Source organism: Polypterus senegalus, chromosome 15, assembly GCF_016835505.1.
Source record: "Polypterus senegalus isolate Bchr_013 chromosome 15, ASM1683550v1, whole genome shotgun sequence".
In the NCBI taxonomy this organism is placed as follows: Eukaryota; Metazoa; Chordata; class Cladistia; order Polypteriformes; family Polypteridae; genus Polypterus; species Polypterus senegalus.
Genome location: NC_053168.1, coordinates 45,800,076 through 45,872,164, shown reverse-complemented (window position 1 = coordinate 45,872,164; position 72,089 = coordinate 45,800,076). Strand labels below are relative to the sequence as shown.

Sequence of the window (72,089 nt, the reverse complement as noted above, 5' to 3'; positions counted from 1 at the left end):
TGACAGGACACATTCGCCTACTGTATATGGGGTCCAGTTAGAGCCCCCGACTCACTTAACACGGTCATCTTTGGGATGTGGGGGGAAAATTCAATAGACTCAAGCTGCGGACCTCCAAAGCTTCACTCCATTGAGGAGGTTGGCACTTTATATTATACGTCAGCGGTTACACTGTGGTTAAGATTAGGGTTGGGGAGGATGATTTGAGTCAAGGCAAGTAAACCATGTGACAAAAACCTGCAGTCCCAATGGCTGTCCAGCAGAGCCACTGAACCTGAGCTACGGAGGTCTACGGAGATTTTTCATCTTGAAAAATTGAAGAAAAAGCAACAGAGTCACGGGGACAGTGTGTAAACTCCACACAGGTGGCGGCCACGCCAGAGTTCAGTCCCAGTCATTTGAAACTGTGAAGCAGCAGCCCCACCACACCACCCACAATGAATGGTTTCTGACATGTTGAGATCATCTCAGGTGTAGTTTTGTAGATTGACCAGAACGTTGGCCCTGTTCCCTGTTGCATTCTCTACACTACTCTACTCTATAAGTATGTTGGGCATTATGACCGGTCGAATTTGCCTAAGATCACAGTCGCTGCCGATTACGCTTATTGGTTTCACTCTGCATTTTAATTAGTAATTAGGAGCCAGGCCGCAAAGAAAACATGCAGATAAACTGTGACCGGTCATCAGGACTGCAGCTGGCAACCACACAATTACTGTATTTTAAGAAGCTGTGAAGCTGGCAACTCAAGCCAATATGATCTCATTTTTAACACTCTCACAATTTAACTATTGTGTTGAAAGTACATGGAAGTTATACATGTTCATAAAACAAAAAGTGAGCCCCCCAAAAAACATTGCCCCACTCCTCTGTCAATTATTCTGATCGTCAGTTGTATGGAGAACAGAGAAATGTTTACCTGAATGTCTGACTACGGCCATGAGAAACACGAATGTAGTAAAATACAGAGCTTCAGTTTAATTAAAAGGAACAGAAATGCCATGTGAATGGGACTAAAGATGACTGATTTGAAATAAAAATAACTTGAAGGTCACTGCAAGCAACTTTGGCGCCACGCAGCTTGGCTAAACTGCACTGCTTCATTTGACTAACACGATTACCAAGCATGCAAAGCAGAAGTGCACGCCATCGATTTGTGCCTTCATTTTCATTTCACAATGGCGCCCCCTAATGTGTCATTTGTGCCATAGAATGTGGAATCTGATGCTGTGAACTAATAAATTCAAGTCAGATTGGTCTGGAGAGCATGTAGTAAAATGCAAATTACTTGCTAAATCTGAAATTATCTTACAGCATCTTGCATTTGTGCTAGCAAATCAGCAGGACCAGATATTTATCCTTGAGTGCTTAAGAAGGTTAGTGAGGGCAGATATTAACGTTAGATGCATAGTTTTCAAAAGTCACTGCACACTGGGGAAATTCCGAAGGACTGGAAAATGGCAGAAAGTATCCTATTAAATAAAAAGGGTGACCGGGCAGTTTCAAGTAACTGTAGGCCAGTAAGCTTCACAAGAAAATTAATGGAAGGAATTATTCAGGAAAAGATTGAGCAGCACATGGCAATAACAGGAGTTTTACTGAACACTCAACATGTGTTATGTTTTATAACATGCCGGAATTCTATGAGGAAGCAACAAAAGGGTGTGATCAAACAATATGAATAACAATATATTGTGAAAATGAACAGACTCGACACACTTAAAAAGGTTTGGGGCAGCCATCTGTATAATATTCCCTTTGCTAAGCTGCCCTTTGTCACCGATTCTGTTCATAACTTTTCTGGACAGAATTTCTAGGCACAGCCAGGGTGTTGAAGGGATCCGGTTTGGTGGACTCAGGATTGGGTCACTGGTTTTTGCAGATGATGTTGTCCTGTTTTCTTCATCAGGCCGTAATCTTCAGCTCTCTCTGGAACGGTTCGCAGCTGAGTGTGAAGCGGCTGGGATGAGAATCAGCACCTCCAAATCCGAGACCATGGTCCTCAGCCGGAAAAGGGTGGAGTGCCCTCTCAGGGTTGAGGGAGAGATCCTGCCCCAAGTGGAGGAGTTCAAGTATCTCGGGGTCTTGTTCACGAGTGAGGGAAGAATAGAGCGCGAGATCGACAGGCGGATCAGTGCGGCATCCGCAGTGATGCGGGCTCTGCATCGGTCTGTCGTGGTGAAAAAGGAGCTGAGCCGTAAGGCAAAGCTCTCAATTTACCAGTCGATCTACATTCCTACCCTCACCTATGGTCATGAGCTATGGGTAGTGACCGAAAGAACGAGATCGTGAATACGAGAGGTTGAAATGAGTTTCCTCCGCAGGGTGTCTGGCCTTTCCCTTAAAGATAGGGTGAGAAGCTCAGTCATCCGGGAGGGGCTCAGAGTAGAGCCGCTGCTCCTCTGCATTGAGAGGAGTCAGATGAGGTGGCTCAGGCATCTGATCAGGATGCCTCCTGGACGCCTCCCTGGTGAGGAGTTCCGGGCACGTCCAACCGGGAGGAGGCCCTTGGGAAGACCCAGGACACGCTGGACGGACTATGTCTCCCGGCTGGCCTGGGAACGCCTTGGGATTCTCCCGGAAGAGCTGTAAGAAGTGGCCGGGGAGAGGGAAGTCTGGGCCTCTCTGCTTAAGCTGCTACCCCCGTGACCCGACCTTGGATAAGCAGAAGAGGATGGATGGATGGATGGATGTTCATAATACTGAGTCCAAAACAGAACTGGTGAGGATTTGCAAGGATGGCAGCTTTAAGGGATCGGAAGTAATCTGTAGGAACCGGAAGTGATGTTCTTCTGACGTTAGTCCGTGCAACTGAAGTGACGTTCTTCTGGGCACCAGAATCAGAAGGGACGTCATGCTGAGTGCAGGAAGCAACGTCATCAGCTCTGAATCAGACAGGTTTTCCCGCGGCTGGTCTGAACAGATAACAGGAGAAGGTTTAGTGCACCCTGCCACCCCATGGCCTGGCATGGAATTACCTTTGCTTGGTCCACACAACATCTTCCTACTTGCATGTGTGTGACAATATAAAAAACTAGCCAACCCGTGGCGTAGCATACGCCGCATAATCAAGCCGCTTTTTAAATGATTTTTAAGCACAGAGGAAAAAAACATTTGAAAAATCCGTAATTTAATAAATCACCAAGAAAAGTAATATTGCAACAATGCACACTACGAACCAACATACAATTGTCCGTGACTGAAAACCGGAGGAGCACCGTCGCACTTTCTCCTTCCAAAGCGAAGGACGGGGTTGAACGGCGCTCGTTTAGTACGCACTACCCGCTTATGTGCCCGCCCCCAACTCCCTACCTGAGTCGCTTTCGTCTGTGTACAGTCCACACGCACCTGTGAGTCACGTTGACTGTTAATTTCCAAACACCGCCTCAGTCGGTTTCCACGTTGATTTTTCATTGTTCTTTGCGGTTCCAGCTGCTTTTTTTTTAAGTCACCCCACCATGGGGGGCTTTATAAAGGGCAAGGACGTAATCAGTGTGAGCGTATGATCAGCACGTACTGGGAATTTCTCGTTCGTTGGGAACAATTGGAAGCCACGGTCTCCATCACGAATGGGGTTCAACGGCTTACCCACGCCAGGTAGACACACGTTGATCCATTCAGTGTAGCGCGCGTACAGTACCAGACATACAAGTGCATCACAGACCTGTTAATGCTCAATCTCACGTGGCTAAAAGCCACTTGTCCCTCTAAGAATTTGGACGCCGACCGCTGTTGGGTCGTGTAACTATTTAGCAGGCGGGAGTCTCGTTCGTTTTCGGAAATAACCAGCCAAATTGCTCCACCAACTAAGAACTGCCATGCACCACCACCCACAGAATCGAGAAAGAGCTATCAATCTGTCAATCCTGTCCGTGTCCGGGCCGGGTGAGGTTTCCTGCGCTGAGTCAAATAAAGCGAAAGGCTCCACACCTGGTGGTGCCCTTCCGTCAATTCCTTTAAGTTTCAGCTTTGTAACCATACTCCCCCCTAAACCCAAAGACTTTGGTTACCCGGTTGGCTGCCCATGGGAATGACGCCGCCGGATCGCCTGTTGCGGGGCCTGCATTGGTGAAGCAGGTGAGACGGTAATGAAACAGAGGCACAGGGCTTATTGGTTTTTAAAGACTGCTTTCTTCATTGGGTTTTAACCAATGCACGGAACGAACCAACACACAATCGTCCGTGCGGCGCACAGGGTGGAACGGGAGGAGAGGAGAAGGACATCCACTCCGCTCCCTCCGTCATGCTAGTCTGCTGATTTCTCGTTCAGTATACACTGCCTGCTCATGTGCCCACCTTAGGGTTGCCACCCGTCCTTTAAAATACGGAATCGTCCCATATTTGAGAATGAAATTGCACGTCCCATTTTGAATCAATATGGGACAGGTTTTGTCCCGTATTTTTTTTATCATTTTTTTTAAAGCAGTGTCTCATGCAAATCATCCCACACGCATTTTATGAAGATGCCTCCTTTCCTACTTTTGATTGGGTAATACTTGATGTCATCGTTAGGTTGATTGGTCTTTTTAACTGTCCAGTGAGGAGGGAGGGTCTTTTAAGTAGAGTCTGCAAAGTGTTGGCCGAGAGTAATATTAAAAAAATGGCAGATGCTTCTCCAGGTAACCCCCCCGCGTCTTAAAGTCTCAGAGCTTAAACGCAAGCGGCTGCAAAAATACCACAGAGAGTGGGAGGAAACAAATACTTGGCTGCAGAGTTAGCGGAAATTGTTATCAAGCCAACTGCACAATTTGTCGGAGAGCGTTCTCTGTGATAGGGTTGCCACCCATCCTTTAAAATACGGAATCGTCCCGTATTTGAGAATGAAATTGTGCGTCCCTTATTTTTTTGTATTAAAAGTTGTAACCCTAGCCCACCTCCAACTCGTCACTCGAGTCTTTGTACAGTCCAGATGCACCTGTGACTCACGTAGACTTTTCATTGCTCTGTGTGGTTTTGGCTGCCTTTCTATATATAATCCACCAAGACACCCGACCACGGTGGGAGGGGGGTGTGTACAAAGTGCAGGAGTATCTAAGAAGACGCATGTTTGTCGCGGATGCGAATTGCTGTATGTAGCGTGTAAAACAGTTTGGTATAGTGCACGCGGTCGTGTGTCGTAACCGAAAACTCGTTTTTTAAAGACTGCTCACTTCATTGTGTTTTAACCTCAGTTGTAAAGGAACGTTTTAAGAATCCCATGGGATACCCCTCGCAAACAGTTTTACACGCCGCATATGGCGATTCACCTCCGCGAGAAACATGCCTCTATTACCAGTCAACGTGGGTCGGAGCTGCATGTGACCTCTACGACAGACGAACATAAATGACGCCGGTTTTTCTGTTTCGTCGCGTCTGAGTTGGTGGGCGTGGCTCTGTGAGTTGTTGTCATATCCAATGGTCTTGGAGTTGGTGGGCGTGGCTCCATCCTGAGTGTGCCATAGGTGTCTCACTTGTTGGTGGCTTAGTGAATCCACGCCCCTTCCGGCGTGCTTTCCATGGTTGTCTTGCCTTAGTGAATTATGTATATAGATAGTAGTGCACTCACAATAACGTGAAAGATGTCTGGAATGGACTGGGCATAATTATTGGACTCCAGCAATCCAGGGCTCTGGCGATAGAAGGAGATGTGGACAAATCTAATGTCCTGAACCAATTTTTCTTCAGATTGTCTGTCCCACTGCCACCTACTTCCAATGAGTAGTGTCCCCCACACCACCAGCTGAGGTAATTTGTGCTTGTAGTAAGAATTCCCCCTTAGGGCTGCACCAGGCATGGCCCACTGGGTGGAGACCCTGCAGCAGACCCAGAATACACTGGAGGGATTGTACCTCTTGTCTGGCTTGGGAATGCCTGGGAATTGTCCAAGAAGAGCAGAAATCTAAAGCTGGGGTCCGTGAAGTCTGGGTTAAGAAGATGAGGTGATGATTCTTATGTTGTTAAACCTCTAGATCTTTAAAGGCGACTTTCACACACACTCCCCACATGCCAAATAGCTTAGCATGCACATCTGTGGCACATGGGATGAAGGCTGGACTACATGCTGTACATGTACTTTATCTGCTTTACTCTAAAGAACTGTCTACTTCACATCTGTAATCTCTGAAAGTAGCTGGCTGCATTTCTCTAGTCTTGTCTGGTAAGGACACTTTGGAGGGACTATATCTCGCAGCTGGCATGGGACTGTCTGGGAATTCCCCAGGTAAAGCTGGAATCTGTAACTGGGCACAGGGAAGTCTAGGTTGACCTGCTTGGCTTGCTGCCACCACGATCCTCACCCTAAAGTGAATAAGTAGATGAAATAAATCTTGTCAAACCTCTCAAGGTGCAGATCCCAGGGTCCTTCTTGTAGCAAAATCTGCAGGAGATGGTCACCAGTTATCACCTGATGGCTGGATGGCCCTCTTCCCCAATTTTGAGTGAAAAAGTAGCATGGAGCCTAATGCAGAATATTGAAACTCATAAATGGTGCCAGTCTGGAGACAGATACAGTATACTGTGAGGTTTTTCCAGATGTGGTAGACCTTGTGATTAAGATAGGGTCACTGGGGGTAGCATTGGGTTCAAGGCAGGAATCAACCCAGGAGGAGAAGTCACTCTAATTTAGAGTACAGTCACATACACTCATGTTGGACCCTCTTTAAGGTTGGTAATTAGCTTAACAGGAGTGTCTTAGGAATGTAAGAGGAAGTCCATGATGAACTTGGGGAAATTGTGAAGATTCTGCACAGTCAGCCACCAGGCTGTGAACTGAACTCAGGACTCTGGAGCTGCGTGGAAACAGCACTAGTTTTTGTGCCACTATTAAACCAGATAGGAGCATATTAGGTTTAAGCTTGCTTGGAAACTAATATGTGCACAACCATTTTTTTAATTCTAAATATTTTGGAAAGGCATCCCATCCTGGCCTCATTCATACCTTGTTCCCAGTACCAACTGGTCAGTAAGCAGCCTGCCATAAATTGTGAATTGGAATAAACATCTTCAAGAAATGGATGGATACTCTAGCAGAGCATGTCAACCTGTCCATGGTAATGCATTACTTTACCTCAAAATACATGATGGGCAGCTGCTGAATTCCTGAATAGGCCGTAATATGTTGTCTCTTTCATCTTTCTTCTCATCATCCTCATATTTTCCTCCCTTTCTTGTCCAAAAGGCATGTGAACAAGTGGACTTCTTGCACACATTTATGTGGAGTAGTGAGTGAGTATGCCCTGTGATGGACTGGCATTCAGTGCAGACTTGATTGTGCAAATGGGTAATGAAAATGAATGGATGCTGATTGATCTCTTAAGATACAATACAACTCACATCTGGACAATAAATTAATTGAAATGCAGTTCAAGTCAAGAAGTAACACACTCCTAAATCCACTCCAGAATCTCAGACTGCCAGAGCCAAACAAATCAACACTGCATGCCACGCAGCAGACAGTCTAGTAAACAATCTCCGGGCCGACTTGCATGTGCATCCATACTGGGCCAATGTAGAATCTCCAGTCAACCTAACCAGCACATCTTTGGGGATGTAGGAGGAAAACAAGGGTACCCCATACAGAAACGGGGAGAACATGCAAACTCCACACTTACAATGACCGGGCTCAGGATTCAAACCCAGGACGCTGGATTCATCTCCACTGGCACAGCACCACCATAGAAAAGCAGGATATTTAAAATAAACAAAACAGTGCAGCACACGTGCAGTAGTTAATTAAGACGATGACTCCATAATTAGGCAGCTTCCTAAGAACAAGGTCATCTCGTTGCCACCATGTACTCATTAGGCAGTCTTCTGAAAGTACTGCATGCAATCAGAATGGACATCAGGAGGCAGGAAGGCCCAACAGTTGAAGTTTTACCAAAGTACAGATGGGGAAGGCTTAGATATTTATCAAATTAAGGAAATGCAAAAAACATATATATTACATTGGCCAATACATATGTATAAATATTCAAAAGTTGTTTTTTTAATAACCTACTTTAAAATAAAATAAAAAATGATATCTATTTTTAAAAGCATCTTATTCCATTTGTCTTGGGTGGGCCAACATCCCAGCTATGATGTACCCCCGTTCCCTTACCTGGTAGGAAGGACAATATATAACAGATGGTCAGGAAAGGTGACTGTCTTGGTCAGCAGTCTGGCATAGAGGGGGCACTGTGGCAGCTGGTACGCTCCCAACAGCAATGTATGGCTGGGACGACAGCAAAGTGGATGGACGGCCTGAATGGAGAAACATCCCCACTGGGATGGTCAGCAGTACTTTACCCAGTCAGGGGGCCAGAAAAAATGAGGGACAGTGGGAAGCTGCCTCCTATGCTCTGGTCATCCCCCCATACACTAGGTGGCAGCATCCCTTGTAGTGAGCCCCTGTTTGAACGCCCGCAAGGCAGCAAGGAAATCATGGGACGGTAGGGCAGCCCTGTTACATTCCATAGGTGTCACCTGGGGGAGCTGTCAGGAGATGAATTCCCTGTTCCAGGGGGGCTCTGCCTGACCCAGATGTTATGAACAGAGAGTCTGAAAGCACACTTCCAAAAATGGCCGCTAGATGGGGAATTCCCATCAAAAACCTTGGCTACGTGCAAATAAACAACATATAATCTATCCATCCATCCATTATCCAACCCGCTATATCCTAACTACAGGGTCACGGGGGTCTGCTGAAGCCAATCCCTGCCAACACAGGGCATAAGGCAAGAAACAAACCCCGGGCAGGGCGCCAGCCCACCACAGTATAATCTATATTATTTAAAATAAAAGACTTATTCTCACACAAATACTCTCTAAATATATGAAGGTCTGTAGAGCAAACAAGGCAATACAAAACGAACAAATCCCCCAAGACACCATTTAATGGTGAAGTTAAAAAAACAGCAACAATGGTCAAAACTCCAATGAATCAAAATAGCAAAAGCACAGCAAAAAGCACAAGAAATACTCACCAACTCCCTAGTGCAATCAAGATGAACTGCCAGTAAGTGGAAAACGCTCTGGTTTTATAGGGTGCAGGGCCAGTCCTGGGGGTGATTGGCAGGTAGCCCCGCCTCCTGGGGAACCACCCACAAAACACATGAAATATAACACAAGCAATCACAGCAGAAAAATAACAAAACCATAAATTTAATAAAGGACTCAACAGAAAATAAAAAAGACATAAAACATGTGGAGTGCCCCCCAACCAGGGCTGGAATTCTGGCTGGAACAGAACATCTGAATATCTGAAGTACTCCTGGGTTAGCCCTCCACTTTGACTGGGGAGTTGGGAGATGAGAAGAACAACACTCACCTGGGAGGAATGGAGCAGAAAGAAAAGGAAGGAGACGAAAGGACTCCTTGTGCATAGAGTTCTCCTGAGCAGAAGAAACCTGTAAAGAGGTACTGTTGTTAAATAAAACAAGTTGTGTTCAGGTGAAGGGACTACAAACCACTACTGGAAACTGGTAGGGTGCCACGCCAGGCATCCCTGTTTAATTCCAACAAAAATCTTTCCTTTAGTAGAAACAAAAATTAGGGCTGCGATGTGCGCCAACAGAAAGATTCCACAAAATATTACCATCAGGCTAGATAATGACAAAGTTCTCAGCAGGTAAACCCTGTCTTAGGTTCAGTGCCAGACTGAACGCCATCTTCCATCAGTAGCAGAATTATAGCTTGGGAACCCGATGGGGCGGAGTCAATTTCCATCACTGGGTGTCTTATCCGTGCTGTTGTGGGAATAAGAGAGGGAAATGTTAGCGCCAGCACCTCCTCTTGACCCAAAGTGGTATTACATACCTGTGATGAACCTGGAGAGGTCCACAGACTTGCATGCGTGATAAAGTTCATTTAAACCCTGGACTGTCTTTAGTCTAGTTGTGTCTGGGGCTCTGCTACGCCCCCTATAGGCCACACATTACAAGGTCACAGGGAGAGCAAAATCCAATCCTGTCTGCTGTGGGTGAAAAGTGGAAACCAACCCTCAGTGCCAGGAACAAAACGATATACTTTATGATTAAGTTTATAATAACACTTAAGACCTATTCAATCCATATTAATGTACGCATGTATATGGCAAACGGACTGCATAAGAAACCCTAATTGAATACATTACAACAATGGGGTGTTGGAAAATTGTGATGAACACAGGCCATTAAGCCCAATAAAGCTCCTTCTCCTCATGCCTGTGTGACTTGTTCTACAAATTCCCCAAAGACGCACTACTGAGGTCAACTAATGACTGCAAACTGGCCACATGTGAGCGTGCTTGTGTGTGTGTGTGTGAGAGAGTGTGTCATGTGCGCTTGAGTGAGTGTGTGTGTGTCAGTGAGTGGGCCCTGTCCAAGGATGGTTCCTGCCTTACACCCGATTCTGCCAGGTCACCTCCAGCCCTCCCGATAACAGTAATCCATTTTTTATTGATGTCATAAACAAATTGTAAAGAGACAAAATAATGGAAAGACATTTTCATGCACAAATTGAAGAAAACCTCCTCGCCGGCACCTGCTCAAAACCCACCCCATAATTAAACAGATTTGAAAAAGTGCTGTCTGATGCGAGATTATCCATGGAGGCAGAGTGGCACAGTGGTTAGTGTCTGCCAGTCCGGGCGCCAACTGAATGCGTGTCCTCCCATGTCTAGAGATTCTGCATTTGGCTGCTGTGTGTGAGTGTGCACTACAGTACAGAGCCACTGCCAGCGCCCGTCTCCATGCCAGTGCTTCTCAGATGACCTGCAAACACCATAGCAGCCCAGTAGGTTTGGAAATGAAACGGATGGATAAAAAAACAACTGTGTAGGGCTAATTAGAAACTGACATGAAGAGTACAGACATGCATTACATAAAATATACTAAGGGAGTTTAATCAAGGCAAGGATTTGGCCGCTGATTAAAATAATGTTTGTAAAGAAACCCAACAGAGACCTTGTCCAGGATAAAAGCCCAGATTCTGGTCCTTAAAGGAAAATCTTGATAATTACCATACAAAGGTGCAAATGGCAGGGAAATATCTGCTCCACCGCCGGATTAAATGGCATTTGCATGTGTCAGCTCATTGTTAATTGGAATTAAGAAACAAGTGAGGGAGCAATTCAAAGATGGAGCTAATTAACCTTTAGAAGAAAGCTTATACTAAAGCCCATGACAAACACAAAGCTTTGTGCGATCACTAAAAACAGTAAACGTGTTGGGGTGGGCATTTACAGTCAAATGTTTTAATGGAGAAACTGGAAATCAGCTTTACTCAATAAGAACAACAAGGCTATGAGTATAAGAATGGACGAGCTGCCACTCAGTGTTGAGACTTTACAGCCACAAAGCCTGGAGGGAGGACATGATGCATCCTTAAGAGGCAGGAAGGACCCGTCTGACGGAAATACAGCAGCTGAGTGTCTGAGTTCAAGTTACACTTGAAAGGATATCCAGTTTGAAATACCAGTTTTCATTTTTCTACAGAGGCCCACTGGCCCACAAAGCTGCTTAGTCGGTCCCATCGAGCAGGACATTTTATTGAAGTGCAAGTCGTCCTAAATTGTCTACACCGCGGGTACTCACCTCCAGTCCTGGCTGCAGATTTTTGCTTTAACACATTTTTTAATAAATTTAATTTATTAAGTTAAATTATTTAATACTAAAGCAAAGTGTTTTTTACATTTTTTTAAATTAAAACCAAAGTACTGTTTAGGTCTGGTTTTAGTCAACTCGTTTGCTGCGATTGCCTATTTTAGATTTAAACAGCTGTATTAAGGTTTTGATTGTTGCTCATTTATTTTTTACCCAGCCATCAATTAATATCCATCCATCCATCCATCATCCAACCTGCTATATCCTAACCTCAGGGACACGGGGGTCTGCTGGAGCCAATCCCAACCAACACAGGGCGCAAGGCAGGAACAAACCCCGAGCAGGGCACACACACCAAGCACACACTAGGGGCAATTTTAGAATTGCCAATGCACCTAATCTGCATGTCTTTGGACTGTGGGAGGAAACCCACGCAGACACGGGGAGAACATGCAAACTCCACGCAGGGAGGACCCAGGAAGCGAACCCGGGTCTCCTAACTGCGAGGCAGCAGCGCTACCCACTGTGCCACCGTGCTGCCCCATCAATTAATAATGAGTTGCAAATGACAAAGGAACCAAAAGCTCTCCAGCTAATGTGCTTCCACTTAAAGCTGTACCCATGCATTATGAAGGATCTGTGTTAATAAATGTTTGAGATGAAAGGGAAGGACCAAGAGGTACAAATCTGTTCTGGACCATAAAACATAATGTGCTCAGAAAACAAAAAGTCGACAGTGTGATAAAGAGGAGTCTTGAAAGATTGAAAGCACTAGCAGGCCTATAATTAAACACAACATTATCTGTTAGGCCAGGCTTCTAATGACAAACCTCCAACAACAACAACAACAACAACATTTATTTATATAGCACATTTTCATACAAACAGTAGCTCAAACCTCCAGCACCAGAGATGAGTACCTCTGGCATATACAGTACAGCCATGACTTTAGTTTATGTTAGCTGAACAGACCTCACCCCAAAGAGATCTCTTCAAACACAGCTAAACTGCGCAAACAGCATAACACAACTGAGAGCAAAGTCTCGACTTCAAGTTAACTGCCATGTGTATGCAGCACAAAGAGATGCCCCCCCGACAGACTGGTGACAATATGCCATCAACAGACAAAGAATACACCAGACTTGATGTATTTTACATTAAATATGGCGTCAGGCGGTAGATGGGTGGTCTACTCCAAAGGCCTGATGAGCTAAAGATAGACAGTGTAAAAGAAAGACACACAAGTCGTCAAGGTTTGAGGTTTTCCGGCCCCGTATACCATAAGAAATATGCAAAAACGATTAGTCAGTGTAGCAGTTTCCATGTACAACAGACAGTCAAAATGGCGGATTGGGGAGCCTTTATGGAGAGGGACCGGAAGTAGATGGAGAGAGGAATGCTGGGAAGGAACCGAGATGGATGCTGGGAGTGCTGATGTCATCAGAGATCGACAGAGGGAAGACAGAAGTGGTATTGTGTGGTCAGGGAGTCGTGGCAGATTCATGGCGGCGTGGCGTCGTTCTTTCTGCAGGAATAAAGAGAGAGAGGTTAGTACCCCACCATTCCCTTCTGGCATGCGACTTCACGCTACAGTTTGGGTCCTTATGCGGCCCCCTAATCGCACATGCGTCACAACAGATAGAACTTTATTTGTCCTCATGGGGATGTTTGGCTTTTTTACAGAAGCGTTTTTAAATAAATAAATACAATAGGTAGAAACAGTAAGTGAATAACTAAGTAAGTAAACACATATACACCCACTTTGATGTGAACAAAAGAAATTAAAAAGAAAGAAAAGTTGTGACTTGGCTGTCTGTCCCAGTCCCAGTTTGGCATTATGCAGACATATTGCTGCTGGTGTAACGGAGCCCCCGTACCATTTCCTGACACACTTCTGCTGATAATTTATTGGCTGAAAGTCTTCAGTATTCGTGTGGCAAACAGAGGATGTGCAGCATTGTTCATAATGACTCTTGTTTTTTTTTTAATTCTCTCCTTTGCTACGACCTCCAGAGGTCCAGAGTGTTTCCCATAACTGAGCTTGCCCTTTTAATGAGCTTGTTGATTCATGGTGGGCCTCTCTTGAAGTGATGTTACCAGCCCAGCACAACACAGTGTCCAAAATCTCACTGGCCATCACAGAGTTATAGAAGACATGAAGGATGTTACTTCCCAAATTGATGGAATGGAGTCTCCTCAGGAAGAAGAGCCTCATGCAGTTCCTCTGTGTTACGAGACCAGTCTAATCTGACATTGATGTGGACCCCCAGGTACTTGTAGAAGTGGACCACCTCTACACCCATTCCTAGAATAGTGACCCAACATGGAGGCTCTTTGCTGCAGTTAGAGTCAATAACCTGCTACTTTGTTTTGCTGATGTTAAGATGCAGACATTTCTCTTAGCACCAAGAAACAAAGATCCCACCCGACTCCTATTCTCTGTCTCATCCCACTGATCAATACATCTCATCATCTGAGAATTTCTGCAAGTGACATGACCTGCTGTTAAACTTAGAGTCGGAGGTGTACAGAGTGAAGAGAAATGGAGACAGGCCTGTTCCTTGTGGACTTTAATAATACAATTTGAGTTTGTAGTGTGCCATGTGCTGTTTATACCCTGAACAGAAAGGAGCTGTACACCAGTTAAATGCTGTGCCAATCTCTGCAGTGCTTTGCCATCTTGAGCCAAGCAGGCGCCATACCAGGATGTTTGGCAGGTAGTATTGACGACCACACAGTGCACCAGTAGAATTCAGTGAGCACAAATGGAGACATTTTAAGAGATAAAGGTGCGTCTTCTTCACGTCACTCATTCCTGCTGGTTACAGCATGGTGATAACGTTACAAGACATTTTTACTAAATCATACTTACTACTTAAAAATACTAATAACGCTGTTTGTCCATTTTCAGCACAGTAAATTTCACATACTTTTTCTTAACCTGCTTACCAAGTTCAGTGGTGCAGGTGGCACTGGGTGCCAGTCCACTTACATTCAAACAGGTGTGACTGGACCAGAAACTGCAGATCTTTGGGATGTGGAAGGACAAGTGGAACACACGGGACAGGTGGATGGGGATGGAGGTACCCTGTGTGCCTGTAGGGTGAAAGTGCAAAATCCAAACTGGCAGTGCCCCAGGCTCTGGAACCTTGTGACATGCCCCACCTTGCTGTGTAATGCTTTTTGTTCATGCAAAGTAAATACCACTAATTTATTATATTCAACAACAGGCCAGATTCAATTAAGTTATAGTGGCTTTATCATTCAGATTTTTTACTAATTTATGCAGTATGGTTAAACTAATATTTGTATTGCTTTTTTTGTAAATTGTATCATTTAAATCCGATCCCTTGTCTATGACATGTCCTGATGCTTTGTTCTTGCATTCTGCATAACAGTCTGCTAATATCTGGCTGACATTTTAAGCAGCTCAGTACATCATCTAGTGGAGGAAAGTGAGTACTGCAGGCAGGCTAAAACATAATCCAGATTGAGACAAAATATTATACAGGTCATCAGGCAGTGAATATCGCCCATTACCTGCTAATTTTTAAAACTAGAGTTTTTGTTTTTCAGATGACGGATACCAAGAGCAAATACCAGTCCAACACAGGACGAAATCTTTTCTTTTCTAAATATTTATTTTGGAGATGTGGGTAACAATTTAAAGAATCCAGCCATTCATTCGGTGTATTTGACATTCCCACTCCAAAGCCACGAGCAGGTAAAATGTTACCCTTGTACCACTGATTATGTGTTGCAGCCTTGACTAACTGTGGTGCCAAGGCACTCAACTGTGATGACTTACGGTGACATACTGTAACTCGTCTTTGATGATTTACTACCAAAGAGTTTCACACACAAGCAAACTCAAATGGCCAGCTTTATGTATGTTGTGCTCGGTTGTTGTCTGTGTGGAGTCGGTCTGTTTCTTCATATCTTTATGCTTCAGTTTTCCTCACATTGCCCCCAAAGATATACTATGGCTATTCCCTGGACCATTAAAGTGTTACAAGTTAATTACAATCAGATGCATTATACTAACAAACAATATGCGGTTAGTTTCAGTGTATTTATAAAGCCGAGTCAGGAAAATAAGGTGTAACCACACAGGAACAGTAGCACTGCTTTGACGCTGGGTGCCACCAGTCTGCAAAACCGAGCGGAGAACTTGCGTACGACAAGGTATGAGGTACCGTGGAAAAGTGCGTGGCTTTACGCCAAGTGTAGGTTTTATACATCGCGATTTGAACGTGGAAAAGTTCTTTCGCAACATTTCTGTGCGTACGCACCGTTTATATGTGAGGCACCTGGAGGGTCTTTTTTTTTTTCTTTGCCTTGGTCACACCTACTGGCTGCAGCTGGTACTGCAGTTATCTACAAAGTTTCACACACTGCCACTTCTTTGGCTAGCATATAATTCATTTTTGCTGGGTAGCAGATGATCAGTTAGCGCCCGCGTTTAGCAAGACAAAGATATGGCTGGCATACAATCACTCTCTCCCTTGTGCAACTTTCTTTACTTTAGCAAGGTTTGGACTCATGGCACTCTCCTCCAGCTTCAATATGGATGGCCTTCCAGCACCAGGCTACCCTTCAGAGTAAAGAGAGAGGAAAAAAAAAAAAGCTCCCGCCAATGTTACGGCTGAAAGTTAAGACCACTGGGAGAGCACAGACCTGCTTCTTGTGATGGGTTATTAAAGCATGAGGACACTTTTGACATTGCTTTCCTGGGTGCACATAAAACTCACCTTTAGTTTTGTCCATGAAGGTTGCCAGTCATTGGGCTATGGTTCTTTGTTCACTGACCAGTTATTTAAATGGAGCATCAAGGAGACCTCACTCGGGTGTCACTCTGTCTGTGACTGATCAGTCTCACCAGATAAGACCAATAAAGTGCATCCAAATGGAAGCAGGAGGGGACACCTGAGTCGTTGTTGACAGCACAGGGTCTCAAAGATTTTGTTTTACTCCCTGCCAGTTTGAGCTCTGGTAAATGTCTCTGTTCAGTACTTGCCATCTCACGTGGCAGAGGTGATACTTAAGTTTCTGTGCAGACACTTTTCTCCTTTGGCCTTGCTTGCTGCCCTGCTGTGGAGCTCCACATGCTGTGCTCCCCTTTTCAGTGAGATGGACACGCTGCTTGTGCCTGTCACTGTTCTTACACGACCACCAGTATGGACTGCATTCCATTCTCACATTTCAGCACTTTGTGACACTTGAGAACAAGAAACGAGCTTCACATGAGAGAATGCGGAGCCTTTTATATATATATATATATATATATATATATATATATATATATATATATATATATATATATATATATATATAAAAAATGTGTGGGATTTGCACACTATGAACCCATGAGTCCCACTTGGTGAAAGTCAGAGGATGCTTTTTATAACACAGCCCAAGTTGGTCTACGTATCCTAAACACTGACCCCTCAGGAAAAGCGGCAGTACTATACTGGCCAAATGAAGTGCAATAAACGTGGTCCTTAGAAGTAAAAGTGCACAAGCTGACAGGGTGTGTCTTTGAGAAGGACAGTTAAATGAGCACCAGGGTATTCCACAAAGCAATCTTATGGAATCAAGACAGGGCCGAGTACACCTCATTTTCCTATTGAGGCCCAGTCGGATCCACGTAAATGGGATGAATTTTCTGCAAAAAAAAAAAAAAAAAAAAGTATGTGCAAGAATGCTGCAAAACTTAAAAATAAAGTGAAAGAACACCATTTAAAATTTCCTTTTCAGCCTGAACAACAATGAAGCTGCAGAAATGAAAATTAAATGCAAACAGGCACTGGCACCACCTGCTGCTCATTGAATTTATTTTCCACTTTGCATTTTAATTTTCTCAACATGCAAATATATTTTGATTAGCACAGGCCAATGGGTGGGGTTTTGCACCTCCCAGACCACAAATGGCAAGTGTTTCCTATTTCCTCACCAGGCTTTGTTATGCCACCATTATGGGCACACTTATGATATTTAAGCTGACCCGTGAGTAGGCTGTGGGTAAGATCTTTATGGCTCAACAAGCATTAACTACACATTGAGTACCTGTGACTGTAAGCATGAAAGTGAGGGACAACATTGAAAAGTCGAGTTTTACTTCAGTTGTTATATAATAGAGGAACATGGAACTGAAATATTGGACACTTTACAGCAGGTGATCTACTGTACAATAACAGAAAAAGCAAAGGTGCCTATCCGCGACTCAGGAAGCTAGCAGACCAATGCCATTGTGGTTCTCATTTTGTGCATTGCATAATCAAATAATGGTATTGTTCACATTAAAAAATATAAACCTAATTGTTTGCAAATGCCATACTTGAAATACTTAAAACAAGTATTCGGTAGCAATATGAAGGACATTTGGCAGCAATTGAAAATGATATACAAGAATATTCAGTTAATTTATATCTAAACAAGGGGTGCCCACACTTTTTCGGCTTGCAAGCTACTTTTAAAATGACCAGGTCGAAATGATCTACCCAACATTAAAAATGTGATCTCTCTCTCTCTTTAGATATAGATATACCTATATACATACAGTATATACATACAGTATATATATATACATACAGTATATATATATATATATACACACATATATATATATACACATATATATATATATACATATACAGTATACACATATATATACATATATATATATACATACACATATATATATATACATACACATATATATATATATATATATATATATATACATATATATAATACATATATACTAATAAAAGGCAAAGCCCTCACTGACTGACTCATCGCTAATTCTCCAACTTCCCGTGTGGGTAGAAGGCTGACCCCATCTTCACGAAATTTGGTAGGCGGCTTCCCTGCGCTAACCGAAACCGATGTACGTACTTATTTCAGTGGTATGACGCCACTGTCGGCTGCCATATTGAACTTTCCAACGGTCTTTGTTACTTATGGGCCCATCTTCAAGAAATTTGGTATGCGGGTTCCCAACGCTAACTGAATCCTATTTACGTACATATATACGTCCATAGCCTGCAGCTCGGTCACCGTGTGAGGCAGCGTTGGGTCCCCCATCCCAACGCCTCCCACGTTGTTGGCTGCCTGCCTAGATAAGGCCGTCCGTCGTTCCGGTCTCTAGATTCACTTCCTTGCTTTGCCACGGGATTCACGTCTCCCTGCTGATAACTACAGCCTTTTTATTTAATCCATGGCTTCTCCGCTGTTTTATTGTTCGTTTATTGTGTAGGTATTGTTTAGTTATTGTGTAGGTATTTTAGACTTACTTTACATTGTTCAGGTACCCATTTCCTTTATCATTCCAACCATACCCCCATTGACATGTCTATCGAGGTGATCACCATCAATCAAAGAACTGTCACTTACAGAGTGTTTTCCATGCCCAGAGATGGCACCTGCCTTTTCCATTCTCTTTGTTACATATTGCATGGCCACATCAGGCTCAATCTTGATATCCAGAGGAACATTGTGTCTTATGTATTGAATGACGGTACAGGAGATAATTATACTACACAGGAGCACTATAAGAGTGGAATGCTTAAGCTCTTCACCTATGGTTCTTCATGTGAGTTGATGGCTGCCAGTGAATTGTTCGGTTGTTGCTTTCAAGTGTACCGAAATGGCCAAATATTTTACACCTTTCGACAACCGCCTATGCCTCTTAAACATCTTAGATTCACAGGTGACGATTTCAGTAGTGGACACTTTGATGTTTATGAAGGTTTAAACTCTCAAAAGCTGGATGTGAAGTTATCGATGAAACCGGTTGTGTGCTTACAATGCTTGACAGATGCCAAATGTCACTTCAACACAAGTCCTACAAATACTGTCGTAATTGAAACAAACCATGAAACTCAAACCGATTATGACAGCAGCAATCCAAGCTCTGAGATTTGAGACAAGATTACTGTTCACATGGCCAGCTGTACGTTGCATGCTCAAGAGTAAGCTCAGTGCACAGGTTGGTCATATTACAACCGGAGGGCTGAACTGACAATATGGTATACAAAGAGATCCTTAACAAATAATTATTGGTATATTTTCGCTAAGGTTAAAAAGGTTTAATTTTCTTTTTCCTTAAATAAATTTTAAGGAAGTACTTTGCCGCTGCGAAGCGCGGGTATTTTGCTACTATATACAAGTTACTTTACTGATAAGTGCTCTTTCAATTTCAAACAAGAAAACAGGCAGTGTTTCTCAGCAGTGTGTGTCTGGGGGTAACTTTTCCCCCATTTTCCATCAAAATCAGCCAGAGTCAGAACAGACGATTACAAACTAGAAATAAAATCAACATACAACCCTTGGTTAGGATTATGGAGCAATTAGAAATAGGATAATTTGGGGGGGTAAAATCTTCCCAAGCTCCACTGATCCCCTCAGTGGTGGGACAGATTGCAAGTGGGGAGAGAGAGAGAGAGAGAGATGACTCTGTATGATGAGCTCGGCCCTCAGGGCTGCCCATTTCCTGCCCTGCATCCAAGGGAACCAGCAAAGGCATTTTCTCTCACCCCAGTAAACACATGGAAGATGGAATGAAAACATGCATTTCATGGCTGAGAGAAGCTTTGAACATGCAAGGGGGGAAAAAAGCAACAAGAAAAACACTTATGGGGCAACAGCCGGAGAGTATGGATGAACAGCAACACAAAAACCCACTCTAGTGTACAAAACATAAGCTGCCACTGTGTCTACTAGTAAACTGACATTGTTAAAAAGGACTGGCGTGAAAATTAACTTTGGAATTGTGCTTCATGGGGATTATTAATAATACTGTATGTAAATAATTTTTTAAATAAAAACTGCACTGTTTTGAGAGACAGTTTAAGTGGAAGAGACTATGTTTTCAGAGCAGGACATCAACAGTTTCCTAAGAAGGAGACCCTGATCTAAAATGCACAACTTTGCAATGCTATGGAATATGAAATCTAAACTTAGGAAAATTGCAGCCAACAGTTTAAGGGGAAAAAAAAAAAAACCAATTCCAGGGTTGTGCATAAAAATTTCTTGATTGTGTACTGTAAAATCCATCAATTTGGGGGAAAAAAGTTCCAAAACAGATAGTATTATTTAGTTCACATTTGAACAAGATTTAATTTTGGACTATTATACTTCCTTCTCTTCAGTGATCTGCAGCTCCTTTATAATATAAGCAAAACAGCCATTTTTAGGGAGGCACAATGCCAAAAACCCCTTAGGACATAAGGGGTTAGAATCACCAACACATTTTCTAAAACTGATACAGGAAAACAGGAAAAAAGTGTCAATGCGAAACAACTGACATGGGTCAGCATTTAATATTTAACTTACACACCAATCTTCTGAACAACATTTTTAGTCTGTTCAAGAACACAAGACATTGCTAAATTGAACAGAATATTGACACAGGAAGGTGTAAATATAATGCACACAATTGGAAATTTCATTTTAACTTATTTACATTTTTCAATGTGCATCTCAAAAGGCAACATGCTCTCAAATCTTTACTATGATGCTGTTACAAGTAAAGGGGACTGACTGTTCATTTATTTCACTAAACAACAAAACGTCAATTTATTACTGGAAGCCTTCCATACTTTCCACTGTCCCCCAATGGCAAAGGGTGCCACTCATGCACCTATAGCTTAAGTGGAGTAAACAGTTAAAGAAAAGCATGGTTGGTAGATTGGGGCTTTAGTCAAGTTTAATTCAATCAGTGTGCCACTTTTCTGTCATATACTATATATGACATTAGTGGACTACCACTAAAAACCACAGGCTTCAGAGAACTTCCAGCCTGATTTTCTCTCCCTCAAATGATGGATGCGATTGTGCAGACAAGAAATACATTTTATTTTATGCACTGCTGGAAAAACAACTTAAGTGTACCTTGTTGCCAAAGAGTGTTGTATACAAACAAAAGGTAGTCCAAAAAATTTAAAGCCCCCTAAAAAAAAAAAGCAGTAATTGTCCAGTTGAATTATAATTATATTCATGGAAAATATGATTAAACACCTATTGCCAAAAATATTGAATTTTATTATTTCATTTGTTCATGTGAGCATCTGGCAGACCCTGAATTCTAAGGTTAAATTGAAAATCTTAATCAGTGCACTCCCAATTTTACTACATAAAACTGTAGTTCGCCATTCTATGCTTGTGAAATCACATTTCAGACTAAATATTTACTATACCTACTTATCCTGTTTCAGAAGACAGTGTTATGCAACAGACCTATCTGAATTTAAGCCCTTTCTTTATAATTCCAAAAGGCTGAGAAACACGCACCTTTTTATTCTCTTGCCTTGATATTACTGCATTAATTTCTATTCAATTTTATTGTCCCAATAGGGAAAATGTGTGTTTGTGAGCAGGTTTTACAAGGAGACCACAGCAGACTAACATTAAAAAAGTTCTGTTTGTCATTTAGCTCTAACTTATATTTTCTGATTGTACAATCATTCACATATTGACACTCGCAAGTAACCAGTTGTGTGAGCAAGACCTACATAGACACTGGAAGAACAAGCAGACAGACACCAAACAGATACTGGTATTTTGAAACCAGGATAACAGCTCAAGACTAACATTCATTAAACAATGTCACTCCGAGATGGAATGTATAATTTCTCAAACTCCATCCCAATTTAAAGATACTGATATAAGGCTACCAGTAGAGCTGATACATAAATCCATAAAAGAAGGAATATCCAGATAAAGTAAGCACTCCACTTACTAAAAATATTTATTGATGCTGAAATACTTTGCAGTTTGTCCCACTTAAATATGTTCCTGAATGCTGGCTTGTGGTAAAAAAGTGACAATATTTTATAGACCAAAAGTAACATTTTACATATAGGAGAGAAAAAACTGGAAAAGAAAGCTATGGGTACATAATACATAGAAAGGCAGACATTTACAAAGCGTAGAATGGATTCTGAATACATGTCTTAATATAAAGTAAGATCTTCCTTTTGGTGGACTGATGCACAACAGGTCAACTATGTAAAAAATCTCAGCCAACAAAGAAAAACATTTGTAACAATCTAATAGCACATTTACTTTTATAATTAGGAAAAAGTCCAGCCTATAGCTATATTAAATCAGATTCCACAGTCTTGTGGGACAAAGCAGATGTGTCCATGTTAAGGTGAGTACCCCTGTTGCAGAAGGAAACAAAGTACCAAAAGCAACTTTTTCCCTATTACATGAAACAGAAGAATAGAGAGAGTCAGTATCCAGAAGAATTATTTATTTATTCCACTTGTGGCAAGTTAATCTTATACAATACTTCAAGGGTGATGTTTGTGAGATATACAACACATTGCTGGTAGCACCATTCCTGAGGCCTGTATAGACATTTGATCTTCAAATGTAGAAAAAAGGTAAATATGTCTTGTTTGGAACATAGCAATTATGGGAACAATCTTTATTTTTAATTTCAAATATGAACATTCAATTTTCCACAGTGAAATGTGTGAACCAAGGGCAAAACACAACAAATAGAATCTTTAACAATGAAAACTTTTAACCATTTCAACAAGCCTTCAGTAACTGCATAGTAAAATACTAGAGTAATGATCTGTAATGCTTTATTAAAACTGAAGTTAAAGACCCCAACAACCAGTTAAAACTGGGCCACACTGAAGGAAACAAGGCTATGAAACTTGTGGTGCTATGATTAGACTTGGGTACAAAGCTGATTAACAAATCAAAATATTCAAAAAACATTTAAAGTTCCATAAACATACAACCATACATTAATGTATTTAAACATTGTGAAATTAAAACAAATTTAAAGACTTACATATTGTAGTTATGTGCATAAAATGTTCAACAATTTCAAATCAAATAAACAAGTTCAAAAAACGACTTTAACCACTCTAATTTACATAACATTATATAAATATGTACAAACAAGTGCATGTGTCAGATTTTTTGATAATTTGCCTGTACCCAAAATAAAAGTGGGTTTAAACTGTAGTGAAACTAAAATGCTGCCTTAATGCCAAAACATTTCTAGTCAATCTTGCATTCTTGAATTTGCCAATGTTTTTCCCTCCTCACGAAAGCTTGGAAAACTAATGCATTCATATGAGAATCTGCATTTATAGTAGCTATGGAAAAAAAGAGTGCTTGTAACACTCATCTTTGAAACTCTACGTACCCAATAACAGCCATGCTAATTTTATTTTGCATGCTTAAACCAAACTTACAAAAATGCACTTAATATATATTTGACAAGACATTTTAAGCACTGTAGAGATTTAGCAGAAATTAAAACAGACAGAAGCCATATAAAAACAATAAAATAAAGATGGAAAACAAAAATATTTAAAACATGGTTTTCGTTACAGAGAAACACAATATATAAAACTGAAGTCTTTTCAACCTGGGCAGGGCAGAATGTAAAACGGAAGACTAATACCTTTGTGACAATAAATCTAAGAAACAGTTGTGATCCTACAGAAAAAAAATTTCAATTTTAGTCAGTTAGTTTAAATGGTCAATTTACATGTTTTATGAAAAACCTTTAACTCCCTTTGAAGAATGGATATATTCACCTTTCAGATTCCTTTAACAAGTAAGGTATGGCAATTTATCCTGTAAACAAAACAAAGGTTACTAAGTTCACTTTTCCAAGTTGTTAGTGAATTAAATGCACAGTATAAGGGCCCATTCACAGCTAACAGTTTAGAAAACTCCAGCATGCAGCAATTTGAGTGTTTTTAGGGAATAGCTTGTTCTACTAAAATCAATGGTAACACTCATGAAATGCTGTTTTTTAAAAATAAAACAAAAAAGTGTTTTTATAGGTATTTTTCAACAAATGAGCAGAGTAGTAGCTCAAAAAAAACTAAAACATCCATCTTTTTCCATCCCCAATCTGAGTTTCTGGGTGAACAATGGCTGCTGCACCACCAGAACAATGTTTCAAAATATCTTTATCAAACAAGTGTTTACGTTTTCAACCAGTTTAACACATTTATTACTGGGTAGCACACTTCTCTGCTTGGCTACACGATTAGAGCTTTGAAAACTACTTGGAGATGCTTGAAAAACACCTGAAAGCCACCCTAAAAAAAAGACTGGAAAACACTTAAAATGCTTACAAAACAGCATAGCTTGAAAAATGCCAAATGCTGGAAATTTACAAAGTTCAAGTGTGAATGGGCCATAAGAATACACACATTAAGAGGTTACTAATTTTAATAAAAAAACTTTAAACTATATTTGTACACAAAGCATCTACATTCAGACCAACAAGTGTCGTAACAAAGTGACAAGACCATTGGAGGTATATCGGTTTACAATATGAAGACAATAAATTAAACTGCTTTAGATGCTCCAAATACTTAAACTGGGATTTCATAGATATGGGAAAATCTGGATAAATGTTGAAAAAAAAAAAAAAGTCAATGCAAACTATAACAGAAAAATTAAATGTGCAATTAATGTCATCAAGCCAGAGAGAAAGTGAATAGTTAATTGCATATTAATTTGATATATGAATTTAGAATATATCGGTCATTTGATATAATAAGCAATAAAACAAGTGTGACAGCATTTGAAAATAAATATCCAAATGGAAAACGTAATATTCATAAAACCTGTTCAGTAGTAAACCGTGATAAAATGAGGACAGTGAGAGGTTAGGAGCATGCGCTGATACAGCAAATTGCTGCTTCCACCAAATGACAAATCAACTCAGGTTCCCCAGATTAGGACCCAAGTACAACCATGCAATGGGTGACACCTCTGCACCACACTAGTTCAGATGGAATGGAACAGTGTGAGGTTTTTCCCTGAAGATTGGAGAGCCTACCTATACGGCAGATTAACGTCATACCCAGGACGAAGCAATTGTAGGTTAAGGGCCTTGCTCAGGAGCCCAATGGAGTCATTTTGGGCGTTTATGGGATTTGAACCGGCAACCTTCCCTACCTCAGTGCCACCACTCCGCCCAATAAAATAAAATGAGGGACATGTATAAAAAGAATACAGTCAAAGACGGACTTTCTGCTCCATGTGTCAGTCACAAAGTATACAGGTCATTGCAACAAAGGCAATGCATCTGGTCTGGGTTACCAGTATGCACACTTTAACTGACGGTACAAAGAAGCACAAAAAAATTTTCTATTCTTGGTGCCACACACAGTACTTTTGAACATTGCTCATTTCCCCTTCCAGCACAACAGTTTGGAAGAGCGGCATAGCTATACTCCCAAAACTACACAGGGGAACCCACTTGTTTCCTGTGTTGGTGGCTTCACTTCATGAACCTTCAATATTTTTTTTTTTGTAAATTTTTATAAAAGCAAAAAGTGATTTTCAGCAGTTAACTACTGTAGGAATAAGTAACTCAACTTGTTTAATCATCAGTTTTGCCAATGACTATGCCAGTAAGGCTCCTACTTTATTTACCTTACCTTTGTATGCTGTAGGAGGTTGTCTCCTGCAGTTAAGACTTATATTAAGATAACTGAAGCACCCATTTTAAGAAACAGAATACAATTTATTGATACATAAAGATTACAGCAATATAACTACATATTATATACTGTATATATTGATATAAAACAGGATGTAGACAGAAACATAGTAGAGGCAGACTGTTTACTGGTTATAAATAACTTATCTTAGCACAGTCCAAATTTTGTTGAGTTGTTGATTTTGTTGTTTCTCTAAGATCAAGGGGAGGATTGCTTATATTGAAGTGCACTTTTTAACTACATGGTCCTTTGGTTGTGAATAATTGTGCTTTAGCTCTGCTGTGTCCTCTGCAACATTATTACTTTTTCTGGCACCAAGAGTTTACATGCTGAAGTTCCCTTTTTGAAATAATGGCTGCTTCTCAGTCATTATACTGGGCTCAGTTTTGTATTGGGGTCTATGCTTTCAGGTCCACAAAGAGGAGAAAGCGTCTTTCAGCTCACCAGAAACAAGTTACTCATCAGCTTTCTGGTTTCAGAGATTTTCAGTCATTTTGGAGTTTACACAATTTATCTAGGAGCTCCCCAGAGAGAGTGCCCCTGAGATAAAAGTGCCCCTAGTTTTTGAAGGAATGAATTGAAGTCACTTTCAGTTTCAAAATCCATGCCATCTCAGATGTTTAGTGCATCACAGTTGTCACTTCCTGAATTATCACTTACCGTTCTTGAGTCTTATTTAGTATCTTCTGGACTGAAAGGGAGGCCAATGCAAAGATATCAGTTTAACACTGACTTGCACCTTTGTTTTCAGATGAAGTACAGACTAGTTCTGCTACAAAGTTCAGCCACTTTGGAATTTAAATGGGGGGTTGGCACAACTAGATGTCTGCATCAGTTAGTTCTGCTGTGTAAACAGGCCTTGTCTGTCACTAAGAATCCTAGAAGAACAACAATGCCCATTTCATCCTACACTACATAAGCTTATATTAAGTTCTAAAACAATTCAAATGAATACATAAATCAGAAGCTTAAAAATTCTTACCTAAAAAAAGCTCTCCAAAGGATTTTATAAAAGGGTCAACCATGTCTGTACACCAAGTATCAGTAAAATTCTAAAAAAACAGTTTGTTAAAGGCATCATGTTTTGAAGCCTATAAGAGACAATTTCTCCAAAGTCTATCATCACCCAATGTAGTAAAGGTATCTTGCAAAGCCTCAGCTAAGAGGAAAACAAAATTACTTGCTCTCTAATGGCTAAAACATATGAATTTATTTAAGAGAGTTACACAGGATGGCAATAAACTAACTTTTCTCTCTCTGGTCTGTAATTATTTAATTGGTAATGTTTTGTGAAGCAAAACTGTGCTCAATCCAACAGCAAACATTTATACATGTCAGATTTGAAGCCAGAAATCATACACTATATACTCTAGATTACAATCAAGCTAGTAAATCTGCAGATACACAGGGAGTTCACAAATACTTCTAAATCAGTCTCTCTAGCATGGAGTACAATGAGAAGTGAAGCAAAATGACCTTTTATTGGTTAACTGAACAGATTACAACATGCAAGATTGAGGCAGCTCCGGTTCCTCCTTCGGGCAAGTTGTAATAAAGTATATGAAAGCTGTGCAAGTTGTCTTGTATTAGAATCTTTAGCATTCCTCTAAATGACTACAACATTAATCAGCAATATTTTTTTAGTTTTCATAATTTAACAGATCAAATTATTTTATCAGTGAACCCACTAGGTTTCATATCTTCCACCTCCCTCTATAGTATTAAATTGACATTACTGGAATTCAGTCTTCAAAACACAATGGGAGTGTCTGGCAGTGTGTTTCTACAAGCACCAAAACCAACACAACATTCAAATAACATGGTGTAGCACAGAACACAATTAGGATTAACATATACAATTTATTAATCAATTAAAAACTTAATTTTTATAGTGATTGTAATATTTAAACCACAGCTTACCTGGTTCCCAAGTCTTACTCTGTGATCACCAACAGTCCAATGAGGGGCAGCATACTAAGCGAACAGAAAAATAAAATCCATTTATTAGTTCTCCTCACTAATTTTTATGTACCAATCTTGAAATTATACCAAAACACAAATATCGTTCAATACTGTTGAATACTCCTAAACTTCCCATTTACATTTGGCTTTCAACAGAGGTATGTACTCCATTCTCTTACTTATAACAGTTCTTTTGGTGAAATTTTTGCGGTTTCATTTAGTCATGTGGAATGATCCATAATAGGCCACTATGTCCTTCCCTAATTGGTTCAGAATAAGCCACTGGCGGCATAGACTGACACTAAATATAAATCACAAGGATTAAAATTTTACCTACTTTACTCCTTATTAAAATTAAAAAAAAAAAAAAAAATGTAGCAACAATTTAAATAGAAACTAAAAACACACTATTATCTGTAAAGAAAAAAATTAAAGCTATCCATAAGCAGTAAAATCAATTGCCACTAAATATATATATATATATATATTTATTATTAAACACAAGTCACTGAGATGGTCAGCACAGATTTGATATTTAATCTTTCAAACATCTACTGATCTTTGAATTAATAAAGATTTTCACAAGGAGATGAAAGCAAAATTAAGGGATGATAAAGGCCTGCCTACAGTTTCACAAGCCACTAAAAACTACAGCAGCAGGCAATACATTCAGATATAGGGCTTCCTAGCTGTAGAATGATCGACCCTGCAATACAAGGAGAGACCCCTTTCAGTCTCAGCATTTAAAGCAGGGTTGAAGAATAACTGCGTTACTGCCCATTTTATTTTTACTTTGAGTTTTGATTTTTGTTTTGCAAGCGAGTTGAATATCTATTTTAAATCAGAAACTCAACTTATAGTTCATTTATTTTACATCAACATTTCTAAATACACTGTCCTGATGATCCTTGAAAATGTTATTGGATGACGTCAAATTCACAATTATTACTTTATAAGCAGATAATAGTTATAGGATAATAAAGTATCACTTAATGAAATACAAAGATGTGCGATTGTATGACAAATCTTTATAGGAAGATGTTACTCCAGTGTTTATTGGGATTGAAAGTAAAGGCAGTTGAAATGGCTGCATTTCCACCAAAATATCAGTCTTCCTCAGAATTACAAGCCCACTCTTACGAATTCCCCATCCCCCCACCATATAAAGTACCTCTCTATACAACAGAGAAAGGAGAGTTTAAAAAATCTGTCCAACTGCAAATACAGAACTTACTATGTTATTAAATAAAATGCAAGCATCACACAGAATGTTATGGACAAGAAATAGCACCTATATGCTGATACATAACGGAAACCATTACAAATTAAGCAAATCATTATCATATACACATATAAGCACATGTATTATGATCTGTCATGGCAAAGAATTAGATTTGTCTTTCCTTAGATAAAAGTTAGAAAAACAGGAGAAAGAAAGAAGAGCAATGCTTATTGAACGACAGTCAGATTCCAGCAAGGCTGCCAAGGTGTTGAATGTATTCTTATAACTACAACATAAAACTAAAAAGGACTAGAGATACAAAACAAAAATAGCTTTGAGGAAGAAAACATGCTATTTAAGTTGACAGTTTCTATGGGACACAGCTATTCATTATATTGTTACATTTATCTGTATGCACATGTATTATGATCTGCAATTAGAGTGGTAATAAATCAAGAGATTTATCTTTCATTATATACAATAGGGGGGCAAATTGCTGAACATAAAAGACACATTATTTCCTTTGGAGGAGGGTGAGAGGTTTGAGGTATAAATATACCAGAATTTGAATGCTGCATAGAAAATGGGTACATACATGTCTGTACAGTGCTGATCTCTAATCAATTTTTTCTTTTGAAAATCAAGGTAAACTGAATCACATTTAGGGTCAATATAAATGTTAATACAAGTCCTTATCCATTCCTAATGTACACCTCACATTTTAAGCATGGTAACTAAATATCGATTTGCCTTTTAGATATATATTCAGCAGTAATAAACTTCCATATACAGTAGAACATCTGGTCACAAACGTTTCCAAACACATACAAATCAGGTTATGATCAAAACGTTTGCCAAAATTTTGCATCTGTTTATGACCACACGCTCTGGTGGCGAGCAAAAACACTGGCAGCCAGTTTACCTTCCGGTTCATACGTGGCAATGATTTCCCATTCTCTTTTGTTTGTGCAACAAAGCAGCTGATGTTGCAAAAGGAGTTACAATGTTACCCAAGCAGAGGCCTCAGCGTGGCTGAACGAGAGGCAACTTGCAGGGGAAAGCGTAAGCGAGGTGATCATATACGAGAAAGCCAGAAAGATTCATGGCAATTTGCTGAAAACAAAATCCTTCGAGTGGCAAAGGTGAGGAATTTAAAGCGAGTAGAGGATGGTTTGAAAAGTTTTGCAAAAGTGGCATTTAAATTTTTTCCCTGTGCTTAAAACTCAAAAAAAAAAAAAAAAAAAAGTGTTTACAGCAAGCGGTTCATAAGGGTCTAGCGCGAACTCTTACAATGTTAGTTTTCCCTGTTCAAGGTTTTCATATTTAGTTTACTATTACACTGTGCATTCCATGGTATAATTAACTATTTTTGTTCTTAAAAATATTTACATACAGTTTGTACAGTCTGGAATGGATTAATTGTATTTACGTACAATCTTATGGGGAAATTACGTTCAGGTCGTGTTCAGAGTTTTGCAACGAATTACGGTCGTGACCAGAGGTACCACTGTATCAAGAGTGTTAAACTGAGGAAATACGGCTCTAAACAATGAACAACTGCTGCTAACATTCTATTTTCTGTGTTGTCAATCCCTTTATCACATACCCTATTGTGGCTATACTCTTGGACATATCAACCAAGCTCAGCTTTCTATGACCTTTGTACATAGACATACATCTAAAGCCAGCCCAAGTACTGGCAAGTACAGAAACAGTAGATGGACAAAGCACACTGCATCAATGCTACACTTATGAAAGCTTCAGTGCTAGAGACAAAACCAAAAGATTATAAAACAATCTAACATTTTACTTCAAATGGTGCGGGGGCTTTTTCAAAAGGCAGCCTGTAAACATTGTTCCAGTGTCTACTTATGTACAATAATCCCGGAGACATGAGTCCATTACATTAGTGAGAAACATTTAAATCTCTCATTTTAAGCACATGTGACAATGTAACTTTGACAAATCCTGTTACAAAGACTAACCAAGTAACTTCCTCAAATGTTAGACATAGGGAAATTCATGCCAACATATCAAAAAATGCATTTGGGATGTTGTCAAGAATCAATTTTTGGGGATTAAAAAAAGGGGGCTGGAAACATCGTAAATTATGATTAAAGAATGCTTGCATATTGAAAAACAAGTATCCCTCAAAAGCATTTGCCACTTTTATTTTTAAATATCCATTTAAAATCTTGTTTACACAGTTGAAGGTTGCAGGGAGAAATGGCTCTATACAAGTTTAAACACACTAAAACCCTAATTTTCTGAAAACCTTTACAGTGAATTCTTGCTTGAAAAGAAATTTCAAAATGTACTAATATAGAAAATGACTTGTTTCTATAAACAATACTTTAAATATTTACTGCATGCAATTTGAAGAGCATAGAAGCCATTTAGATCCAGAATCAGTTTTATGAACAAAAAGGAACATGCATTTCCCATTAGAAAACAATACAAAGTTTGTTTAACTCATAACTTAAGACAAGAATATCTATATGACTTCAGAGTTAATGCAGATTTTTAAATTACAGTATACGAATAAGATGTGCTCTTTAAAACAAAATTTTCTAAAAAGTGATTTTAAATTTGGAAAGCTTGGCAATAAATAGGCTATCAATTCACAGGTAACTGAAAATGCAAAGTCAAGCTATCTACAAGAACAAACATGAAGAATTTAACTCTTTTAGGGCAGATGTCAACAAAAGTCGACATCTGGAGTAGAGAGCGACAATCAGCTGTTAACAGCGACAAAACTCACTATTACGTCACAGGCAGTCCCTCTCTGCTTGGAGGAATGTTAAACTCAGACTCTAATCCTTGCGTGTGCATGAGTTACAAAATGTAAACAAAGGCAAGACGGCATTGACATCTCATGAGGGAGCGAAGCGAGTGCAGAAAAGAAAATACGCGGCAGACGATAATTTGCACATTGGTGAGTCACTGATTTTTCAGAATCTAATTTTGTTTACAGTGATCAGGAGATTGAGCAAGAGAGGAGCTGGCATCAGCTGATTGGACACCAGGCGATGCCGCCCGAGCTGATCGGCTGCCAGCTGAGCGCATTCGCGCAGCCGACGCACCTATGGCAAGGTTAGTGTGGGAGGAATACCCATACATTGATCCATAGGAGCCAAACTGGGTACCGGACTTCACAAGACATGCTTGCTCTTGGATACGACAGATTACCAGCCGCTGGACTACTTCAGGATGCTCTCTCCTGATCCTGCTTTTCAAAAGAGAAACAGGTAGGCAGAGAAATTTTTTTAATCTTGGGCAGTGCTTGCACCGCATTCTCGTTTTTCAAAAGGGAAACCCACAACAAAAGACGAGATGAAGGGTGTTGTGGCATTACAAATAGAGATGGGACTAGACTGGCGATATAAATTCAGGGAGCACTGGTCCTAATGCGCTTTCTCCCCTGGTGGCTTTGGACAGGTTATGCCACGTAATAGGTACTCGTGCTGCTGCAAAGTTTTATTCACTACTTTGATAACTAGAAGCAAATCCCAAGGGGTGAGCAAGGCTATAACACCATGTATAAACATCAGCCCCTGCTTGACATTGTGGAACCAACATAGAAACAATTTTATCAGCCTGGCCATGATTTGTCTGTGCATAAATCTATGATAAAATAAAAGGGACACCTTTTTCTGCCAATTTTTGTCAGACAAACCCACAAAGTACTGTATGGCATAAAGGATTTTGTACTGGCAGAAGCAAACACTGGTTTCTGCCTGAAAGTAATTACATATACAGGAAAGTATTTTTTTCAAAAGATAGAACTGTCCCTTGACAAGTCAGGTTGTGCTGGAGCTGCTTCAGGGCTATAAACATTTGGGTCATGTGTACATGGACAATTTTTATACATGCCCAGAATTGTTCATGGAGCTACAGAGCAGGGGAACTTGGAGCTTGTGGCAGAGTGAGGGTGAACAGGAGACACATGCCTTCACAGTTGAATCCAGACAGGCTGAAGATGAAAAGAGGCGACAATATGGTTTTCATGCGGGCGGAAAACTTGGTGGCAGTGGCATGGCACAATGTCAAATGGATGACTTGTCTCTCTACAGTACACACTAACAATATATGTGAGAAAGTGCAGCAACAGACAAACACATATTGTAAGCAGTGCAATGTGGCAATGCATGTAATTGGCTGCTTTGAGCGATATCATACTTTAAAGGACTTTGCTGTGTAACATGTATGTGATATATATGTGAAATCATGTAGTATGCAGGCTCATACTACATGCAAGACAGTAACATTTGTCAAAAGTAAATATTTTTGTTGATTTGATATGGTAAACAATTGCTTTGTGTTTTTTTTTTTTTTAAAAAAGTTAGTTTTTGGAAAAATATTCAGCCCTGGGAGAAAAGAAACAAAAAACAAATTAGCCCTAAAAGAGTTAAAATATACTTGGTGCAAACAGAAATTCAGGTTTTTGATTTTTATGCATCTTCTGAACCATCCTTTGTTTCAAATGTGCCTCAAACCTTGTCTAGGATTTTTCCAAAATAAAATCATACTGTACTGCAGACTCCAGCCAAGTGAATATTTAGCATGTGCCACATTCCAATCAGTAAGCCAAAGTTTTTAAACTACGCCTCTAGAGCGGAAAATCAGTGCTCGTGACTATTCCATCACGGTGCCCTTTTACAATGAAGATGTAACCAATTACACATTAAGATCCAAGTAAACAGTACATTGCAACAAAACTACACACCCATTCTTAAAAATAAAACTTTGATCCAGGTCTAACAGGCCAAATTCGAAGTGTTCAAATTACCTATGTTTTGGTGGGAGCACATCTTCTCCATGAATCACATGCTCAATAGCTTTGTGAGGTTCACCTATAGTCACCAACAAGCTAATGAAATTATACACTGAAATAAAGGGCAAGGACAAACGTGCGCATACACACACTGCCCAGTTATTTATATAAAAAAAAAAAAACCTGGATTACAGAGACAAGTCCCACAAAGAATCTATAAGTTATAAATGCTCAAAACACACAAACGAATTGCTTAAAAAGGCAATCCACAGCCCATTCAGTCCCTGTACAGGAGGAGCAGGAGCTTGGTCCACATTGCTGGCAATAAGTCAGACTCGTTTCCTGTTGATGTTGCACTCCGCCAGGGCTGTGCTTTGTCACCGATTCTGTTCATAAGTTTTATGGACAGAATTTCTAGGCACAGCCAAGGAGTGGAGGGGGTCTGGTTCGGTGACCTCAGAATCTCTTCTCTGCTATTTGCGGATGACGTGGATCTGTTGGCTTCATCAGACAGTGACCCCCAGCTGTCACTGGAGCAGTTCGCAGCCAAGTGTGAAGCGGCAGGGATGAGAGTCAGCATCTCTAAATCCAAGGCCAAGGTTCTCTGCCGGAAAATGGTGGAATGCTCTCTCCAGGTTTGGAACACATTACTGCCTCAAGTGAAGGAGTTCACGAGTGAGGGAAGAATGGAACAGGAGGTTGACAGACGGATCAGCATCCGGAGTAATCTGGGCTCTGCAATGGTCCGTCGTGGTGAAGAGAGAGCTGAGCCAAAAGACGAAGCTGTCGATTTGCCCATCGAGCTACGTTCCTACCCTCACCTATGGCCACGAGTTTTTGGTAGTGACCGAAAGAGCAAGATCGCAGATACAAGCAGCCAAAATGAGTTTTCTCCGCAGGGTGGCTGGACTTTCCCTTAGATAGGGTGAGGAGTTCAGAGAGACTTGGAGTACAGTCGCTGCTCCTCCTCATTGAGAGAAGTCAGTTGAGGTGGTTCGGGAATCTGGTCAGGATGCCCCCTTGACGCCTCCCTGGGGGGGTGTGCTCCGGGCATGCCCAACTGGGAGAAGGGCACGGGGCAGACCCAGGACACACTGAAGGGATTACATCTCCCGGCTGGCTTGGGAACGCCTTGGGGTCCTCCCAGAGGAGCTAGAGGAGGTGGCCGGGGAGAGGGAGGTCTGGGCTTCCCTGCTTAGGCTGCTGCCCCCGCGACCCGACCTCAGATAAGCGGTGGATAATGGATGGGTGGATGGGCAATCCACAGCACACCGATCTCAATACACAATCTGAGGGCAAAGCCCAAGAAAACAGATTAAAATAAATCATAACTAAAAAATCAACGTCCTTTGGTTCCTCATTTCTTGGCCTTACACAAAGGGAGGGAGGAGGAGTAACAGTGGTAATGCCTCCTGGGCTCCAACCACAAAGCACAGGAAAAAAAAAAATGCAAAACTAAAATACAAAACATGACTAAATAAAGCATGAAGTTTCAAATGTCACGGTTTCTTTTTTCATTCTGTTTGTAATTTTCAAAATTTGGCCCACATTTTAAGACTAATACTGTACAATCTTGTCAAATAAATTAATTTCAGAGTAACAGAAAGCAGTCTGATCAGTTGTTTTCACAGTGTTTCACATAGGTGGTCACACTTTCTTATGCCTACAATGTGTTAATCCAGAATTAGCCGTTACACTTGATTGACCATAGCTGCAGTAATTACACAAACTGGAAGACTTCATTCCATTTGCTCCCACACCATTCAAAAATAAGTGTTGTATGTGCTCACATTACACCAAGTCTCATCTTAGTCATTTTACATATGAGCATTACTTTGATTTCAAATATAAACTTGATGTTTACCGATGCATTTTCTTCAACATATGCAGCTTTAGCAGAAAGCTAAGCCCTGTGTCTCATCATTAATGCATCATGTGCCTTAAGAGATAAAAAAGCTCAATTTAAGTGCGAGTGTCCACATTTCAACTATTATAAAGATATGCTCATTATGAGTGTCAACCATGCAAGTTAAAATCTGTGTGCAATTTATCAATAATTTAATCTCTCATCCTGTCCAAGAGTCACTTAAAATGAGATTCCCATCAAGTTTGTATGCATATTCTTAGGTAGCCGAAGAGCCTAATCCCTAAGACAAAGATTTTGGAACAAAGGAGCTAGAAGATTCCTCATGTGGACTGCTTCCACAAGTTTGTATCCTCTCTGCTCTCATTTAATTGTGGTCTTTAAAATTGTCAGAAAGGTGGTTAACCTGAAAGTGAATCATATGGATGACACATGGTCAGGTATTCTCAGCTAATGAGGTTGAACAGACCTTCTGAAAGCAAGATTTGAGGCTGTGGTTGAACCACATGCACTTTGGGTTCACAGCCATTATCTCTGCTGGTCAACATGAAAATCAGTTGACAAATAAAACAAATTTCAAACATTAAGAACTACTCTAATAAAAATGTCAACTTTTGGTGTTTCTTAAAGTTTGAGAATTTAACACAAAGTATGGTATTTTCTCATAAACCCTTTAAATGGGAACAGGAATACTGCCTGGACTGGGATTTTAAATCAAGGCCTTTAGAGATGCAATGTACTGCATTATCATGCTGCCCTTTGGCTAAACAAATGCTTTTATAATTTATCACCCATCTTTTTTAAAAAGAGCATTTCAAAGAACACTGAAAATTAGTAAGAAAGAAAATTTGCATTTAGCAATTGATAATTTTATACCTGAAACGTATACACTGGTTGTGGAATATTTGTTGGCATCACAAAAGTTGGCACACCTGGGTAATGGTATGGCTAAGGATAAGAAAACAGAGACCACATTATTATTTGGTTAAATTAAGCAAAATTATACAATAAGCAGTAAGGATAGAAGCAGGAGAATTTCTACACAATTCATCTGGTATTAATTTCACAGAATATTTAACAAAAATTAAACAAAGAGATACTCCAAAGAGTAAGTACTTGTATGAACAGTCTTTCACCTTCAAAACATTTGCACTTTCAGATATTTATAATGGTATGCAAGCTTATGCCTTAAAAGAAGTTTAAATGAAGTTTTATGATATACGTTTATTTGCTAGGTTGTGTTCCTGAATTACTTACTGAGAGACTGCCAAATGTACAAGGGACATGTGCATAGTAATGTTTAAGCACAGCTTATCTGTTCTGGAAGAAGCGTTCTTACAGGAGAATAAAAACAACAATGCACCTAATATTTTGCACAAATCAAATAATTCAAGGTTGTGTTTTAAATGGCATTTAAAAAGACAACTCGGAGAATCTGTCAGATTACAATGTATGGTATTTCCCTTAGCCAAAATGCATGACAGGAAGACTATGTTGCCGCTTTATCATCATTTAGACATGTCAAACTTTATCCTAATCTGTAAAAATTAGCAATGCCTAGGGTAAATCTTTAAAACTCACAATACAGTAATAAATCCAGACATTCAAGAAATATGACTGGGTAGAACAAAAAAAAAAAGGGCAAAGTCCCTATGTTAAAAAAGCATACCTACGTGTTTAATCTGACAGCGGATTCCAACAAACATTTTCTGCTTTGTGTCTCTTAATGTCAATGTCAATTTATTTATATTGCACATTTAAAACACAGGAATGCTGTGGCCAAAGTGCTTTACAATAATAGAAAAAAAGAAAACAAACATAATAGAAATAAAATATATGAACATAAATAAATAATAAATAGATGTTATATAATCACAATGAGGAAACCATCAGGCTTTCATTATTATTTTGATTCAGATCAAGAAAATCATTAGCCATCCAGGATCTTAGTTCAGAAAGGCAGTTGTGGAGTTGATTTATTGCAGAGTTGCAGACAGGACTATAAACCTGTGTATTATCAGCATAGCCGTGAAAAGAAATGTTAAATTTCCTAGAAATAGCTCCAATAGGATGAAGGTATATAGAGAATAAAATAGGACCCAAAATGGATCCCTGAGGAACAGTAGATGAAAAGGAGGAATTTAAAGTCACTGCTAGGTGTCTACCAGTTAAATATGACCTGATGCAAACTCCATTGGCCAGGAAACATTGAGGACCACTTACATCAGCTCAAAAAAACTTGGAAAAAACAGGCTCATCAAGCACTGAAATTTAAGACCAATACAAATGCAGAAATGTGAGATGAATCAGTATCATTTATAAATCTGTTCATCAGGGTGAATGGAGGCTCACACAATTTCACTTTGGCAGTCATGCTCAAAAGTTTAATATACTTCCTGAATGACTGTATTGTTAGGCCTATATAAAAAAGATGGTTCGAGAGAGTAGTGGAAAACTACAAACCAAAACAGGCCATTCATTTAGTGATGTAGATTAGTAATTTACAGTGCTATGTAAAGGTATTTGATCGTTATTGCTTTTTATACAATGGCCAATGACCCACAGACAAAATGCAATACTAGTGAAAGAGAACCAGAGTGAACAGAAAATACAGTTCTAAAACCTTACTTTATTAAATGAACAAAGAAAACATTCCTATCGCTTATGTGTAAAAGAAATTGTCCAATGGTTTCAATACTTGGTTGCAGCATCTTTAGCAGCAACTAAACGCTTCTATGGGTTGATAACAGTCTACTGAGGAATTTCTCCCCACTCTATGATCTTTAATTGGTCTAATCAATGTCCTAACTTGAACCCAAGTTAATGCTTTCTAGCCTAACAAAGTGTCTCCTGAACCCTTCAATTATAGACTTGTGTGTTTGGAGGCATTGGCAAGACGTACAGTGGAACCTCAGTTCACGAACGTCTCGGTACACGTACAACTCGGTTTACGACCAAAAAGTTCGTCAAACTGTTGCCTTGGTTCACGACCACACACTCGGTATACGAACAAGCCAATTTCCTTTTCCGTTTGTGCGCGCTGAGGATTTCCGCACGTGTTGCATTGTTCTCGGTAAGATGTGCGTGCATGCTTTCGCTGTGAACTCTTTGCGCTCTATTTCATTTCCCTTCCGGTTAGTACGTGCCAATTACTGTATTTAAGCACGTGTTGCGCTGTTCCCCGTTCATTCTCAGTCAGACGTGCGTGCTTTACCTGCGCTCTTTGTGCTCTACAGTATTTCGTGTGCTTTTGCAGTTAACCATGGCTTCTAAGCAAGTGAAGAGTGGTGAGAAGAAAGTTTTGCAGAAAATTGAAATCTAAGTAAAGAAAGACATTATTGAAAAGTATGAGCGTGGCATTCGTGTTACTGATCTTGCCACCGAGTACAAGAAGTCAAAACCTACGATTGACTACTCTAAAGCAGAAAGAATCTATTAAAGCAGCTGATTTTGTAAAAGGAGTTACAGCGTTAGCCAGGCAGAGGCTTCAAGTGCTGGAAGAGGTGGAAAAACTGTTTACCAGTTTACTCATTTACCAATTTGAGAACCCTCGTGGCTTTCAAGTAGCACAATGTAAACAAAGCCAGACTGCCAGTGATGTGGAGGGCAAACACGAAGGGTTGGGTCACAAGGACTTTGTTTTTGGCTTTCGCTCCCACCAGCTAAACAGCTAAAAACACCAGAAACCCAAGAAATCACAAGAGAGAAAACACCTGAAGGAAAACATCCCTCCATCGCAGAGCCAGAATCTCCCTCAAAACTGTAAACTCCTCTCCACCCAGTTCCTCCTCACTTAATGCCAGAACTCGACTCATGCAAGGTTAGTTTTCTTGGTGCTTTATGGATTTTTGTACTACAGATTTTTCAAATGTTCATTTTTCTGTTCATAGCATGAATTGTTGCACTGTTACTTTTCACTTTATTCAAATGTTCATTTTTTTCCCCCTGTGCTTAAATCTCATTAAAAAAAAGCATTTATACAGCGATCGGTTGCAAGGCTATAGTGCGAACTCCTGTAATGTTACTTTCTTGGTTGCTTGTGGTTGGTTTTTAAATAAAGTTCAGATTTGTTCAGATGTTCCTTTTTGTCCCCCGTGCTTAAAACTCATTAAAAAAAAGTGTTTTATACAGCGATCGGCTTGCAAGGGTATAGCGTGAACTGCTGCAATGTTAGAGATAGAGAGGGTGATAAAGCCTGCGTGCTGGAGAGAGGGTGAGCGAGTGAGCCTGCGCGTTTGTGTCAGTGTTATTCAATGTTTTTACATTAGTTTACTATTACACTGTGCATTCTATGGCGTAATTAACTACAAACCGGATTCCAAAATTGTGAATAAAAACTGAATGAAATGATGTGGATGTCAATATTTTATTTGTAATAGAACTTAGATGACAGATCAAATGTTTAATCCAAGTAAATGTATCATTTTAAAGGAAAAATATGTTGATTCAAAATTTCACGGTGTCAACAAATCCCAAAAAAGTTGGGACAAGTAGCAATAAGAGGCTGGAAAAAGTAAATTTGAGCGTAACGAAGAGCTGGAAGACCAATAAACACTAATTAGGTCAATTGGCAACATGATTGGGTATAAAAAGAGCTTCTCAGAGTGGCAGTTCCTCTCAGAAGCCAAGATGGGTAGAGGATCACCAATTCCCACAATGTTGCGCAGAAAGATAGTGGAGAAATATCAGAAAGGTGTTACCCAGCGAAAAATTGCAAAGACTTTGCATCTATCATCATCAACTGTGCATAACATCATCAAAGAATCTGGAACAATCTCTGTGCGTAAGGGTCAAGGCCGTAAAACCATACTGGATGCCCGTGATCTCCGGGCCCTTAAACGACACTGCACCACAAACAGGAATGCTACTGTAAAGGAAATCACAGAATGGGCTCAGGAATACTTCCAGAAACCATTGTCAGTGAACACAATCCACCGTGCCATCCGCCGTTGCCAGCTGAAACTCTACAGTGCAAAGAAGAAGCCATTTCTAAGCAAGATCCACAAGCTCAGGCGTTGTCACTGGGCCAGGGATCATTTAAGATGGAGTGTGGCAAAATGGAAGACTGTTCTGTGGTCAGGCGAGTCACGATTCAAGTTCTTTTGGAAATCTGGGACGCCATGTCATCCGGACCAAAGAGGACAAGGACAACCCAAGTTGTTATCAACGCTCAGTTCAGAAGCCTGCATCTCTGATGGTATGGGGTTGCATGAGTGTGTGTGGCATGGGCAGCTTGCATGTCTGGAAAGGCACCATCAATGCAGAAAAATATATTCAGGTTCTAGAACAACATATGCTCCCATCCAGACGTCATCTCTTTCAGGGAAGATCCTGCGTTTTCAACAAGATAATGCCAGACCACATTCTGCATCAATCACAACATCATGGCTGCGTAGGAGAAGGATCCGGGTACTGAAATGGCCAGTCTGCAGTCCAGATCTTTCACCTATAGAGAACATTTGGCGCATCATAAAGAGGAAGGTGTGACAAAGAAGGCCCAAGACGATTGAACAGTTAGAGGCCTGTATTAGACAAGAATGGGAGAGCATTCCTATTTCTAAACTTGAGAAACTGGTCTCCTCGGTCCCCAGACGTCTGTTGAGTGTTGTAAGAAGGGGAGATGCCACACAGTGGTGAAAATGGCCTTGTCCCAACTTTTTTGGGATTTGTTGACACCATGAAATTCTGTATCAACATATTTTTCCCTTAAAATGATACATTTTCTCAGTTTAAACTTTTGTTCCGTGATGTATGTTCTATTCTGAATAAAATATTAGAAGTTGGCCCCTCCACATCATTGCATTCAGTTTTTATTCACGATTTGTATAGTGTCCCAACTTTTTTGGAATCCGGTTTGTATATTTGTGCTTAAAAATCTTTAAAAAAATATATTTACATACAGTTCGTACGGTCTGAAACGGATTAATTGTATTTACATACAACCCTATGGGGGCAAATTGCTTCGGTTCACGACCAGAGGTTTGGAACGAATTATGGCCGTGAACCGAGGTTCCACTGTATAACCAAACCATGCTTTGGTTTCAGGACACAGAGGACTGGATATTCTTAAGATATTCTGGAAAAATGCATAATTCATTGTTTCCTCATTAATTGCAAGTCTTCAAGGTCCTAAGGATGCAAAGCATCCCTAAACCATTTTGATAACATGCAAGTAGTGATGCCCCAATGCCAGGATTTTTGTATTTGATATGAATACCAGTAAAATATACTCTATACCATGGCAAAAACTGAGATCCCATTCGATGGATTTTGTTAAAGTACCTCCATCATAAAAGTGAACAATAGTGTTTATATATTATATATACGTATTATAGAAAAATGCACAATGGAAGTAACAAAAGCTTTAATATATTTATACAAATCACAAATACTTACCAAACTATTATTTAAATAAACAAGTACCAACATTTATAAATATCAAAATGCAATGCAGGGTTTGAACTTGTGTGGCAAAGGTAGAGATTTTCTCCCTGTGTAATAGAGTTTATAATCATGAGGGGATTTCAGCATGGGGTTTATAAGGAAAGACAGTAATGGATAACGATTTAATCTTTGCACGTGCACATTATAAATCTATTGTGACATTTTTTTTCCAGTAACTAAAAACTACAGCTTAAAATATACTAAATATAAAAATTCAAAAATTATATATATGTACAGTTGAGACTAGTGAATTCAAAGATAATTTGGGATATTTTCATTTAAAAAAAAACACTTTAAAGCGAACTGTTGCAAAGACAGTTTTAAAGTCGAGGTTCTAACTGAACCGCTCTGTTAAGTCTGAAACATTTGGTATTGTATTGGCATCATTTGCTGTTTAAAAAATATTACTGAAGAGTAATATTAAAACAGATGTGTCAAACTAATTCAAATTTCAAATGTTAACTTATGGCACTTTAATTTTCTGAACCTGTCCAACTTTTTTTTTTTAAAAAAAACAAACATTTGTTCCAACTTTTAAACCATCGTATGTGAATCAAGTGAGACCTGGAAGGGTGTGATTGGGAGGAATGGCCCCCCCGATCTGAACCCAAGCAGTGTTTTGTTATTGGACTTCTGTGCTCGTCACGGACTGTCGATAACGAACACCATGTTCAAGCACAGGGGTGTTCATATGTGGACTTGGCACCAGGACACCCTAGGCCTCAGTTCGATGATCGACTTTGTGGTTGTGTCAGACTTGCGGTCACATGTCTTGGATAATCGGGTGAAGAGAGGGGCGGAGCTGTCAACCGATCACCACCTGGTGGTGAGTTGGCTTTGATGGTGGGGGAGGATGCCGGTTAGGCCTGGTAGGCCCAAAAGTGTTGAGGGTCTGCTGGGAATGTCTGGCAGAGTCCCCTGTCAGAAGTAGCTTCAACTCCCACCTCCAGCAGAACTTCAACCACATCCAGAGGGAGGTGGGGGACATTGAGTCCGAACGGGCCGTTCCGTGCCTCTATTGTTGAGGCGGCTGACCAGAGCTGTGGCCGTAAGGTGGTCGGTGCCTGTCATGGCGGCAATCCCCGAACCCGTTGGTGGACACCGGCGGTAAGGGATGCGGTCAAGCTGAAGGAGTCCTACCAGACCCTTTTGTCTTGTCCTGTGGGACTCTGGAGGCAGCTAATAGGTACTGACAGGCCAAGCGGAATGCGGCTTCAGTGGTTGCCGAGGCAAAAACTCTGGTATGGGAGGAGTTTGGGGAGGTCATGGAGAACGACTTTCGGACGGCTTCGAGGAGATTCTGGTCCACCATCCGGCATCTCAGGAGGGGGAAGCAGTGCAGTGTCAACACTGTATAATGTGGGGATGGTGCGCTGCTGACCTCGACTCGGGAAGTTGTGGGTCGGTGGGGGGAGTACTTCGAAGACCTCCTCAATCCCACCAACATGCCTTCCGATGAGGAAGCAGAGCCTGGGGGCTCGGAGGTGGGCTCCCTCATCTCTGGGGCTGAGGTCACGGAGGTGGTCAAAAAACTCCTTGGTGGCAGGGCCCCGGGGGTGGATGAGATACACCTGGAGTTCTTCAAGGCTCTGGATGTTGTAGGAGTGCCTCTGGATTGGCAGACCAGGGTGGTGGTCCCCCTCTTTAAACAGGGGGACCGGAGGGTGTGTTCCAACTACATAGGGATCACACTCCTCAGCCTCCCTAGAAAAGTCTATTCGGGGGTTCTGGAGAGGAGGGTCCGTCAGATAGTCGAACCTCAGATTCAGGAGGAACAGTGTGGTTTTCGTCCTGGCTGCGGAACAGTGGACCAGCTCTACACCCTTAGCAGAATCCTGGAGGGTGCATGGGAGTTTGCCCAACCAGTCTACATGTGTTTTGTGGACTTGGAAAAGGCATTCGACTGTGTCCCTCGAAGGAATCCTGTGGGGGGTGCTCCGGGAGTATCGGGTACCAGACCCCTTGATAAGAGCTGTTCGGTCCCTGTACAACCGGTGTCAGAGCTTGGTCTGCATTGCTGGCAGTAAGTCAAACCCGTTTCCAGTGAGTTGGACTCCGCAAGGGCTGCCCTTTGTCACCGATTCTGTTCAGAACTTTTATGGGCAGAATTTCTAGGCGCAGCCAGGGTGTTGAGGGCGTCCGGTGTGGTGGACTCAGGATTGGGTCACTGCTTTTTGCAGATGTTGTCCTGTTTGCTTCATCAGGCCGTGATCTTCAGCTCTCTCTGAATCGGTTTGCAGCTGAGTGTGAAGTGGCTGGGATGGGAATCAGCACCTCCAAATCCGAGACCATGGTCCTCAGCCGGAAAAGGGTGGAGTGCCCTCTCAGGGTTGGGGGAGAGATCCTGCCCCAAGTGGAGGAGTTCAAGTATCTCGGGGTCTTGTTCACGAGTGAGGTAAGAATTGAGCGCGAGATCAACAGGTGGATCAGTGCGGCAGTGATGTGGGCTCTGCATCAGTCTGTCGTGGTGAAAAAGGAGCTGAGCCGTAAGGCAAAGCACTCAATTTACCAGTCGATCTACGTTCCTACCCTCACCTATGGTCATGAGCTATGGGTAGTGACTGAAAGAACGAGATCGTGAATACAAGCGGCTGAAATGAGTTTCCTCTGCAGGGTGTCTGGGCTTTTCCTAAATGACAGGGTGAGAATCTCATTTATCCAGGAGGGGCTCAGAGTAGAGCCGCTGCTCTTCTGCATCGAGAGGAGTCAGAGGAGGTGGCTCAGGCATCTGATCAGGATGCGTCCTGGACACCTCCCGGTTGAGGTGTTCCGGGCACGTCCAACTGGTAAGGGGGGCCCGGGGAAGACCCAGGACACGCTGGAGGGACTGTCTCCCGGCTGGCCTGGGAACGTCTTGGGATTCTCCCGGAAGAACTAGAGGTGGCAGCTGGGGAGAGGGAAGTCTCCCAAACTCAGATAAGCGGAAGAGGATGGATGTGAATCAAACTGGTCAGCTTTACATTATTTCAAAACTAATGTTGAAACATTAAGGTTTTTTTAATGCAAGTGATCAAATTTTGTTTATGTTTGTAAACAAATCCAAAATTTGAAAATTACTTGGGCTGTTACCTGTACTCAAAACTTAACTGTGTAACAGCATTACATTCTGTACATGACGTGTAGGTTATGATTTGAATAAGGCTCGAGATAGGTTCAGTCCCAGCCTTTTTAAAAAAATATGCTGTAGTGCACCTTTAAATAACTCTGTGGGTGGAGTATTTTTCCCAAAAAAAGTTTTCTGAAAAGCACATAAAAGCAATGGTTTCACACAGAAATCAACAAACACCTGTTGCTGCCACTTCATGTAGAATGCATGGCCAGCTGTCAGGCAGTGTTCACTTGACAGGGGCGGTTGTGGTGCATAGCAATCTGGTTTTTACCCGTTATCATAAGTGGCAGTCCTCACAGGTATACGTTGCCATTGGCGCATTAGCTACATGAACCTCTTCAGCACCACGATCAGCTGGATATTGATCAGCTGACGATCAATCACCTGATACTGGTTCCTTACATTCATTTTAGATCGCTTGTATCAAAATCTTCGAGTTCGACAGGTCAAACGTTGCAATAGGCAAAACGTTGTACACCGAGTACTTTACACATTTGCTGTCAAACCAATGACAACAGATAGCCTTCTAGCAAAGAGTCCAACTAGAACAAAAGCGGATTTTGTCACTGTTTACAGTTGATTACCACGATCAACCCCTCCTTTTGACAAAAGTCGACATCCACCCTGAAGGAGTTTAAGATAATTTTTAAAATTTTGTACTTTACAGAATTAGTGAACTTCAGAACAATTTCCAAGTTGCCCTTTCTTTCTAAAATTCCGGAGAAGATCGTCTTTATACAGCTCCTAATGTTTTAAAATGAAAATGCCATTTTTTGGTATTTCAGTTTGGTGTCAAGACACACCAAAGACTCTGCACATAAGGGTTCTAAATGGTCTCCTATAAATAAGCGACTCTAGGGATATTGCTGTATTGTTATTGTTGGATCTAACTGCAGAATTTGATACAGTTGACCAGGACATTTTTTGCCAGTCTTAAGTATGGGCAATCTTTCCTCGTCCTCTGACCTTATCACATGTGGGGTACCCTCAAGGTTCTATTCTGGAGCCTATTCTATTTTCAGTGCATGTTTCCCTTAGGGATGCATTTTAAATATTCCTTTCCATTGCTATGTAGATGATACACATACTGTATAATTTTTCCATTGAAACATATCAATACAAGTTCTCTTAAAAATCTCCTTTATTAGAATGTCAAGACATTAAAATATGAATGTCACTAAATTTTCTACGTTTAAATGACAGATTGTGTGTTTTGGACCTTCTGATCTTACTTGTGATCCTACAGTTAATCTTCGCTTTGGACAACCCACTGTAAACCCCTTGCAAAAAAGACTTGGGGTGTGATTTTTAATAATGCCCTCAATATTGATAAATTAACTCCACTGTGAAAGCTTGATTCTATCAGCTCAGGGTATTAGCTAAGGTCAAGCTTTCTTTCTGCACATTTTGAAACATTTGTGCATTTGTCTTTACTTGGCTTAACTATTGCAACTCATACATTGGAGTTAATCAGTCAACCCTAGCTCGTCTTCAGCTAGTCCGGACTTCTAACAGGCATAGAAAAACAGAATCACATCACAGCGATCTTATTTTCTCTTCAATGGCTTCCCATTTACTACAGGATTGAGTTTAAAATGTGTTTTCAAGTCACTGAATGGTTTAGCCCCCTTTTATCTTACTGACCTCTTACCTTACTCTCCATCACAAAACAGAGCACAAAAAAAAAAAAACAAAAACACACAAAACAAATATCAGCCATCAAAATGCTGAGCAGCTGCACACTTTAAAAAAGAAACCATTGGATTGCCATCTTGTTTGGTCTAGTACTGACAGCTCAGTAAGCAAGTCTTTAATTGCTGTTCAGCATGAAAGCACTATCCCTCTCTCCTGTCATTCAACTTTTCTGTACCCTCATAAAAAGTATTTCCCTGGGCTCCACCACAACCCTGAAACCCATTCCTCATCTATAGGACAAGGTGGGAACTGCCCATTCTGCTAGGTTTTTAGTGGTACACCAGACCTGCTAAGACAGATTTAAAAGGGATGCAGAAATGATCCCCCAACTTGCATTCTAAGAGACAGTTACTGAACTCCAGTTCATACCAATTTAGGCCTGTACTTAATTTGATAACAGGTATAAATCAGAGTTGAACTGACATTTTTACAATGGCCTCTTCAAACCTAAACTTGCTAAAGGACCCGTTCAGGCCAAACGGAATAAAATTCCACAAATAACTGATTTTATAACTGATTTTGTGACTAATTCCATAATGAAAGGAGAATGCCACTTACAACACAGAAAGGGAAGGTAAAAAGTTGGAATCTTACCAAACTAATTCCCAACACTGTGAAAGGCAAAACTGACAAACATAAGTTAAAACTCCTTTTTCCTACATAGCTATCCTTGAAGCAGGCAGATGCATTACAATAAACTTGTAGTGCTGGGTACCAGCTGAGTGCTACAAATGAGACATGCCTTGCAGAGGCACAAAAGGTTGAAGAAAGTAGTAAACCGCTGTACCAGCATGTGTGGCTTGTAAGGATTTAGGCTCCTTTTATGGCTCACCACCCTGACAAGGATCAAGTGGAATAAGGGTGAGTTAGAAAGAAAAGCAAAAGACCAAGCAGGTAGAAGGTGGACGAGCTTTATTATTTCAGAGGTGTCTAAAGGGAAGCAGCAGTATACCATTTATATTGCAACATTCAGAATCAAAAGCCACTTGACACCTGTTTATTCATCTGGAAAAACAGCTTCTGTGTGGCTTACAAGATTGACACATGATCAAGTAAGGGTCTGCATAATCTGCCCACATTTTTTTTCCTTCATTAAAATTACTTTTCTAAAGGTGGCCTGAATATCTTTAATTACACCTCATTGTTTTAACATTATGTAGCAAAAGAGCAGCAATGCAAGACTGAGACTAATCTTTGGACAAAGCATGTTGGCCAAGTAATTGCTCTTTAACAGTGTAGTGGAAATGGGGTGAAGGGTGGAGAAGGGGTCTGGTTGTTAGTTTTACTAAATACAAAAACAAGCTAACCATTCAAAACTACCAAATGACCAATCATGAAGTGAAATGCAAGAACAGAACAGCATAGCGTACCCCATGCTCCCAACCTCCACCTCCTCTGTAGGTTACCCAGAATAATTCGATTGCCAAATTAGCACAAGTACAAAACAAATTTCAAATGTCAGCTTTTGCTTTAGAATAAGACAGTTTTAAATAAATCTGAATATACAGCCACACTTATCTGATAAGCATCAGATAAGTTCTGATGCTTATAATAAGCACGTTTGCCAGTGGATAGGGTCAGTATGGGCACACTGTTTTGTGGCTACTCAGCCCATTCACTCAAACTGAGATGCACTGTGTGTTCTAGCACCTCTTTCTTTCAGGGAGGCATTACGTTCCTCAGCAATTTCTGCTATAGTAGCTTTTTCCGTTAGGTGTTTTTGGAGAGGCCAAAGAGTAAGGCTATCCGATGGCCTTGACCAAATGTTTGATGCTTCAGAGGGGGAGGGTGTGACCTTCACCAGACTGTCTTAAGCAGAGGTGGAAGGAACAATTTTGATGAACTCCAACTGTGTGTACATGATCTCCCACCAGGAGACAGCACTAGGCAAGTCCATTGAGACGGGATCCCATCACTGTTCTGGAGGACACGTGTATGTGTTAGGGAAACCTCTTTACATGCTTTAAACAGCAAGAGCTACTTTTATAGGATGTGGACATACTGTATATTGTGGTAAATAAGGGTAAAACGGACTAATTTTCAGTTTTAAATGGATCCGGTTTCATTTTTTCATTCATTCTATTCTGTCTGCATTTTTTTTTAGACTAAAAAAAGGGAAATGTGAAGACTTCTATTTGTCTCTTTGCACACTATATTTTACTGTAATACAGCCTAATGTTAAGTTATACAGTGCCTGCTATGAATGGAAACATGAAGCTGTAACTCAAGAGGATGTAAAGTACTTCAACAGTGTATTCAATCAATGCTTTACTGTTAAAGATATACATGACTCAGGACAATGTTAAATTATCACTACCTTTGTTAAAAATAAGGTAGACCCAGGTGGATTTTGGTGGCATAAGTCAAAAAGGGTTAAGATTGTCTATAGCAAAAGAGCATATTTCAGAAAAATAAATCAACTTCCATTTAGAAATAGTACCTGTACATAAGGATTTCCGGTATTATGAATAACTGTAGGTGGGATTATATTGTCTACTTTATGTAAATAATGCATTTGCTGGGGTGGAGAGGTCATCCAATGAGGCGAGCAACCAGGACTAGTACTAGGACCTTGGAAGGCAAAAAGAAAGGACTGTTAGTAATGCAACTAAATATGTTAAAAAAAAAAAAAAAAAAAAACTTTCCTTTATTATAGCAAGCAACTTACAACTGATCCGTGCCTTCATGATAGCAGGTCCAAGTTTCAGTTTCCTTCCTTTAAAAATAATTGGCTGCTAAGGAGAGGGAAGAAAAAAAAAACCCACACACTCAGTTTTGACATTTGACAAAATTTAAAAAACACTGTAGGACTGATGCACTGTAGTGTAGGATTATTTCAGTACTATTCAAATATAAAAAAATAAAATATGAAAGAATTGTGGCAGATTCAGATGCTGCTGCATCAAAATATTCAAAAAATATGGTGGATCTGCTATGCTGGTTTTTATGTGACAAAAGCTAACATTTCAATCCATCTATCATCTAAATCGCTGTATCCCAATTACAGGGTCACGAGGTCTGCCGGAGCCAATCCCAGCCAACACAGGGCGCAAGGCAGGAAACTAACCGGGCAGGCGACGCGACGCACAAGACACACACACACACACACACACAGGACAATTTAGAATCGCCAATGCACCTAACCTGTATGTCTTTGGACTGTGGGAGGAAACTGGAGCACCCAGAGGAAACCCATGCAGACACGGAGAGAACGTAAACTCCATGCAGGGAGGACCCGGGAAGTGAACCCGGGTCTCCTAACTGCGAGGCAGCAGTGCTACCCATTGCAAAACCCTAACATTTCAATTAAACTGGGAATATTTTAAAATCAAACAGGGACAGTACAACAAGACTATGCCACACAATTTATTTTCTTGTCAAGGTGTCATGATCTTGGTGCTATTCATGGCTTAGATTAACTTAAGGGGCATGGTAAAATGTATTTTGGTTTTAAAGTGTAGTGCTTCTTTGTGTATAAAACAGTACATCCATTGTGCATTAAGACTTTTTAGTGCTCGCAATCACTCCTTTTCTCTAACGTGGTCTGTGCACAACCTACCCATGCAAATGCTCACACAGTTCTCCCATTTCAACCAGTGTTCCGTCATACAAGTCAAGAATCTTAAAACAGTTCCTGAGCAGTACCTCTGGCATTTCAAATGCTTGCAAAAACAACAAATACTCACTCGGCGAATCTACATCAACAAAACACATAAGCAATAAAAAGTCTTTATTGCTATCAGTAGCCTCATCAGATTGTAAACTGAAATGCATGACTTAGATTTTTCAATGAGTTGTTCTTCCAAGCCATTTGTAATGCCACTACATCTTGCAATTGTGTTATTTGATAGTGGAATAGCTTTTTGTTTTGAGTTACTATAGTTATCCAGCACAACAGACAGAATGTCAGAGACTGTGGGTTGAATAAGCATCTGTGCTGTTGTGTGTGGATTCTTGCTTTGTACTACTCTGTAGGCAACTCTGTACAAGGAAGAGGCTATTTGTGCTTGGGTATTCACTGACCACTTTTTACAAAGCAACGTTCCTGTCCAGAGGATTTTTGATATTCAAAAATAAAAAAATCAATTTATTTATTAACATAATGGGAGCGTAATGTTCCTATGTGCCTTATTTGTTTGGTCTCATACTGTCAGCCGCCAGAGTTTTCAGACATCGGTCTCTCTCTCTCTTAGACCACAAGGACAGTGAACCTTAGAGCAAGACAGTAACAGATTTCCTAATGAAAACTGTTTTCCAGTCAAACAAACTAGTTGAAATAGATGTCCATAGGGATAACAGACACTGTCAAGAACAGCTCAGATTATTAGGATTATTTAGCCAGTTAAACATGGTATTTATGTTAACATATGCATAACGGCAAAAGAATGCATCATAATGCACCTCAAATTAATGTAACAGTAAGGAACTTAAACACTGATATTAAATTGTCTTTTTTTAAGCAAGTCCACCTGCTCCATCTGAAACACACATGAAGAAACCAAGAGATCTTGGGTGATTTCTTTAAGCAATGGATGCACGGTCTGATCTTTGCTGCTAGAGTGTTACTTCCCTAGAGCTGCAGTCAGTGAAGAGGAATTCTTGGTCTGATGGAAGACATCAAAATCAATATCCATGACAGTCTCTGCTGGTCAAAAATACTGGTGCATGGGTAATCATTGTGAACAGTTTAAATTCCTGACTAAAGTCTGAAAATACAGAAATCGCTGGTCTTCTTGGACAAGAAAATAAGCAAATGCTTGTACACAATAAAGTTAATAGTTTATTCAGCCTCAAAAATAAAGCAAACCTCACCTTAATAAAAGGTGAAACGTCTGTGTGCCTATCTGCTTGCTATGACTGTCATTCCAAAAGATGGTGCATCAAACATTAACACTGCTTTAAACGAATAGCATACCAAATGACGTAGACAAATTGCATGGTGCACTGAAAATATTAATGCTCCAGTATATGTTGCTTATTTTGATTTTAACCTATCTTGCATGAGTAGTAGAGATAGTTTGATTAGTTTGCTTGGAACCACGAATCCTTTAACACACACACACACATCTACCTTAAGACATTTATGTAAGGTTCTCTACAAGATTTTTTGCAATAGTTTATATTTCATTTTTTATTTTACTTAGCATGCTTGCTTTTACTGGAAAAACACATTTTTCATAGTTTACTAGTAGATGTTTTTAAATGTAAGGTTCAAACCAAAAGATAAGCTATTTAAGTTAGATAATATACGTATGATTCTAACAATTTTTCAAAAGCACCAGAATGAATCTCAATTCTATGCCCAAAAATATTACTACTTTATCAAGAATCTTTAAGCAAGCGGGATATTTCACTTATCACAGAATAAGCAGAAGACTTTCCTCTTAGCTACATATTAAAAAAAAAAAAGTTGGGACAGCTTTGTACATACCAGGCATACAGTGCATCCGGAAAGTATTCACAGCGCATGACTTTTTCCACATTTTGTTATGTTTCCCTTATGTTAGCCTTATTCCAAAGTGGATTAAATTCATTTTTTTCTTCAGAATTCTACACACAACACCCCATAATGACATGAAAAAAGTGAGATTTTTGCAAATTTATTAAAAATAAAATTGAGAAAGCACATGTACATAAGTATTCACAGCCTTTGCCATGAAGCTCAAAATTGAGCTCAGGTGCATCCTGTTTCCCCTGATCATCCTTGAGATGTTTCTGCAGCTTAATTGGAGTCCACCTGTGGTAAACTCAGTTGATTGGACATGATTTGGAAAGGCACACACCTGTCTATACAAGGTCCCCCAGTTGACAGTTCATGTCAGAGCACAAACCAAGCATGAAGTCAAAAGAATTGTCTGCAGACCTCCGAGACAGGATTGTCTCTCGGCACAAATCTGGGCAAGGTTACAGAAAAATTTCTGCTGCTTTGAAGGTCCCAATGAGCACAGTGGCCTCCATCATCCGTAAGTGGAAGAAGTTCAAACCACCAGGACTCTTCCTAGAGCTGGCCGGCCATCTAAACTGAGCGATCGGGGGAGAAGGGCCTTAGTCAGGGAGGTGACCAAGAACCCGATGGTCACTCTGTCAGAGCTCCAGAGGTCCTCTGTGGAGAGCAGAGAACCTTTCAGAAGGACAACCATCTCTGCAGCAATCCACCAATCAGGCCTGTATGGTAGAGTGGCCAGACGGAAGCCACTCCTTAAAAAAAGGCACATGGCCGCCCGCCTGGAGTTTGCCAAAAGGCACCTGAAGGATTCTCAGACCATGAGAAACAAAATTCTCTGGTCTGATGAGACAAAGATTGAACTCTTTGGTGTGAATGCCAGGCGTCACATTTGGAGGAAACCAGGCACCGCTCATCACCAGGCCAATACCATCCCTACAGTGAAGTATGGTGGTGGCAGCATCATGCTGTGGGGATGTTTTTCAGCGGCAGGAACTGGGAGACTAGTCAGGATAAAGGGAAAGAGGACTACAGCAATGTACAGAGACATCCTGGATAAAAACCTGCTCCAGAGCGCTCGACCTCAGACTGGGGTTACGGTTCATCTTTCAGCAGGACAAAGACCCTAAGCGCACAGCCAAGATATCAAAGGAGTGGCCTCAGGACAACTCTGTGAATGTCCTTGAGTGGCCCAGCCAGAGCCCAGACTTGAATCCGATTGAACGTCTCTGGAGAGATCTTAAAATGGCTGTGCACCGATGCTTCCCATCCAACCTGATGGAGCTCGAGAGGTGCTGCAAAGAGGAATGGGCGAAACTGGCAAAGGATAGGTGTGCCAAGTTTGTGGCATCATATTCAAAAAGACTTGAGGCTGTAATTGCTGCCAAAGGTGCATCGACAAAGTATTGAGCAAAGGCTGTGAATACTTATGTACATGTGATTTCTCAGTTTTTTTATTTTTAATAAATTTGCAAAAACCTCAAGTAAACTTTTTTCACGTTGTCATTATGGGGTGTTGTGTGTAGAATTCTGAGGAAAAAAATGAATTTAATCCATTTTGGAATAAGGCTGTAACATAAAATGTGGAAACAGTGATGCGCTGCGAATACTTTCCGGATGCTCTGTATTTCACTCCAAAAGGAGAGCTATAGAAAATATTCCAAATTACATATGGGGTAAGGTAGAATAGAATTCAAAAATAGTTCTGAAACAACCTCAGACTAAGAACTTTCATAAAACTGGATTACTTTTCAGATATAAAAATTAACATTACTTACTTCTACTATAGCCTGAATGTCAACTTCCTCTTTGAAAGACACGAATCCATACCTTAAAAAAAAAAAAACATGGCTATGTACAAAAAATTCTGGATTTAGTTTAAAAATCTAAAAAATACCAACTATGACACATTAAAAATTTCCAAAATGTAAAAAAACCTGTATGTATAAAAACAAATACCTGCTTGCAGCTTTGGTTCCAGAACAAAATGCTAAGATCATCATCTGAAATACTTGGGGGATGATTTAGTAATGTCCAAATATTTGCAGGGTTGGGTGGGAGAGCTCAGCCCAGCTAAATGACCCACATGGAGCAGAGCCTGCTTGCTTGTGCTGAAGACCATTATATTCAGACAAAGAACATAATTTATCAAATTAAACAGATAGAGTGGTACCCCTTAAACTGGTAGAAATAAGCCTTTAGCCACAGAGATATTTAAGAATAAGAGACAATATAACAATCACACAAATACCCACAATGCTTTTGCATTAAATGTTTAAAAACACAAAGCTTACTGTTGTATGCTGCTGCATATGGCAATATCACTAAGAGAAGGCTGTTCCCTAAACAATTTGCAAAGAATGGTTGCCAATGCACAAGAAACAATGTGCTCATACACATACACAAAATGAAGTTGAAATTCAAAATTGGGTCTCCAGTTTTAATTGTAAATTTCTCATTTGGAATAGAAACAGATCCCAGACGGCAACCACACACACACTAAATACTCAAAGAGAATGTGTTTGGGGGTTGGGGGACAAACCAGTCGAGTTTAATCGAGCAGAGTTGGCTTCTTTGAGAGGAAACACAAGCCTGTTCCACCATTTGAAACAGTTTTAAACAGCAGTATTAAGAGTGCGGTTTTCAAAAACGTGCAACCAGCACAGCCAGAATGAAGACAAAATCTGAATCACATCAAGAGCACCCATCGATTTCCAAATGTTTCGAATGAGCATCACCATATGAGCCCAGGTCCTGACATCAAGAAGAAACCACACAGACCTTATTCAGAAAAATATTTACAAGTGTGTAACTATTTTTATAGCTACTCATTTACCTGGAAAACAACTTCTGATTCAGAGTGAAGTACAGAATGCCCTCAGAACAACGAGATGCATTATCTCCTACATGTTGCATTTGTACATATAACCATACACAAATATATGTAAGCACAAAGCCAACATGCAAAAATACATACAAACATACAGAACAGGACAACCATGATTAGCTGATGTAAATTGAACTAAATGTGATCGTCTAATTGTATTTTCTTAAATGACTACTTGCCCCTGCCCCTCCCCTAGAACACACATCCATCTTTTTAGGAGCAGCCGCACCACATTCATCGGAAGGAGGCTCACCACTGCTCAATCCATCCTATCCTGGAAGCACTTCAGGGTCAGGCGGAACCACCCTGGACACTCAGCAGTTAATTCCTGAAAGTCCCCAGCGGCCATCATGGAACCAGACAGGGCCCATGCTGCATCCATTACACTGTCCTTTGTGAGGGAGTAATTTGCCCAAAACATCTAAGAAAGTGGTTGCACAACAGCAATAGCTCAATGCATGAACTCCTGAAGAGGAAACATTATGGAAGTATAGCGCAAAAAAGACAAGCCAACAATAACACTAGAATTCCTGAAGCCTACGAAAATATTTATAATGCCGGGTCACCTTAAATTTCCTTGCACCTCTTCATCAGTGTCTGTTTTGCAAATGTGTCAGTCAGAACTGGTAGCGTTAAGCCTACTCACTCATCCCCCACCAAGGCAGATGAGGTCAGACACAACATTCTCACAGCTTAAGTCATTTTATCTGGGATTTAGAGGTCTGTAATCGTATAGGGTACATATTTGAAATATATATTTCAAACTTTTTTCATGTTATATTAAAAATGACAAAATGCTGACGTGACGTATATGTGTGAAGACTTAAGTCCAAATATCAAATAAACACTTTCACAAAAAGGTATAACAAAACAAATGCACTTTTATTCAAGAATATAACCAAAGAAAATGAAACTATTTAATTTACATGTTGCTGTCAATGTGTAAAAACCAAAGCCCAAATATCAATTGATACAAAGTGCAGAGGAAAAACCTACTCTCATAATCAAGCGGTAGCAGGTTCAGTCCTCCCCACATTTACCGTTTTGAGTAGTGAGCAGCTATTGTTACTATTATGTAATAAAAACACACATTTGATTTGAGTCTGTAATAGTTTGGTTATAAAATGTCTTGTAAAAGTTGGGTTTTTTCCCCAGTCACGTTCATGTGGTACAATGAAGTTGCATCTCCCTCTCCCTGTTGGTGGTGTTTATCTTGATTCTTTTCACAAGAGTAGTGATGACCACAGTTGATGCTGTGGTTGATGTCTGGTCAGAACGATCTGTTGTTCCAGCAATCAGATACAATGCCTTGTGACTGCTAGACTATCATGTGGCATGTGCACTTTGTCAACAAAGACAAATGTGCAGAACGCATGAAAAACAGATTTGCTGCGATATTGGACATCTGACAACGTTTTGTTGAGAACCATTTTGAGTTACAACCCAGGGCAACATTAATGTTGATGAGCAACTGTTTCCAACTAAAGGTCCGTTACCCTTTCTTGCAATACATTTCAACCAAGCCTAACAACTCTGGCATAAACTTTTGGACTACAGCAGACTTTGAGACAAAGTGCATTTGCAATGCCTCTCCTTATTTGGGAAAAGATCCCAGTCGTCCCACAGGAGAAAGACAGACTGCAGTCATAAAGCTTATGGAGCTGTTTCTGGTCAAAACCAGAACAGACAATTTCACATCACTTTCACTGGCTAATAGACTGCTGCCCTGCAACAACTCTGCTTGGCACCATATAGTGGGACAGGAACATACACCTGCAGTATGCTAGCATTTCTCCACACTAGTATTTAGATCTGGTAGTGCCATGCTGATGCTGTATGTGCCCAAAAAAAGCAAGTCTGCATTCGGACTGGGCAAGACCAAAAAAAAAAGTACAAATGACAGAGTTTTCAAATAATGACGTTTTCAAGCATGGATGTGTGTGCATGTGCAAGAGAGAGTACGCAAGAGGCAGCCACAGATTTGATGCAATTCAAGTGGTTACTGGAATATAAAAAACACTTTCACAAAGGTATAACGAAACAAGTGTGCTTTTATTCAAGAATAAAACAATAAAAAAAGATTCAAGTGACAACAAGATACCAAGAAGACTTTTTTTTTTACAAGCAGCAAAAATTTACACCAGGTGTTAGACTCAAATAAAATATATGTTCATATATAATAGTAATAGCAGCTCACTACTCAAAACAGTAAATGCAGGGAGGACCTGGGATTGAACCCGCAACGTCTTGATTACAACACAGCAATTCATACCTCTGCACCAGCCAAGCAGACAGGTCTACTTTGTGTCAAATGATATTTCAGCTTTATATTTACACAGACAGCAACATGTCAACTGAACAACTTCTCTTCGGTTATATTCTTGAATAAAAGCACTTGTTTCGTTATACCTTTTGTGAAAGTGTTTGAAATTTGGACTCAGTCGTCACACATTATACACTTCACATCACCATTTTGTCATTACTATAACATGAAAAAAGTATGTTTTAGTTGTGTTCAACATTTCTTGCCACGCATTTTCTGTCATCCTACATTTACACAGATCGAAGATGCCACACACATGAAATGTATGCATTTCAAACAACAATATATTATTTACCCAATACAATTCCAGACACCTAACACCCAGATAAAGACTTCAGCTGTGAGAATTTTGCTTCTGACTTGATTTCAGCTGCCTCAGTGGGGGATGAGTGAGCAGGCTGCTTGTGCTGACTAACATTTGCAAAACAAAGGTGAGGATGAGGAGGTGCCAGGGGATTCAAGGTGGCCAGGCATTACAAATATTTTCGCAGCCTTCAAGGATTCAAAACTGAGCTGCAGTAATGCCCTATATTCACATAGGTCTGCTTTTAAAAAGTTATTTTAGATATTTTTTCCCCCAAACTACAGTGGTACCTCGGTATACGTCCTTAATCCGTTCCAGAACCTTTGACTTATACCAAACAGAACATATACCAAATGAATTTTTCCCATAAGAAATAAAGGGAAAATGATTAATCCGTTCACATGGGGTAAAAAAAAAATCCTGTTATTGGCATATTATACATTGATGGGGTTGTATAAAATAATTTCAACACTGCTTAATACTAAAATACAAAAGCAATTAGATGAAATAAATGAAAACTTAACCTCACTTTTTAATAACGTGTTTTTCACAATTGTAGATACCGTCGTTCTTGGCATACGGTATGCAGCAGCCAAGTCCCAGATATGCATGCCACCTTCACACTTTTCAACAATCAATTCAAATTTACTCAAATACCAGAGTTATTGCGCGTACTGACGCTCATGGGCAGTCGTGGCTTTGTCTCGAGAGAGGTAAACAAAGGTAGCGCACGCTGTTCTAGCACACGAGTTGTGTTCCAAACAAAGGTCGTATACCAAGCAAAATTCTTTGCATCCAAACAGGACATATACCAAGTTGGACTTATTCCAAAGCGAATGTATACCAAGATACCATTGTATAAATAAATCACAATTAATAACCAATCACGCAGACTCTAAGATGCATTATTTTTTAATCCAGCACAGCTGACATTTGATCCAAACAAAGTAACACAGCAAAAAGGGAGATGCTGCTATTGGGAAGCTGGCATTTCTAGAAAGAAACACAGTTTCTACTGCAGTTTACATTCAACACACAATACAGCTCAGGAAAATCCTGATTTTAAAGTTAAGATATGAATAAAAGCATGTCTTAACTAAAAACATGGTTCTGGGCTGCTTGCATCTTTAAAATCGATATGAACAGAATGATGAACATCCAGCCATACTTTTGTTGCTGTAAAAGGGTACTCTGGAAGTACAACATGTGAGTTATCCTGAATGTCGCTTGTGTAAAGGTTTTCTCCCATTTCTTCGCCACATCTTATGTCTCAAACAGTATTTCAGCAGATATTCCAAGATAGTTAAGTACAACATGCAAAAGAATTTACAGCACAGGAATTTTGGAATATGAATCCATACTTACATGGCAGCCTACTGATTAAGACTAGTAGATGGCTTTTGAAAAAATACATTCAATTTTTCCAACAAATTTTAATTAGGTAGCATGTTTTCAATGCTCAAAGCTCTTAAGAATTTGAAATGAATAAACAGATTTACAAGATATGGATGCACATGTATTTTCAGCCCTACCCTCAATGCTTTTATAGATCACTTAAATATGATGCAGGTAAGAACAATGCCAAAAAATGCTCACTGTCAGGTTATTGCCCGTTTAGAACAAAGTGTGAACATATGCCAAAGTCAACAGTACAAAAATGAACTGTTACTAAAATGTTTAACTTGCACTTAATGCTCTGTTGTACAAATATAGAATATTGGCTTTTTACTTGTGTTCTCTTCCAAGGGATACAAATTGGTTATCTCCATCTTTCAGTTCAAACCAGACATGGTTAGTAAGAGCTCCAGAAAGATTGAGCGCATGCCAGGTTCTGCGGCTTTAAGTGTAGGTTTTGCTTTACTAGAAGCTAAGGGGAGGGAGAAAGAAGCAGAGGAGGAAATTGCTTCCTTGGCTAGATGCAGCACTCAGTTCTGCTGGATTTTTCTTACTTCTAATGATGTGGTATAAAATCATAAAATGAAATTTGAGTGTGGGGATTTGTACCAATGAATTACAAATAATATTTTCCAAAATGTAACTTTGCCTTTTTTTCATTAATGACAATAGCAAAAAGCAGACATTTATTTTCCTTTTGTTACCTTAAATGTCCTTTCTGAAGATTCTAAAAGCCGTTTCAATATTGACAAGTTGCACATCAGGTTGGATCTTGCATATTCTACTATTCTCAGGGTCTATTTTAAATTTGTTATGCTTGCTAGTTTCCAGATAGTCAAGAAGTTGTCACTTGCACATCTTGTACTTATTTAACATTTTGCTTTGATTTTGGTTAACTTAGCAAACACTTACCTTTAATGATTTGTTTAAACTTTTTTAAATAAGGGTGCTTGCTCAATAACAGGATGGAAATACGTAAAAATCATTAAAATGCAACATTTCCTAAACTCAGAAGTTTAAATTGAAAGCCAAGGACTCATGGCACCTCACATTATTCAAAAGAGATGTGTAGGGGAAAAATAAATAAATAAATAAAAACGCATCTTCTGGCCTCCAAGGAAAAAACAAACAGCTTGGCATGGGGAAAATGATCATTGCATTCAATGTGTTTAAGCTCAGTTTTGTCCGCTTATGTTTCTATATATCAGGTAGAAACAGGCAATGTGCCAGACTGCACTCTTTGATTATATTACATTTGCACTTGCAGTGAACCCCATTTTTGTGAAGTACAATGTTTTAAGTGTCACAAAAAGTGGTTTAATTTGAAAGGAATAACCTTCACATGTGCCTTTTAAGGGACAGTGCACCAAGGTTATTACAATTAAAAACTAAAATCAAAACTGAAAGCTTCTGAAACTATTAAAACATTTTCATAAACTGAAATAAATTAAAACTGAAATGAAAAACAAACTAAATGAAACTATTAAAGTAGCTGGAAAGACTAACTGAAATAAAATTTACTAAAAATATTTTTAGCTTTCATTTTTGAATTAATATTCTTGCCGTTAGTCTAACCCCTTGTACCTTAACTCTAAGACAGCCATCCACCATGAGCCACCCACATACATTTATCCAGTGAATGGAGGCTGTTATTGGAGGGTGGGTGTTCACATAGCATTTGCAGTGACAGAGCAAGCTGAATAAGGGCACAAACTGCATGAAACAGAAAACGATTTACATGCCGCCTTACTTTACACTTGTTGTATATCAAGATGTAATTCAAACGACTGAAATCAAAATGTGTTAGTCAACAAAACCTTTACTATATGGACAAAAAAAACAAAAAAACGCCTATGAGTAACATTTCAATTTATTTCCCAGGTGACTGCTTTTTGTTTCTAGTAATTCACCAGCCACTTTGCGCAAGAAGTCATTTTTACTTTCTCATATACGAAGTATGGAGAAACTATAGAAATCAAGAAAACATCTGACCTCAAATTTTTGCTGAATCCAAAAATACCATTTTTAAACATAACATAAAGGCAACAAGATAGATGGCTGAAATTCGGCATGTGGTTATTACACCAAAATTGTAGATCTGCATTAACTTTTGGGCCAAATCCATCAACTGGAAGTGGTACGTTACCTGAACACATACTCTTATTCATGCAGCTAGAGTCAGATTTATTCAACTATACTTATTGTTCAATATATTAATTTGATTTGTTGTTGATGGTTCTTTAATTTACATAATATAAAATTAAAACATTGGCTTGTAGATTACTCCTCAAATATCCATCCCCATATCTAAGTATACGAGAAAGTCTAGGGGAGACCACTCCTGGTTTTTGAAAATAAAACTACACCGAATGAGAATGACTAGGTCATCATACAAGATCAGCATATTGTTATTAACCAACCACTTTTGCTTTAAAAAAACTGTTTAATAACAAAGTGATGCAAACTTTGTATAATTGCTAAGTTGGCAACATCTCTACTGAACTACGGGTAGGTAGGCAAAGAGAGTTTGCCAAGTGATGAAAACCAAAACATACTGTGTTTTTGTATTTATTCTATATTTATTAATTTATTTTTTTTAGTTCATATTCACAACTCAAGACACCTATTGTGAAAATAATCCAGTAGCTGAATTATACTTTAAAATATTTGTCCCCCTTTTTTCAATGTTTCTCTCTCTCTCCCTCAAAATAAATAGCTGAAATATCACTCTTTTGTTCTTAACATCAGTCATATCATACATATTGCATACCAGGCATTTTTCCTGCCTTGCAACCAAACCTTAAGGGGTAGGCTCCAGGTTTCCTGCCATCCTACTCTGGATAAACAGGTTTAGATAATGTATATATTGGTCTTAATCTCAGATGCTGTCTGTTTCGTACCCATCCATACTTCTATTACATGCTCTTGCTCTGCTCACCAAGGGTTTACCACTCTTTTACATTGGCTATTCAAGTTTCACCACCCCTAACCGTCACACTATGTTTTTCTTCATTTCCTTCAATACAGCTAGGTGGGGTCTGCACAATGATTCAAGTTTAAGAGTCCTTTACTTCCTAAGCCCCATTATTTTCATGATCACACCTGTCAGAACACATTAGAATGTTTTCTGATTTTTTAATATCTTTTCAGACCTGCATGTGGCAAAATTCCATCTATAAATTGTGTGCCCAAGACACAATCAGAGATCAATATGGCTGATAGAAAATAAAAAGTACAGGAGATTTTTGAATGAAATATTGAAGGCATTCATTACTTTGTCTTGGAGCAGGATATTTTGTGTACTGTAGACATTCAACTGAATTTCATTACAAATCTGCCCACTCTGGGCAATAAACGAAAAAGATAAAAGTTCCAACAGTAAGCGCACTTTTACTCAGCACAAATGGCATACAAAATATTTTAAAAATTACAGAATTGTGTAACAATGCTCATATTCAGTATCTGGTTTTGATTATGCTTGTTTTTATCAGACAAAAACAAAACCAGACAGTAAACCATGTAGTATAAGCTTCCACTAACATTAAACTCCTATTCAAATCAGTTCAGTGTACAGTTCTGTCCTATTGTGACACAAACTACATTCTGTAGGAGCTCCATGTCATAATTACTAAATCAAACTGAAACTAAGGTAAGAATAAAATTAAAAACATCTTTGTGGAATAAACTAAATTATAACTTAAAATTCACAATTAAGGGAAACAAACTAAACTGAATTTCTAAGGTCAGAAAAAATAGAAATAAAAACTAATAAAAAGGCAAAACTAATAACCTTGCAGTGCACAACTCGTAAGAACTTCATGCTTGATAGACAACACAAAAAAAACCCACAAAGCACAAGCGTGCTTATACCAGTCATTTTTAACCCATATTCAAATATGCTTTTCAATATTCTACATTTCTGACTACTTCGACAGCCTACTTCCATACCAGTCACTTCATTGTCAAAGTTTGAGATTGTGTCAATATCTCCCAAACAACAAATAGTTACAAAACTACTGCTCATTTACATTTCTGGCAAATCTGGCACAGTAAAGGAAGGGGAATAATTTTCCTTTGAGTAATTTGCATTAATAAATATGTACACACTTACCCTTTGCAAATGCCACCTCTATATGTAATTATTTTTACTTCATGCACAGTACCGTATCTTGAAAAAAAATCTTTTATTTCATTTTCATCCACCTAAAAAGAAGAAAAGTGAATATTTTGCATTATATACTTTTGAATGAAGTCTTTTCATATTTGCTCTTACATACCTTCATGTCAATTCCACCAACAAAAATTGTATTGGGTGTGATTCTCCCTTCGGGCAGCACATATCCATTTGCCATTTTTGTGCAAGGTGAAGTCTGGGAAGCCTGTTCCACAAACCCGTGCTGATGGAACTAAACATAACACAAACCAAAATATAACAAATCTGTATTACTTAACAGTACATGATCATAAAACCTGAAAACCCACACGTTACTCTTCCAAAATTAACAGCATTTCTACAAAAGCAACCCAAACTTTACTAACAATCAGTAAACCCATTAGTATTGGATCAATATTAAAACTTTTGACTTCAGTACTGGTACCAAAACAGTACTGAAGTAAACAACTTCCACAGCTCTGCCCCTGGCTCCTAGCTGCTTCATCGCCTCCATCCACACCATACTAGCCCCAGACATAGAGCCACCTGGCTCCTATGGTGTCAAAGGCAACCAGAATGACACACTATCCTCCTGTTGCAGCAGGGTTTATCTAAAGCTCAATTTCTTAATTGAGCTTTTTCCCTCTGATTTTCAAGCACACTGATGTATACAGTATGACAAGGTGCTGGGGGCTGGGTCACTTGGCATTTCATATGCACTGATAATTGCAAACTTAACAAGGTGAGGGGATGGGGTTTTCCTGCACACTGACAAAGTCCAGAGTCCCCCTTGCAGTTTAAAGTGCACTAAAAGGTTTATTGTTATAGGCCAAAAAATACACATTTCTAATCTAACAATTTCAGGGTTCATACTATTATGTAAAAGAGTAATTTAAAAGACTAGACAACCATTCAACTGGAAAATGTAACTAATTTAAAAGAATTATACATAACTAATGAGCCATCAATGCAAACGTGTCTAGTGTAGTTTAGATTTAAAAAAAAAAAAACCTCAAAAATATACTAACTGCATATTAGTTCCAAGTTAACACATTTATTTGATAAAACGTTAGATGCAGTATCAACTGGGAATGACATCTTATAGTATACAAAATAAAAACAATTTAAGATTAAGCCAATCTACATTCTTACCAAACTGCCCATGTAAACAAGGTATAAATCCCAAATCATTCTAAAATTTTGTAAATATAAAGGGATTTAAAATATTAGTGATGGGTTCAAGCCTCCTACAACTGTTACTGAATTAAATGGTTTTAAAAGTACATAGCTCGATCGAACCTGAAAATAAGTAGCTTAAATATTTCAACCGTGCCCAAGAAAAAGTTGAAATAAATTAAATTTTCCTAAGTTGCTTGCAATTTCTTTTGCCCTCTTATCTGGACAAGTTCAATAGTTTAGGAAAAACACCTCAAATGTCTAGATTTTAGCAGATCTGGCACTTGGGGTAATTAAATAACTATGTGCACTGCACAGTTAAAATCACGTGCCATCTGTTGTGACCCACTGCAAGCACCTCCACTTTGCCTTGTGCAGGTGTCAAAATTCTGAGGAAAGAATTAGGATGAAATTAAGTGTTACCCATTAAAAACTAAGATGTCACAGAGTTGGTAGTCCTACCTATTAAATCACAGCAAATGCTGGGATTTGAAACGAGGAATCTGCAACTCCACCGCGCTGATGCCACTATGCAATGTCATGGGTTGGAAAACATCACTTCAAAAAGAGTGCAGAAAATTAACATTCAAATTTGCCTGAACAGCATATCTGTGATATGGGAGAAAAAACCCAGATGCAAGGTGTGGAAGATTTCACATGAACAACTGAGCACAAATCTCAGAATTCTAGATCCATGAAGCTGCAGCACCATCCACTTAGATACACAGACATATTAATTTGACCTTATAACTCAAAATTAGCAACTTTACTTTTAAACAAACCTTAACAAAATATCTTAAATCTTTAAATGTTTTAATGCACATCAGCTCCTTGGAATCAAAAAACCATGCTAATCAAATTTTGCATTGGAAATTCTCAAAATAAACATATCTAGTGGGAAACATTTGTACATTTTGGGATAAGAAAAATATTTTTAATGAGCCTCATGTTAAAATGTTGCTGCCTCAATGAAACTCGAAATGAACACCACTTTTCAAACAATGCTTATGGATCCACTATTGTGTCTTACGTAGGATTTCAGATAAGAGTAGTCTTTACATTCACAAATCTACAGTACAATAAAGTCAGCAGAAAGGGTGGGTGTGTGAAGACTTTTTGAATTTACTGTAACCTCCCAGGTATAACATTGAAAGCAAAGTGCAACAAGAAATGTTTAATTAAGAGTTTGAAAAGAGCTTCAGATTCAAAATTGCTTCAAACATGTCTGATTATCTAGGGAAAAAAGCTCGCATTAACAGCAGCCAACAAGTGAAACCATTAATAATGCAGATAGTAGCACTATTTGGCTAACTGGAATCTCAACATTATCTCAGTAGGGGGTGAATATGCCAGAGTCCCCACCTGAGCTACAAGCTTCCTATAACCTTAAATTAAAACGAGCAGGCTAAAAAATAACTGGAAGAACTATGCACAATTGCACGTAGAAATACACTTAATCCATCTTCCAAAACCACTTTTTCTGAGCAGGGCTAAAGGAAGCTGGAGCAAGCATAGCCCTTGGATCGGGAATCAGTCCAACGCATGGTGAACACAAGACACACGCACATATACAGTATACACATAACCTGCTGAAAGGTCTTTAATACTTTCAGCTTCATAATGCCAAGCCATACTGCTGGCAAACATCTAGTTTAAGATTTTTTTTTCCCCTCCAGGTTATCGTAAAGTGCTACATACCGCTTCGATTCCACACAATTTAAAATTTTTAGTTTACTCGCTTTCGCGTCAACAACTCTACCACTTACAATCGAAAAAAAAAACCAAGCTATTTTTACACTATTGAAAGGAACACCTTTCACCCTTTATATGTAAGATCAGTGGAAAACTACAGCAATCAGATCTCTTCCATTTTATCTATACATCACACTGGAAGATAGCCACGGGCCCGCCTCAGGGGAAACCAGAGAGTGCGCATGCGTTCTGCGAGATGAAGACACTTTCCAAACGCAAGATTTGGCGCATTTTTTTTTTTTAACTCGCTATATTCTCGAACTCGAATTAACTATCTCCTCGTACAGAAAAAAGCCAGAGTCTTAAAAAAAAATAATATTAAATTAAATGTTATCTCAATCGGACACATCGTTTTAGATTATAAAACATACATATAAAACACCTATAAGACAAACCGTTTCTTGAAAAGTTTTGTCCGCTGTTTTCAACACCATTCCGGAAACTTTTGCAAACAAATAACACAAAAAGTGACAACTTGATAAACCTTCCAGGACAGATGGATATCCCAAAAGTGACATACCTGTTCATAACCATCTCAGCTATTTTGACTGCCTGCTATTAACTACGCTGTCGGATGCCACAAAGGCAAAAAAACGGAACGAGTTTAGTACTGACTTGTAATGATTTGTCGACTTACCATGCTTTCTTTATAAAACCAAATAAAACCTGAGAATTAAATGTTTTCTTTCAAACGTTAAAAATGAACACCCCCGCTAAACAGAACACAAAAATGCACCCCCACAATACACCCGCGACAAGTGCGCGGAGTCTCGTGCCTTTAAATAAACTCCAGAAGAGGCGGGTCCGATCACTTGAGTGACGGAAGAAGGAGGAGTTTAAACGCCGATTTTTCCGGCTGTTATTGGGAAGGGACGTGTAGCTGTACGTACAAGACTGAATCGGCGTTGCAAGATACACAGGATTTTCGCCAGATTTGGCTAATTTTAAAACCGTTCAGAGGGTAAAAATATAGATATGGTGGGGTGAGTTCTTTGGGCTGTTTTGCAAATACATTGTCAAGCCCGTATCGCTATCTCAACCTCTAAAGCCCCTACACCCCAGCGTGTTTGAAACACTTAACAGCGACAGTACCCCAGTTTTTCGACGCTACATACGTTACTCTAGAAATTTGAAATTACATACTCATTACTCTAGAAAGACCTTGGTGGAAGCTCTTCGATACATACATACACTATTTCGCTAAAAGCATAAAGGAGGATCAACTCAAGCCACCAAAATGCTTCGATTAAATGTCGATTATTATGGTGAAATGGGAAAATGCGTCATTCATTGGGCTGGCGTTTTATAAGTTTGTTATAGTCAAAACACATGATTCATGAAGTACAGCAGCACGTGAGCGGATTTCTTTGAAATCTAATTCACGGAATACCTTGTAGGAACGAACAGCAGACCGATGTTCCAATTTCAAAGGAACGCGCAGCATCACGCACTCTTTTAGATTCAAGTCAGTTTTTAGTTACACGTTCGGAAATGGTGGACTTGTATGCCTGATTTTATAATCATTTGTACTTTAAATGATGACAGGAGTGCGGAGAAGTGGAGGCTAGCGACCAAATCGATCGACCTCACGAGGTGTCCTAATGGCCGTACTGAACAGCAGCAGAGGTTCGTAAAATCCGGTTACTTTCGTAAGTGATTTATTACAAATTTGTGAATGGCGTACCATGAATCCCTCTAATATTCTTATGTTAGTTACTTTTGTATCTTAAATAATAAACGAATCATTTTAATTTCTTGACGCCACAGTCACAAAAATCTCAACAGCGTATGCTTTTTTCTCTGTCAACTTATGAAGTTTAACCTTTCCTAGGAATGCTGGTACAGTTTAATGGCGCTTTTACGGAAGCCCATCTCACGTTCTCCGTAACCGTCTTGCACGGCAATGCATCTGCTCACTTGAAACACACACTGCAGCGTTTTATTCGAATTACAGAAAAGACTTTAGGGCTGAAACAGGACGCCACTGAGGTCCTTCATACATCACGGGTCAAGAACCGTGCCAAAATATTATCTACTTGGGTAACCATCACATTAATTCAAATCCCAACGTTAGGCAGTGTGCGTGCATATACAGTATGCACCCTGCAATGGACTGGTGCCCCATCCAGTGCTGATTTCTACTTTATACCCAGCGCTGATGCCAGTGAGTTTAGTCCCTACGACCCTGAAGTGGATTAATTGGCTTCAAAACTGGACGGATGTAAGGGAAACAACTTTACATAAAGAATAGCTTCACATTTGTTTTTTTTTATGGATGCATTACAAATGTTGTATAAAGTACAAATCTTTCCTGTTCGTTGTTTATGATATGTACACTCACCTAAAGGATTATTAGGAACACCTGTTCAATTTCTCATTAATGCAATTATCTAATCAACCAATCACATGGCAGTTGCTTCAATGCATTTAGGGGTGTGGTCCTGGTCAAGACAATCTCCTGAACTCCAAAATGAATGTCAGAATGGGAAAGAAAGGTGATTTAAGTAATTTTGAGCGTGGCATGGTTGTTGGTGCCAGACGGGCCGGTCTGAGTATTTCACAATCTGCTCAGTTACTGGGATTTTCACGCACAACCATTTCTAGGGTTTACAAAGAATGGTGTGAAAGGTGAAAAACATCCAGTATCCGGCAGTCCTGTGGGCGAAAATGCCTTGTTGATGCTAGAGGTCAGAGGAGAATGGGCCGACTGATTCAAGCTGATAGAAGAGCAACTTTGACTGAAATAACCACTCGTTACAACCGAGGTATGCAGCAGAGCATTTGTGAAGCCACAACACGCACAACCTTGAGGCGGATGGGCTACAACTGCAGAAGACCCCACCGGGTACCACTCCTCTCATAGGAAAAAGAGGCTACAATTTGCACGAGCTCACCAAAATTGGACAGTTGAAGACTGGAAAAATGTTGCCTGGTCTGATGAGTCTCGATTTCTGTTGAGACATTCAAATGGTAGAGTCAGAATTTGGCGTAAACAGAATGATAACATGGATCCATCATGCCTTGTTACCACTGTGCAGGCTGGTGGTGGTGGTGTAATGGTGTGGGGGATGTTTTCTTGGCACACTTTAGGCCCCTTAGTGCCAATTGGGCATCGTTTAAATGCCACGGGCTACCTGAACATTGCTTCTGACCATGTCCATCCCTTCATGACCACCATGTACCCATCCTCTGATGACTACTTCCAGCAGGATAATGCACCATGTCACAAAGCTCGAATCATTTCAAACTGGTTTCTTGAACATGACAATGAGTTCACTGTACTAAAATGGCCCCCACAGTCACCAGATCTCAACCCAATAGGGCATCTTTGGGATGTGGTGGAACGGGAGCTTCGTGCCCTGGATGTGCATCCCACAAATCTCCATCAACTGCAAGATGCTATCCTATCAATATGAGCCAACATTTCTAAAGAATGCTTTCAGCACCTTGCTGAATCAATGCCACGTAGAATTAAGGCAGTTCTGAAGGCGAAAGGGGGTCAAACACCGTATTAGTATGGTGTTCCTAATAATCATTTAGGTGAGTGTATATTGTAAATAGGAAAAGAATGGTAAGTAAGCAAAAGTCAGCAAAGCAGCTCTTTTCTTTGTTGACATTTTGAGAAGCTTGTGGCTATATTGTTTTTTTGAAACATGTAAAACTTAATTGCAAAATGTCAGTGGGTAAATTGTCTGTCGGTGCCATGTACACGTATAGTCTGGGAACTCGCATCATGGCATACCAATCAGGCCAAACATGCTTGTATCCTTTGAGCACAAATATATGACTGGAGACTCTTATCGTGCAGTTTGAGTGGTTGCATGCCCATGATTTTTAAAAATCGCACGGTATGTGTGGCCTAATTTGGTGTCCTTCAGAGTCAGAGGTCACATAGGTTAACCAATTCTCAAAGCAGTCACTGTGAAGATGACAAAAAAGGAGCAGAGCCCCACTTATCAAAATATAGGGTTTAGATTTTTAGAAAGAAGTCTTAACTGTAGAATCTTTGTGCATGTCAAGTCCAATCACAACCACATTTTACATACATGATACCAACTAAAATTATATACCTTTACTAGAATAAAATATGTAAGCATTAGTTTGCAGTCATAGCTGTCTGGGAACTGCACACAAAATGTAGCTTCAGTCCCTCAGAAATTATTGAGTACAGTATAAAGCTCTTTTATTACTTATTATCTTCCCTTATTTTTTATGTTAAAAGAGAATCATCCTAAAGACTGAGAAAGTTACCCTCAAAACAAATCATTTGATTAGCCTGACTTTATTTCTCAATTAATTGTGGCATCTCACAAGGACATGAGACATTGTTTAGTTTTATCACGTTTCATGGCAATTAACATCTAATGCTTTATACTGCTGACACAATGCATATGGGGGATATAATAATTAAAACAAATTGGTTGCAAAGTTGGCATTGTCATGCTGTGTCAACTTTCAGCAAGGTCAGTTACAGTTAGTATTAGCACATCATTTGTAATAGTCATCGGTCATAAACTTAAGAAAGGAAACTTTTGATATTTTATATACAATTTGTAATGTTCAGAGAAATCAAAATAGTCATTCTTTTTTGATGGTCTGTCAGCCAATAAATGTTACAAGTAAGTTTTCAGCATCAAACTACAATTAATAGACATATGCCTATAATGCAAGATAGAAATCACACGGACCTGCAATCCTTCCTAGATTAATATTCCCAGCTCAGTAGGTTGTCAACACCAGCAAGTTGTGCACAGCAGAAAGTAGGACTGTCAGTCTTCTTCATCTTATCACATTTGCTTCATAATATGTAGATGTCACTTCTCTTCTTTTTGTTTCTGCCATGTTACCTTCTCTATTAGTTCCCATAAGCAATTTACTTTAAGAAAGATGCAAACCCTAATAACTTCAGTGGTTAAGGAATTGCTGTCTCACACCTCCTTAAATTTAGGGATTGAATAATGATCCATTGATTGTGTCTATGGAATTTTCACATTTTTTTTGTATTTTGTGGAATTGACCAGGATCATTTGATGCATTTTAGGGCCTCCCAGACACCTTATTAATTGACTAGTTAGTAGGAAATACCTCATAACACACTGAGGGGATTAATGGAAATACTGGAATAAAGTAAAAAAGAGAAGAAGGAAAATGTTACAAAAACAAATATGGTTTACACACTGCATGTGTGGCTCTTAAATATGAAGAGAAAAGAGAGTGATTAACAGTCAGGCTCAGATTAGAGATTTTTAAACACCTAATGTTTATGTATAAAAAATGTGTTACAAGAAAGGAATTGTCAGCGTTATTTTTTTCTGTGATATATTTATTTTCAAAGCACTTTTATGACTCTCTTTTTCTTGGAAAGTATTCATCATAAAGGGAGTGTGTATGGTTGCATTATGCAAATTACCATGATCCTTCTTGCAGGGTTGCAATTCAACAACTGTTCAGTCTGGTGAAGAAATTTATCATACTGTCATGAAAGTGAAACTGAGCAGTAGTAAAGGGAGACTACAATGGTGATCCGCCAAAAATGTTGGACCTA

General features: G+C 39.7%; 1 protein-coding gene across 5 annotated transcripts; it reads right to left on the bottom strand.

The window, feature by feature from the left end:
- Positions 1-22,962: 22,962 nt before the first annotated feature.
- dazl (deleted in azoospermia-like) lies at positions 22,963-67,310 on the bottom strand. Of its 5 annotated transcripts, XM_039737275.1 has the most exons (11): positions 67,182-67,310; positions 63,741-63,869; positions 63,575-63,666; positions 54,333-54,384; positions 49,780-49,846; positions 49,552-49,682; positions 36,740-36,811; positions 27,962-28,015; positions 27,024-27,093; positions 24,113-24,152; positions 22,963-24,011 (listed from the first exon to the last, which is right to left on the bottom strand). In XM_039737275.1, the coding sequence occupies exons 1-10, from the start codon at positions 67,182-67,184 to the stop codon at positions 24,148-24,150; spliced, it is 675 nt and encodes a 224-aa protein (XP_039593209.1). In that variant the 5' UTR covers positions 67,185-67,310; the 3' UTR covers positions 22,963-24,011; positions 24,113-24,147. The 5 variants fall into 5 exon arrangements, with proteins under 5 accessions (XP_039593209.1, XP_039593208.1, XP_039593211.1 ...); XM_039737274.1 differs by having other exon boundaries at positions 22,963-24,152; XM_039737277.1 differs by lacking the exon at positions 27,024-27,093.
- Between the last annotated feature and the right edge of the window lie 4,779 nt (positions 67,311-72,089).

Excerpts from the sequence above, each read along its gene's own strand:
- dazl (XM_039737273.1), bottom strand. Across the intron at positions 49,683-49,779 it reads CATGAAGGCACGGATCAGTT|GTCCTAGTACTAGTCCTGGT; the intron begins GTAAGTTGCTTG and ends TTGCCTTCCAAG. Across the intron at positions 27,094-27,961 it reads GAGTAAGACTTGGGAACCAG|AATTTTACTGATACTTGGTG; the intron begins GTAAGCTGTGGT and ends CTGTTTTTTTAG.